Below are 72,089 nucleotides of genomic sequence, written 5' to 3' on the forward strand. Positions count from 1 at the left end.
CGATACATGGCCCCATTCATTCTTTCCTTTACATGGATCAGTTGTCCTGGTCCCTTTGTAGAAAAACAGCCCCAAAGCATGACGTTTCCACCCCCATGCTTCACAGTAGGTATGGTGTTCTTTGGAAGCAACTCAACATTCTTTGTCCTCCAAACACGACGAGTCGTGTTTTTACCAAAAAGTTACATTTTGGTTTCATCTGACCATATGACATTCTCCCAATCTTCTTCTGGATCATCCAAATGCTCTCTAGCAAACTTCAGATGGGCCTGGACATGTACTGGCTTAAGCAGGGGGACACGTCTGGCGCTGAAGGATTTGAGTCCCTGGCGGCGTAGTGTGTTATTGATGGTAGGCTTTGTTACATTGGTGCCAGCTCTCTGCAGGTCATTCACTAGGTCCCCCCCATGTGATTCTGGGATTTTTGCTCACCGTTCTTGTAATCATTTTGACCCCACGGGGTGAGATTTTCCATGGAGCCCCAGATCGAGGGAGATTATCAGTGGTCTTGTATGTCTTCCATTTCCTAATAATTGTTCCCACAGTTGATTTCTTACCTATTGCAGATTCAGTCTTCCCAGCCTGGTGCAGGTCTACAATTTTGTTTCTGGTGTCCTTTGACAGCTCTTTGGTCTTGGCCATAGTTTGTTGTTCCTGTAATTTAATTACACCAATGTGTTTTCATTAATTGAATTCCCTTAATCTATTTTATGAGAATTTGTAAGATTCCTGTTTGCATAAAATAGACGGAGACCAGTCTTTTCAATAATAGGTAACTTTATTCTCGGAGCGCGCTGCCACGTTACCACGAGCAACAGTTTATATACAATAACATGATGTCATTTATTTTCTCCTAAAATGAATTCAGTTCATTCTGACCCACCAGCTTATACACAGGACACACAACACAGCTGAATTAACTTTTGACTCCTCACCATTATCAATCACCACTTAGCTGACAGTTCTAATTAACAGAAAACCTAGGAATGGCACTCACAGCCTTATCTAAAACACCCCAGAGCTCAGTTTCGTCGGTTCAACCATAGGTTAACTACCTTATCTGTTTACTAAATACACAGACCATTCCTTTCTTCCTAATTGGAATGGTGTTCATTAACTTTAATTACTCCTTGTCCATGTCACACTATCCCTTCTTATGAACTCATATTGTTAATCAGATATAATAAAACAGAGTATAAGTTTACTTAGTTACAGTTTCATTTAAAATAAGACTATTGTTCAGTCATTATATCATAATTTTCCTAACATTTGTAGGTGACCAAATACTTATTTCCCACCATAATTTGCAAATAAATTCATAAAAAATCCTACAATGGGATTTTCTGGATTTTTTTTCTAATTTTGTCTGTCATAGTTGAAGTGTACCTATGATGATAATTACAGGCAGCGCTTTATTATGGACAGACTTCAACCTATCTTAGGTACTGTTGTATCAATATGTGACTTGTTTCAGGAAACTAGGTGTATGTCGCCAGTCACTACTTGTAACGGAGAACCATTGAAATGTAAAAATGTTTTTTTTTTTATCAAAATGCTTTTTTCGGCAGATTTTTTTTTTGGGGGGGTTGTAAGGAACAAGACAATTTCCGTGGACATAGACATATCTGATATTGGCAGAAAGCTTAAATTCTTGTTAATCTAACTGCACTGTCCAATTTACAGTAGCTATTACAGTGAAAGAATACCAGGCTATTGTTTGAGGAGAGTGCACAATTTTGAACATGAAACATTTTTAATAAACAAATTAGGTATATTTGGGCAGTCTTGATGAAACATTTTGAAAAGAAATACAATGGTTCATTGGATCAGTCTAAACCTTTGCACATACACTGGTGCCATCTAGTGGCCAAAATCTTAATTGCACATGGGCTGGAATAATACATTATGGCCTATCGATTACATTTCAAAGACGATGGTGCAAATAAAATACAAAGGAACGGTTGTTTTTTTCTTTGCATTATCATTTACCAGATCTATTGTGTTATATTCCTTTCACATTTCCATAAACTTCAAAGTGTTTCCATTCAAATGGTAGCAGGAATATGCATATCCTTGCTTCAGGGCCTGAGCTACAGGCAGATTTGGGTATGACATTTTAGGCGAAAATTGAAAAAAAGGGGTTAATAAAGCTTTTGGGCAATTTCTCACATGGAATAGCCTTCATTTCTCAGAACAAGAATAGACTAACAAGTTTCTGAAGAAAGTCTTTGTTTCTGGCCATTTTGAGCCTGTAATCAAAGCCACAAATGCTGATGCTCCAGATACTCAACTAGTCTAAAAAAGGTCAGTTTTATTGCTTCTTTAATCAGAACACAAGTTTTCAGCTGGGGTAACATAATTGAAAAAGGGTTTTCTAATTATCACTTTCAATGGCAAATTGATCAACTTGGATTAGCTAACACAACATGCCATTGGAACACAGGAGTGGCAGAACACTGACATTCTGACATTCCTGTCTTGCAGGAAATCACGCACAGAACGAGCAGTATAGCTGTTGGCATTGTCATGCTGGAGGGTCATGACAGGATGAGCAGGAAGGGTACCACATGAAGGAGGAGGATGTCTTCCCTGTAACGCACAGCGTTGAGATTGCCTGCAATGACAATAAGCTCAGTCCGATGATGCTGTGACACGCCCCCCCAGACCATGATGGACCCTCCAACTCCAAATCAATCCCACTCCAGAGTACAGGCCTCGGTGTAATGCTCATTCCTTCGACGATAAACGTGAATCCAACCATCATCCCTAGTGAGACAAAACTGCGACTCGTCAGTGAAGAACACTTTTTGCCAGTCCTGTCTGGTCCAGCAATGGTGGGTTTGTGCCCATAGGCAACGTTGTTGCCTGTGATGTCTGGTAAGGACCTGCCTTACAACAGGCCTACAAGCCCTCAGTCCAGTCTCTCTCAGCCTATTGCGGACAGTCTGAGCACTGATGGAGGGATTGTGTGCTCCTGGTCTAACTCGGACAGTTGTTGCCATCCTGTACCTGTCCCGCAGGTGTGATGTTCAGATGTACCGATCCTGTGTAGGTGTTGTTACACATGGTCCGCCACTGCGAGGACGATCAGCTGTCCGTCCTGTAGCGGTGTCTTAGGCGTCTCACAGTAGACATTGCAATTTATTGCCCTGGCCACATCTGCAGTCCTCATGCTTCCTTGCAGCATGCCTAAGGCACATTCATGCAGATTAGCAGGGACCCTGGGCATCTTTCTTTTGGTGTTTTTCAGGTCATAACTGTGACCTTAATTGCCTACCGTCTGTAAGCTGTTAGTGTCTTAACAACCGTTCCACAGGTGCATGTTCATTAATTTGTTTATTGTTCATTGAACAAGCATTGGAAACAGTGTTTAAACCCTTTACAATGAAGATCTGTGAAGTTATTTGGATTTTTATGAATTATCTTTGAAAGACATGGTTCTGAAAAAAGGACACTTTTTTTGCTGAGTTTATATGTATATATAGCTATATATGTACATATATACACATACATATATGTATACAAATACATCTCTGGAAAAAAATTAAGACCACTGAAAAAATATCAGTTTCTCTGGTTGTACTATTTATAGGTTTTGTGTTTGGGTAAAATTAACATTTTAGTTTTATTCTATAAACTACTATCAACATTACTCCCAAATTCCAAATTAAAATATTGTCATTTAGAGCATTTATTTACAGAAAATGACAACTGGTCAAAATAACAATAAAGATGCAATGTTTTCAGTCCTCGAATAATGCTATGAAAATAAGTTCATATTCATTTTTAAACAACACAATACTAATGTTTTAATTTAGGAAAAGTTCAGAAATCAATATTTGGTGGAATAACCCTGATTTTCAATCCCAGCTTTCATGCGTCTTGGCATGCTCTCCACCAGTCTTTCACATTGATGTTGGGTGACTTTATGCCACGCCTGGCTTGTGACCATCCATCTTCCTCTTGATCACATTTCAGAGGTTTTCAATGGGGTTCAGGTCTGGAGATTGGGCTGGCCATGACAGGGTCTTGATCTGGTAGTCTTTCATCCACACCTTCATTGACCTGAGAGTTGTAGCTATAGTTATAGCTCTCTTGCGCCTCCCAGCGGCATTCTGTGGGTAGTGCAACTCATTTGCTCGGCTCATAATCTGAGGTAGCAACTGCGTCAGATCTACAAATCAATGAGCTGGAGACGTATACATTTGGTTTGCAAATCGGTGAACCTGCGCAGCATTCACTCAATTCAATGCATACGGAAAAATGGATTGACGCAAATCAAATTACCCAGCTGCCATTTAGAAACAAAGCGTCAAAAAATACATTTTTTAAATAAACATTCTGGCTGTTTAAAATCGGCCACATCTTGAAAATGAGGACATGGCCATGAATTTTGTTCAGGTTTACACCATTAGGTTTAGACCAATGGGCGCTCTGGATTTACCAACGGACAATCTGACAACTCTCTGAATTTACAAACGCCGAGAAGGCACTCTTGCACTCCATATTGAATTTACGAATGCACCCAGGACGTTGGTGACTAAGTGTGTTGGTGGGCAAGATTTATTTTTATTTATTTTTGCCGACGTTTAGTGACACTGGCCCTATTCAACGGGTGTTGAGCATTTTATTCTAACATAGTGTGTACTACATATTTAATGAGGATCCTACATGCTATAAATTCATTTTAGGGCAGGTTCGTAAATTCACTCTGGCTATCTACTCTAACAGAATAACTGATGAATTTACGAACCCGCCCTAAAATGAATTTATAGCATGTAGTATCCTCATTAAGTATGTAGTATACACTATGTTAGTATGGCTATTTGAACACAGCTTTAATCTCTGGGGGGCCATCTGTCCTTTGAAACGGAACAATAGACGGACGAAAATAATGAGAGGAACAAAAGCAAAACCATGAAATATTATACATCTTCATCAAAAGACAATTTACCATTGGCTCGAGGCCCAGAATTGACCTGAAAACTGTACAGCATAAATACAAATGTTATGTATGCCAGTAGAAAGGAGAATGTCAAGATTCAGAGAAATAAGGAAAATTCTACACGAAGCACAGCGATCGCTAGCGCATTTGAAATAAAGTTGCTTCCTGAATGACAACTAATTAAACTTTATTTACATATCGATTGTATCCATGTGAACATATTAAAAATGCCATGTTATCATTATATAGTCAACGAAACCAATTGTCACAATTCAAATAACTATCTAGCCTACAAAATATAAAAATCATAAAGCATAATAACACTACCTGTGAGTCTCTTTGACCATGATCTCTGCTCATTGTCAATTTGCTTGTAAAGCATACACAAGACAGACGCCCAAGGTCAGAAGATGAGGTTGCTTGTAAAGCATACACAAGACAGATGCCCAAGGTCAGAAGATGAGGTTGCTTGTAAAGCATACACAAGACAGACGTGCAAGGTCAGAAGATGAGGTTGCTTGTAAAGCATACACAAGACAGACGCCCAAGGTCAGAAGATGAGGTTGCTTGTAAAGCATACACAAGACAGACGCCCAAGGTCAGAAGATGAGGTTGCTTGTAAAGCATACACAAGACAGACGCCCAAGGTCAGAAGATGAGGTTGCTTGTAAAGCATACACAAGACAGACGCCCAAGGTCAGAAGATGAGGTTGCTTGTAAAGCATACACAAGACAGACGCCCAAGGTCAGAAGATGAGGTTGCTTGTAAAGCATACACAAGACAGACGCCCAAGGTCAGAAGATGAGGTTGCTTGTAAAGCATACACAAGACAGACGCGCAAGGTCAGAAGATGAGGTTGCTTGTAAAGCATACACAAGACAGACGCCCAAGGTCAGAAGATGAGGTTGCTTGTAAAGCATACACAAGACAGACGCCCAAGGTCAGAAGATGAGGTTGCTTGTAAAGCATACACAAGACAGACACCCAAGGTCAGAAGATGAGGTTGCTTGTAAAGCATACACAAGACAGACGCCCAAGGTCAGAAGATGAGGTTGCTTGTAAAGCATACACAAGACAGATGCCCAAGGTCAGAAGATGAGGTTGCTTGTAAAGCATACACAAGACAGACGCCCAAGGTCAGAAGATGAGGTTGCTTGTAAAGCATACACAAGACAGACGCCCAAGGTCAGAAGATGAGGTTGCTTGTAAAGCATACACAAGACAGATGCCAAAGGTCAGAAGATGAGGTTGATGGAGTCGTCTGGATAGACTGGAATCGTTGCGCACTGGGTCCGAATTTCTGGTCACTGTGCATACTCAAATTAATTAAAATAATGTTGCCTACTGTCCTACATGGTTCTTCCCTAAAACAGTTGTAATTCACTGATTTCTGGTAAGATCATGTTAGAAACATGGAAACCAATGAGAAATAGGGTCACTTTCTGAATTACAGTAAATACTCAATTTTCAGCCTGCAATGCAAAGGTGACAGCATTGAAACATGTTAAAACGGTATATGAAACAACTCATGCAGCCAACTTTCACAGAATATCACAGTACAACTTTGGAAGTACAGCACATTAAACCATTTCATCACAGGACAAAAAAGTAGTAGAAAATTTAATGAAGTTTTAAAACATAATTATACAATTGAGTCAAGTTTTATTATCAGTCTTCACATAATTAATTAAACACACACACACACACACACACACACACACACACACACACACACACACACACACACACACACACACACACACACACACACACACACACACACACACACACACACACACACAGCTACAACCTCACATGATAGCAGGGACAAAACATCAACAATTATTTTTCAAACAATTATCTGTACATGGTTATTTTCACCATCAAAAATGTGTAATCCTGGAGAAAAGAAGCTCATCGAATGATTGACAAAGAAAAATACATTTACAGTTCAGTTCACAGGGTTTCACTACTGTGGTCATTTAGACTTCCTCCTCTTAGCCTGGGTAGGGCTGGCACCCGTTTCTGAAAGGACACAGAGGAGAGAGAGGGGGATGTAAACTATATGTAAGAGTAAGTTGTGTATGAGAGTGTTTGTGCTCTAAATCAAGTCTGCGTGCATGCGCGTGTACCTTTAGCAGCAGCACCGGCTCCAGGCCTGGCTGGTCTCTTCCTCTGTGCTGTGCTGTCTGCCACAGTCTCCTCCTCCACCTCCTTGTCGGCCCGCGAGCTCCGTCTGCTAGGACCCTTCGACTTCTCCACGGCAGCCCTGATAGATTCCCGACAGAAAATAGAACAAGAGACACAGCAGAGGAGATAGAGAGGTCAGTTACAAACATAAAAGAAGAAACTTCAGTAGCTACTCAGTAAAAGTTGGAATATCGCTCCGGTATTCCTTCAAGTTGGGAAATTCGCTTCGGAGTGGGCTTTCCTCATCTATTTTTTTATTTAACCTTTAACTAGGCAAGTCAGTTAAGAACAAATTCTTATTTACAATGACGGCCTACCACGGCCAAACCCAGATGACGCTGGGCCAATTGTGCGCCACCTTATGGGAAATCACAGCCGGTTGTGATACAGCCTGGAATCGAACCAGGGTCTGTAGGGACGCCCCAAGCAATGCGATGCAGTGCCTTAGCCGCTGCGCCACTCGGGAGCCTGTCCACCACAGATACTGTCTGTCTTCACCGTAAATAGTATCCGATAGATAACAAAATGGTGGACACGACAGGGCTGCTGCGTGCGTCCTGGCAGTGCTCACGTGTAAATACATACCTTGAGACTAAGTTAACGGGTGTCTTTTTTTTCTTTGCCCATCTGTGATAGAAGTGGAAAAACAGAAGTCAACTAAACTGTGATAATGCTTAACAAAAATGGTTTTATTCCCCCAACATACTCTTAGTGACAATCATCCCCAGAAGACAGAAATCATTGGACATAGCCATATTCATACTCAATTAGCACAGTCAGTTCTTATGCAGTGGTAGTACTTGTCGTCTTTTGACGTTTGGATATAGTTTACATGCTAAGCATACATGCACTATATAGATGTATATATATACAGTGCCTTGCGAAAGTATTCGGCCCCCTTGAACTTTGCGACCTTTTGCCACATTTCAGGCATCAAACATAAAGATATAAAACTATTTTTTTGTGAAGAATCAACAACAAGTGGGACACAATCATGAAGTGGAACGACATTTATTGGATATTTCAAACTTTTTTAACAAATCAAAACCTGAAAAATTGGGCGTGCAAAATTATTCAGCCCCTTTACTTTCAGTGCAGCAAACTCTCTCCAGAAGTTCAGTGAGGATCTCTGAATGATCCAATGTTGACCTAAATGACTAATGATGATAAATACAATCCACCTGTGTGTAATCAAGTCTCCGTATAAATGCACCTGCACTGTGATAGTCTCAGAGGTCCGTTAAAAGCGCAGAGAGCATCATGAAGAACAAGGAACACACCAGGCAGGTCCGAGATACTGTTGTGAAGAAGTTTAAAGCCGGATTTGGATACAAAAAGATTTCCCAAGCTTTAAACATCCCAAGGAGCACTGTGCAAGCGATAATATTGAAATGGAAGGAGTATCAGACCACTGCAAATCTACTAAGACCTGGCCGTCCCTCTAAACTTTCAGCTCATACAAGGAGAAGACTGATCAGAGATCAGCCAAGAGGCCCATGATCACTCTGGATGAACTGCAGAGATCTACAGCTGAGGTGGGGGACTCTGTCCATAGGACAACAATCAGTCGTATATTGCACAAATCTGGCCTTTATGGAAGAGTGGCAAGAAGAAAGCCATTTCTTAAAGATATCCATAGAAAGTGTTGTTTAAAGTTTGCCACAAGCCACCTGGGAGACACACCAAACATGTGGAAGAAGGTGCTCTGGTCAGATGAAACCAAAATTGAACTTTTTGGCAACAATGCAAAACGTTATGTTTGGCGTAAAAGCAACACAGCTCATAACCCTGAACACACCATCCCCACTGTCAAACATGGTGGTGGCAGCATCATGGTTTGGGCCTGCTTTTCTTCAGCAGGGATAGGGAAGATGGTTAAAATTGATGGGAAGATGGATGGAGCCAAATACAGGACCATTCTGGAAGAAAACCTGGTGGAGTCTGCAAAAGACCTGACACTGGGACAGAGATTTGTCTTCCAACAAGACAATGATTCAAAACATAAAGCAACATCTACAATGGAATGGTTCAAAAATAAACATATCCAGGTGTTAGAATGGCCAAGTCAAAGTCCAGACCTGAATCCAATCGAGAATCTGTGGAAAGAACTGAAAACTGCTGTTCACAAATGCTCTACATCCAATCTCACTGAGCTCGAGCTGTTTTGCAAGGAGGAATGGGAAAAAGGTGGCGCTACAAAGTATTAACTTAAGGGGGCTGAATAATTTTGCACGCCCAATTTTTCAGTTTTTGATTTGTTAAAAAAGTTTGAAATATCCAATAAATGTCGTTCCACTTCATGATTGTGTCCCACTTGTTGTTGATTCTTCACAAAAAATACAGTTTTATATCTTTATGTTTGAAGCCTGAACTGTGGCAAAAGGTCGCAAAGTTCAAGGGAGCCGAATACTTTCGCAAGGCACTGTATATATATAACTATAAATATATATATATTTACATTTAAGTCATTTAGCAGACGCTCTTATCCAGAGCGACTTACAAATTGGTGAATTCACCTTCTGACATCCAGTGGAACAGCCACTTTACAATAGTGCATCTAATATAAAACTATAAATATATATATATATATAAAACTATAAATATATATATAAATATATATATATACACACCCCTTCAAATGAATGGCTTCGGCTATTTCATCCACACCCGTTGCTGACAGGTATATACAATTGAGCACAGAGCCATGCAATCTCCATAGACAATCATTGGCAGTGGAATGGCCTTACTGAAGAGCTCAGTGACTTTCAACGTATTTGGTATTTGATTGGGATCCCCATTAGCTGTTGCAAAATCAGTAGCTACTCTTCCTGGGGTCCCCACAAAACATAATACAGAATGACATAATAGAGAACATCATTAGAGAAGAACCACATTCATTTAAAAAAAAGGCACACGTAGCCTACATATCAATGCATACATACAAACTATCTGGGTCAAATAGGGGAGAGAAGTTGTGCAGCGAGGTGTTGCTTTATCTGTTTTTTGAACCCAAGTTTGTTGTTTATTTGAGCAATATAAGATGGATTGAAGTTCCATGCAATAAGGGCTCTATATAATACTGTATGTTTTCTTGAATTTGTTCTGGCTTTGGATACTATGAAAAGACCCCTGGTGGCATGTCTGCTGGGATATGTGTGTGTGTCAGAGCTGTGTGTAAACTGACTATCCAATCAATTTGTGATTAAACACATCAATGTTTCTTATAAAATGAAAAAGTGATGCAGTCCAGTCTCTCCTCAACTCTTAGCCAAGAGAGATTGGCATGCATCAGACCCTTTGAGTTATATTAGGTAGATTGCCATATCGTGGATTCAGAGCTGAGGTTGAAAAGCCATAGCACTTAAGTGTTTTCAAAAACAGGTTGTGGTCAATAATATCAAAGGCTTCACTGAAATCTAACAGTACAGCTCCCACAATCTTCATATAAATTTCTTTCAACCAATCATCAGTCATTTGTGTCAGTGCAGTACATGTTGAGTGCCCTTCTCTATAAGCATGCTGAAATGTTGTTTTTTTCCAACAGTTTGCTAAGAGCTGGCATTCAAGCTTATAGGTCTGCTGTTAGAACCAGTAAAGGCCACTTTACCACTCTTGGATAGCGGAATCTCCAGGCCTGAGGACAAAGACTTTCCTCTAGGCTCATATTAAAAATGACAGATAGGAGTGGCTATAGAGTCAGCTACCATCCTCAGTAGCTTTCCATCTAAGTTGTCAATGCCAAGAGGTTTGTCATTATTGATCATTAACAAAAAAAAATCCACCTCTCCCACACTAACTTTACAAAATTCAAACTCGCAATGCTTTTCTTTCATTATTTCTTTTTTTTTATGTATGAATACGGTTGCTCACTGTTCGTTGTTGGCATTTCCTACCTAATTTGCCCACTTTGACAATGAAGTAATCATTTGAATAATTGGCAACATCAAATGGTTTTGTGATGAATAAGCCATCTGATTCAATGAAAGATGGAGTTGAATTTGTCTTTCTGCCATTAATATTATTTAAAGTACTCCAAACTTTTTTATCCATCATGTTTTATATCACTGATCTTCATAATACAGTTTCTTCTTTTTTGTTGAGTTCAGTCTCATAATTTCTCATGTTGCATTTTCCTCATCAATCCATGGAGCCTTGGAGCCTTAACAGTATGTTTCTTAACCGGTGCATGTTTATCAATAATTGGAAGAAGCAATTTCATAAATTCATTGAGTGAAGCATCTGGATGCTTAAAAATCATATCAGACCAACAAATGTTTTTAACATAATCCACAAGAGTCACAGCAAAATCTTTTTTATGATACACTGTTTTATACACTATTTTAGGGCCAGCTGTTGGAACTTTGGCTTGCTGGATATAGCCACTATATTGTGATCAATGCACCCAATGGGTACGGATACAGCTTTAGAACAAAGTTCTACAGTATTAGTAAACGTGTGATTGATACACGTGGATGATTTTGTTCCTGTATTGTTTGTAAACACCCTGGTAGGTTGATTAATAAGATATTATCTAAGCATTACAGGGATATGGCTCTGAATACACTGCTCAAAAAAATAAAGGGAACACTTAAACAACACAATGTAACTCCAAGTCAATCACACTTCTGTGAAATCAAACTGTCCACTTAGGAAGCAACACTGATTGACAATAAATGTCACATGCTGCTGTGCAAATGGAATAGACAACAGGTGGAAATTATAGGCAATTAGCAAGACACCCCCAATAAAGGAGTGGTTCTACAGGTGGTGACCACAGACCACTTCTCAGTTCCTATGCTTCCTGGCTGATGTTTTGTTCACTTTTGAATGCTGGCGGTGCTTTCACTCTAGTGGTAGCATGAGACGGAGTCTACAAACCACACAAGTGGCTCAGGTAGTGCAGCTCATCCAGGATAGCACATCAATGCGAGCTGTGGCAAGAAGGTTTGCTGTGTCTGTCAGCGTAGTGTCCAGAGCATGGAGGCGCTACCATGAGACAGGCCAATACATCAGGAGACGTGGAGGAGGCCATAGGAGGGCAACAACCCAGCAGCAGGACCGCTACCTCCGCCTTTGTGCAAGGAGGAGCACTGCCAGATATCTGCAAAATGACCTCCAGCAGGCCACAAATGTGCATGTGTCTGCTCAAACGGTCAAAAACAGACTCCATGAGGGTGGTATGAGGGCCCGACGTCCACAGATGGCGGTTGTGCTTACAGCCCAACACCGTGCAGGACGTCTGGCATTTGCCAGAGAATACCAAGATTGGCAAATTCGCCACTGGCGCCCTGTGCTCTTCACAGATGAAAGCAGGTTCACACTGAGCACATGTGACAGACGTGACAGAGTCTGGAGACGCTGTGGAGAACGTTCTGCTGCCTGCAACATCCTCCAGCATGACCGGTTTGGCGGTGGGTCAGTCATGGTGTGGGGTGGCATTTCTTTGGGGGGCTGCACAGCCCTCCATGTGCTTGCCAGAGGTAGCCTGAATGCCATTAGGTACCGAGATGAGATCCTCAGACCCCTCGTGAGACCATATGCTGGTGCGGTTGGCCCTGGGTTCCTCCTAATGCAAGACAATGCTAGACCTCATATGGCTGGAGTGTGTCAGCAGTTCCTGCAAGAGGAAGGCATTGATGCTATGGACTGGCCTAAAAGTATTTAATAAGAATATTTCATTCATTCAGATCTAGGATGTGTTATTTTAGTGTTCCCTTTATTTTTTTTGAGCAGTGTATATACGGCAACACCTCCCCCATAATCATTATTGTCTCTTCTATAAATGTTATATCCTTGTATTGCTACTGCTGTATCATCAAATGAATTAACTAAGTGAGTCTCAGAAATGGCTAATATATGAATGTTATCTGATGTTAGCTTGTTATTGAGTTCATGAACCTGATTTCTAAGGCTACATATATTAGTATCGGCTATTTTCAGCCCTTTCCTGGGTAGCTTAACAGAGAAAGACATAATATTGAAAAGAGCAGACAAAGCAAGAGAAAAAAAATATACATTCAGCACATATATACATTCCATGAACAAATTGGTGTGTGTGTGTGTGTGCTGCGGGGTTGAGGCTACGAACCCATAGGCTTGGCTCTCATCCCTTCCAGGCTTCTGGGAGGGAGGGTGGACAATGAGCCTGTCATAGCGGATGTACGCAATGTCCCCACGCGCTCTGGCAGCTATCATGACTGGGATCAGTTCTTTCCTCTTCTGGCGCACAGCTTCAGGATAGTCCTGGTTAAGATATGCATTCCTCTCAAGTTCTTGGCTCTTCCCAGAACAGCTACCTTGTTCTTGAAGAACTTGACCACTATCGGCCTGGGCCTATCACCAGGGCCGGTAGTGGGTTTTCCAGTCCGGTGGACACGCTCCACCTCAATCGTCCTGTGGTCCATCTTCAATTTCTCAGAGATCATTTCCCTCACTTTGTCCTCAGACTCCACCCAGCTGGGTCTCAGGTGGAGATTCTGCAATTCCGTCCACAACCATGTTGTTTTCGCCTTGATTGTCCCTCAAGATAGTCTGATTTATCTGTTATCATGGATTCACACACAGGACTGATGTCCTCTCTCAATTACTTACAGATTGCTGCCATCTTGCCGTTCTCCTGTTCAGCTCGTCGAGCTGACCCTGGGAGAACTGCAAACTGTTCTTCAGGTCGTCCATTCTTTTATTAGTAGAATCCACCAGTATTTGGACAAAAAACTTGAAGCTATTTTCTTTTTGTTTTAACTCCTTGTAGGTCTCTTTTTCTTTGTCATCATCAAGATCAGCAAGATCATTCACGCGTGATAGAGAAACACCAATGGCACTGTCCTCAATGGTACAGCCGCCAGCTTTGGTCTTTGTCATGGTAGCTAGCAACATATGTTAGGCTATTACTCCTCACTTTTCCAGACAGGGCAGGGCAGGTCACAGAGAAAATTGAAAACATCAAACAGCAGGGCTCTAGACAGCCACAAACCCGGGACAATCCGCAGTCCCAGCCACAATGGCTAACCAGGTCGCAGGCTGCGTTCAATAACACCTCGCTAGGTTGATGTCCAGCTATCTAGCGGTTAGGCTAGCTGCGACTCCAAATAGCTCCTCAGACCCGTCCTTGGTCGGCAGGATCACTGGAAAGATACAAGCAGTCCCAGCAACTGATGCCAACTGCGTCGTGGCATCCAACAGAAGGAGCTAGGTAGCTACCGAGAACTTTCCAAACAAACAAAACCGAGCTCTTTCCCGTTCCACGTACAACAGGAAGTGACGTCTGTGGCTGCAGGAAATAGTAGAAGTGGCACTGTCATAGGATGCCACCTTTCCAACAAGTCAGTTCGTCACATTTCTGCCCTGCTAGAGCTGCCCCGGCCAACTGTAAGTGCTAATATTGTGAAGTGGAAACTTCTAGGAGCAGCAACAGCTCAACCGCAAAGAGGTAGGCCACACAAGCTCAGAGAACAGAAATGTCGAGGTGTCCACATACCTTTGTTTATGTAATGTAACAAGTGGCTCATCGATTTTTTTCCTCATGTACCCCCCCCCCGCCCAACCATATGAACTCCCTGAGTTTTAGTAGTTACAAATGGCAAAGCATTTCTGTTTACAAATATAGCACTTACTGTAGACTAGGCCAATTACTAACAAATACTTAAAAGAATACTGAAGTTACCTTTTACAGGCAATGGAATAACCCAATTATCTCTGGCATGACAAGTATTTCTTTCATACTGACATTTTGTTAGTCTGAAATGTCTTGAGAACCTCACCCTTGTTCAGTCACAGTGGCAACTTCTTCTGCTGTAGAAGGAAAAAGAGAAACAAAAAAAGTGACTAAATATCACAACAAGATGCATGCTATGTTCACCGCATACAGTGCATCATATAAAAGCACGGTCCAAAACCTGTACAAGTATCTTATAACAAAACCATTTTCAGATTTGATCTCAGACTATAACATTATTTAATACTGTTATAACAAAAGTATGTGGATTCGGCTATTTAAGCTACACACGTTGTTGACAGGTATATGAAATCAAGCACACAGCCATATAATGTTTTATACTAACATTGGCAGTAGAATGGCCTTACTGAAGAGCTCAATGACTTTCAATGTGGCTCTGTGATACAATACCACCTTTCCAACAAGTAGGTTTGTCAAAATTCTGCCATGCTAGAGCTGCCCTGGTCAACTGTAAGTGCTGTTATTGTGCTGTTATTGTGAAGTAGAAATGTCTAGGCGCAACAACGGCTCAGCCGTGAAGTGGTAGGCCACACAAGCTCAGAGAACGGGACCGCCGACTGCAGAAGTGCGTAAAAATCGTCTGTCCTCGGTTGCAACGCTCACTACCGAGTTCCAAACTGCCTCTGGAAGCAACGTCAGCACAAGGACTGTTAGTCTGGAGCTTCATGAAATGGGTTTCCATGGCCAAGCAGCCGCACACAAGCCTAAGATCACCATGGTCAATGCAACGTGTCAACTGGAGTGGTGTAAAGCTTGCCGCCATTGGACTCTGGAGCAGTGGAAACAGGTTCTCTGGAGTGATGAATCACGCTTCACCATCTGGGAGTCCAATGGACGAATCTGGGTTTGGGGGATGCCAAGAGAACGCTACCTGCATACAATGACATTCTAGACAATTCTGTGCTTCCCCAAACTGTTGCCACAAAGTTGGAAGGCCCTATCTCACTTCAGCATGCACAAAGCGAGGTCCATACTAAAATGGTTTGTTGAGATCAGTCTGGAAGAACATGACTGGCATGCACATACCCCTGACCTCAAACCCATCGAACACCTTAGTGGAAAGCCTTCCCAGGCTGTTATAGCAGCGAAGGGGGGACCAACTCCATATTAATGCCATGATTTTGGAATGAGATGTTTGAGGGGCAGGTAAATGCATACTTTTGTTCGTGTAGTGTAACTTTTGCTTCTATGCTGTAGTTGTTACATTTTATGGTGCCCTCTAGATATACCACCATCTTTGCATATATTCCATTTGTACTCTGTTAACAAGTCATATTATGTCATTGCCATGTCATTACATAAAGGGTCCGGAGCATCCACCATTTTGTTATAGATCAGTTAGTGTGACATTACTTACCAGTATTTTCAGTAGCAGAAGGCTCCTCTTGCTGTAGAGCTTCAGGCTGGATTGACACTGGGAGGAAGGAGATGTAGGAGGTTGTTATTATCACTGAAAGGTCGATATGTGGGGGATAAGTTACTCAATCATGGATTGATTGATATGTACCTGGGGTGTTCTGTGTATTCTCCGAAGGTGCTGTGGCCTCTGGTGGGGTTGGCTGGCTTGGAGGCTCCATGGCTGTGGGGACAGGCTGAGCCATAGTAGGGGTAAGGGCCGCTGGGGAGGATATGGCTGGGGAGGATATAGCTGAGGAGTTCCTGGGGGGGTTGGAGGATCCAGTGGTGGCAACAACAGGAGATGTAGATGGGGACAGATTTGGTATCGGGACTGGGGCTGAAGGAGGAGCCGGATCAAGGAGAAATGTAGCAGTGGTAGGAACAGGGGCAGTAGTAGTGATTGGGGTGGTGACAGGGACTGAGACTGACGGAGGGGTGGTAGGTTTAGAGGCTGGGGCAGGAACAGGGGACTGGGCTGGTGTAGTAGGTTGAGCATGAACAGGAGTTGGAGCTGATACGGGAGGAGGAGGAGTGGTGACTTTCGGAGCAGCAGCAGAAGTAGTCCGAGTCTGTGCTCCAGACACTGTGGCCTCAGTCTGGGTGAGAGATGCAGGGGATGTATGAATGGGCACACCCCCAGCATTCAGACCTGTCTGGTGCTGGTAAGCCCCCCCTAAAGTCTGGGTTGGCCATTCCTTAGAAACCTGCTGGGAATCTGGTGGACTGCTCACTGGTGCAGAGCCAGGAGCCTGGAAAGGCTTGCCCTGGGCAGCCAAGGAGGGGGAGCATGGAAAGGCTGACCCTAGGGGCTGCTGGAAGGGAGACGAGGCAAACGTAGAGGCTGTGGGATAGGGGCTTGGACGGCGGGAAGGCTGCCCAACTGGTGGGGTAGATTTCTGTCCGTTGCGCGCCTCACCAGAGGTCTCTGGTTTGGGAGTGGTAGGGCTTTGCTGCTGAGGAGGATGCAAGTTACTAACAGGGGAAGCCTGTCTACTGGCCATCTGGACCTGCTCAACTAGCGTTCGGGCAGGCTGGGTGCCGGCCACACTGACCACAGAAGCCTGGGTCCAGGCAGAGCCTGGGGCTTGGGCCTGGGTTGGAGTGGTGGTGAGCTGGATATTAGTTGTGGACACCTGTATGGGCTCTACCATGGTGATCGGCTGGGACACCATTGTGGTGTTGGGGGCCACAGATGCAGCGGGGACCTGGAAGATTGGGGTACCGGTATTAATAAACACAGGCGTGGTAATGAATTGGGGCCGGGGGGCAGTGGTCTGCTGGCTGAGCTGCTGTGGTCTGATGTTCTTACTGGGCATGGCCACCATAGTGGAGACGGTGGCTGGGGGGCCCTGAGGGGTGGAACTGATAGTGTTGGAGGTGACAAACACGGTTATCTGGTTGGGGGAGATGGTGGCAGAGGACGCAGGGATCTGCACGATTGTGGAGACACGGGCCAGGGCTTTAGGGCTGGGGATTAATTTGGGACTAACTGCAGGGTTTGAGTTAGAGTTTGGCCTGGGGGAAACGTTGAGGCTGGGACAACTATGACTGACTGTGGCTATGTTGGGGATAGCGCCCACATTGACACGAAGACTAGGAGCAGGGTTTAGAGTAGGGTTGGGGCTAACAGTCGAGTTTAGATTGGGGCTAGGGCTGTGATAAGCATTAAGATTGGGGCTTCCTTTAGGCTGCAGATTAGGAATGGCTGGATTTGGGAGTTTGGGGTGGGGGGTTGAGCTGGGCTTGGGTTTAACTTCTGGCTCGTTCACAGCAGCACCAGTAGTAGCAACAGCAGTATCCCCCACTTCCAAGCTCTGAAAAGCAATGGATGGGTTCTCTTGATCTATGGAGGCTTTAGTGCTCTCCTTGTAGACAGTATCCCCAGCTGGAGCACTCTGAGTGGGCCTGGCAGGCACGCTGGGGATGGCTGCGTTATCCAGTAGCTGGTTAAGGGAGGTAGGAACATCCCTGAGAGCAGGAGAGGCCTCATATACAGATACAAACTCCTGCTGAGGAGCCATCTGTACAGGCTGCCTCTCACCTGCTACCATTGTGCGCTCAAGCCCAGCTTTAGCCTCCTGAGGAGTTGGGACACGAAGGCTAGCCATCCGGGGGGCAGAGAGCTCCCTCAAAGGCTGGGGCATCTGCCGCTGCTCTACACCTGCCATTCCCTGCCCTTCCCTGGGCATCTCAGCTGTGTTATCCTGGAACCCCTGGAAGGGGCTCTGGATCCGATGGGCATCCAGGCCCACCCCAACCGCGAGTGGGAGTGAGACCGGGCTAGGAGGCACTGGGGTAGGGCTCAACATCATGGTCTGCCCTGTCTGGGGGTTGACCATGTGTTGCTGGTGAGGGGAGGTTAGGACAATCTTAGCCCCCTTCTGCCTCCCCGGGCTGGGGGTAGTGGATTTGCGGCTGGAGGCAGGGCTGGATCTGCGGCTGTTACTGGGACTGGCCCTTTTAGCCTGCCCTCCTCCAGACTGCTTGTCCTGTTTCCCTTGGCCCAAGTTGGCCGCTCCACTGCCTATAGGGAAAGACTGCTGAACATTGTTAGAGTTACCTCCACCACTTCCATTGTTGCTGGACATAGTTAGGCTGGGAGGGGCCTGCCCTATGGCTTTGAGAGTGGTGGGGTTGAGCCCACCCTGTTGTTCAAAGCCCCGGCTGAGGTTGGGCTGCCTGGGTGGCAGAGGGATGTTGATCTTGGGGGGAAACAGGCCTGCGATGGAGGCGTTCAGCCTCTCAGGGGAGAGGTTGATCTCAGAGGGCTCAGTGCTGGGAGGACGGTTGGTAGGTGTGAGAGGGTGGTGGTAGGGCCTGGGACTGGCCCGGTTGGGTGTTTTGGGCCTGGAGCTCTGGGAGGTGGTGGCAACGTTAGGGAAGTGGAGGCCAGGCATGGGGCCACCCTGCAGGGGCTGAGGGGGCATCTGTTGCTGGGGACTGGCTCCAGGGTGCTGGGGCATGGGCGAGGGGCTGGCACCTTGCTTCATCATGTGGGCGTTTGTGCCCTGGTTCACCACCAACTGTTGGGTTCCATTCCCAGACTGCATCCCCATCTCCTGGCCTCCAGGTCTGTCCTGCAGTGAGTTGGGACCTCCAGGGGCCTCCTCAGCCCCTGTTCCTTGGGAACCAGGCCCTGCCTCAGGGTGAGACATCCGCCGGGCTGCCCCAGTCATCTACATAGGTAGGGATTGATGATATACACACCCCAGGGAATTAACAGGCATAGAATATTAACAAGACAATAATAAATATGATATAATTCAAACATCTATCAGATCGTGTCCAACCTGTGGGTTGACCATGAGGGGCACCCCTCTGGGTTTGTCTGGGGAGGGGGGCACTCCTCCGTGCCCCTGGAGGTTGATCATGATGGGCATGTTGCCCTGCTGGGTGCCAGGCATCCTCTGGGACTCCCCGGGGTTCATCATGCCCCTGGGGGGGTTCTGCCCACCTGGATGGAGGGGCATCCGGTTTTTAGCCTGTTCCTGCTGCATCTTCATGACCATCTGCTGCTATAACACAACCGGAACAAATTAGCTATATAATCCATAGTTAACATGGAAAATGTGTCGTGACGACACACACGCAGTCGATGGTACCTGTTGTTGCTGCTGTTGATGGTGTGGTTGTTGCTGCTTTTGTTGTTGTTGTAGATGATGAGGGTGCATCTGTGGCTGGCCTTGAGTCTGACCCAGAGCTCCAGCCACCCCCTGTTGCTGTCCTGGAGGAACTTGCATTCCCTGCATCTGCTGTTGCATCTGTTGCTGCTGTTGTTGCATTTGCTGCTGTTGCTGCAGCTGCTGTTGTTGCAGCTGCTGCTGTATATGCTGCTGTTGTTGATGCTGCTGCATGAACTGCCTAGGCACCTGCTGTAGGACTCTCTGGTCTCCAGGCTGACCTGGGAAACCTGACATGAGAAAAAAGGACTGATAAGAAGCCACTCAACTAAAAGATACAAGTGTGAGTGAGCAAACCAAGAATCATGAACATTGCATACCTGTAGGTCTGTTGGTGAAGTCTGAAAGTTTGGGTCCAGAATGGTCCATGCCCACCCCCTGTTCCCCACTCAGTGCTGGCAGCTCTGGGTCCTCCAGGCAAACACCCACATCCAGACCCCTGGGTAGAAGAAAATAATACCTCTAATGACTAACCATGTTCAATACCGAATACTTTGTGTGGATATAGCTTAAGATTTCAATAACATTCAGCTCCTTACCCTAGCCCCTCCATCAGCTGTTGTCCCTCCCCTACTTTGGGCTTCTTCTTGCGTGGTGGTTTCTTCTTCTTGGGTTTGGCCTGGCCAGGTCCTCCAGCCCCCTGCTTCCCCCCAGGTCCAAACTGACTAGCCGAGATGTCACTCTGGAGCAGGTTGACCAGGAGAGGACTGGTGAGCGTCACGTCCTTGTTCACTGGGAAACCCCCTGCCTGAGCGCACAACCCACTCATAGGCATTTGACCCCCGAACTGGGGATTGAAGTTCATCCCGTGACCCGGGAAGTGGCCGTTGCCCACCTGCATGTGCTGGGGGGCTCCAATTCCTGTCATGCCTTGCTGCTGTTGCTGACCCTGCATGTCCTGGAGCATCTGTTGGACACTGCCCATGTCGCCTGTACAGCCACTGGGGTCTCCGAGAGCATGTGGGTGTTGCTGCGTCGCCTGTTGTTGCTGCTGTTGTAGAATGGCTTGTTGTTGGAGCTGCTGTTGCTGTAGCTGCTGTTGGACCAGAGGATGACCACTGGGGAGTCTCATCTGACTGTGCATACCCATGACCTGGTTTGGGTTGCCACCCATGGGGACCTAAACAGATTTAGGAATGAGCAAGTGAAATAATATTTTCCTACACAGGGATTTTTTTTTTAAAGAAATGGAATACCTGTTGGGGCTGCTGCTGGGTCATCTGTTGATGTTGTTGTAGCTGGTGTTGCTGCTGCTGCTGTTGTTGGAGCTGAGCCATTTGCTGCTGCTGCTGTTGTTGTTGTTGGCCCACCTGAGCTTGCTGGAACTGAGACATGTTACCGGGCCCGTTAGGAGACGGACCCCGCATCATCTGACCTGGCATGACCCCAGCTTGACCTTTCACCCCAAACGCATGTTTGTTTCCTTGCATCTGTTCCATCATGGAGTTTTGCTGTTGTTGCTGCTGATGCTGCTGTTGTAGGAGCATCGCCTGGTGCCCCTGCCCTCCAACCACCTGGCTGTGCATCACCCCCTGGCCCTGCTGGGGCACCAGCTGCTTGGGTGGGGTCATGCCTCCTCTCTGCCCTGGGTTGAGGGGTCTGGAGAGGACTGTTTGCCCCGGACCCCCACCCTGGACCATCTGGCTGGGGGACGAGGACACAGGCTGGCCCTGGAGGCCCATCATCTGGTTCTGGAGGCTGGGCTGGCCCATACTGGGGCCTGAGGTGGTGCCTGGGGGCTGGCCGGCCATGCCACCGTGGAGGCCCGTGACATTGGGCTGGGAGTGGCACGGACCTTGCATGTTGTTGGGGGTGGAGGCTGACGACTGGGCTCCTGAAATCAGATCATAAGAGAATGACACTGAAGTTGGCCTGATACAGATTAAATCATATCACTGTATTGTCTGCTGGGTTAGTCCACTTGATTTTAATCACTTTTTGACAACACCTCTTTTGATTTTAACTAAACTGAAGAAGAAAAAAATATATGTATATATATATATATATATACACACACACAGTTGAAGTCAGAAGTTTACATACACTTAGGTTGGAGTCATTAAAACTTGTTTTTCAACCACTCCACACATTTCTTGTTAACAAACTATAGTTTTGGCAAGTCAGTTAGGACATCTACTTTGTGAACGAAACAAGTCATTTGTCCAACAATTGTTTACAGAGAGATTATTTCACTTATAATTCACTGTATCACAAATCCAGTGGGTCAGAAGATTACATACACTAAGTTGACTGTGCCTTTAACTTCTTTGGGACTGGGGGGCAGTATTGAGTAGCTTGGATAATAAGGTGCTCAGAGTAAACTGCCTGCTACTCAGGCTCAAATGCTAGAATATGCATATAATTAGTAGGATTTGGTTAGGAAACACTCTGAAGTTTCTAAAACTATTTGAATGATGTCTGTGAGTATAACAGAACTCATATGGCAGGCAAAACCATGAGAAAAAAATCCACCAGGAAGTGGGATATCTGAGTTTTGTAGTTTTTCAAGTCATTGCCAATCGAAAAAAACAATGTCTATGGGGTCATATTGCACTTCCCAAGGCTTCCACTAGATGCCAACAGTCTTTAGAACCTTGTTTTAGGCTTCTACTGTGAAGGGGGAGCGAATGAGAGCTGTTTGAGTCAGGTGTCTGGCAGAATGCCATGAGCTAAATCATGCGTGCGCCCGTGAGAGGTAGCTGCGTTCCTTTTAATTGTTCGGTTGAAACATTATTGAAGATTTATGATAAAACATCCTAAAGATCGATTCTATACATTGTTTGACATGTTTCTATGAACTGTAATATAACTTTTTAAACTTTGTCAGAACTAAGCGATCGCGCATTGAACATTTGGATTACTGGGCTAAACGTGCAAACAAAAAGGATGTATTTGGACATAAATGGACTTTATAGAACAAAACAAACATTTATGGTGGAACTGGGATTCCTGGGAGTGCATTCCGATCAAGATCATCAAAGGTAAGCGACACCTCTCCTTCTTTGGAAAATGGCTGTATGTTTTTTCTGTGGCTAGGTGCTGACCTAACATAAATCGCAAGGTATCCTTTCGCCATAAAGCCTTTTTGAAATCTGACACAGCGGTTGAATTAAGGAGAAGTTTATCTATAATTCCATGCATAACACTTGTATCTTTCATCAATGTTTATTATGAGTATTTCTGTAATTTGATGTGGCTCTCTGCACTTTCACCGGATGTTTGTTTGAGACAATGCATTTCTAAACATAACACACCAATTTCAAATGAGGTTTTTGGACATAAAGATTAACTTTATCGAACCCAACACACATTAATTGTGTAACATGAGGTCCTGTGAGTGCCATCCGGTGAAGATCATCAAAGGTTAGTGATTAATTTTAACGCTATTTCTGTCTTTTGTGAGCCCTTAACTTGGCTGGAAAATGGCTGTATGGTTTTCTGTGACTAGGTGCTGATCTAACATAATCGTTTGGTGTGCTTTCGCCGTAAGGCCTATTTGAAATCGGACACTGTGGCTGGATTTGCAAGAAGTTCATATTTAAAATGGTGTATAATACTTGTATGTTTGAGGAATTTTAATTATGAGATTTCTGTTGTTTTGATTTGGCGTCCTTCAATTTCACTGGCTGTTGGCCCACATATGCAAGAGAAGTTAAACAGCTTGTAATTATTATGTAATGGCCTTAGATGCTTCTGATGGGCTAATTGAAATCATTTGAGTCAGTTGGATGTGTACCTGTGGATGTATTTCAAGGCCTACCTCAGTGCCTCTTTGCTTGACATCATGGGAAAATCAAAATAAATCAGCCAAGACCTCAGAAAAATTGTAGACCTCCAAGGGTCTGGTTCATCCTTGGGGGCAATTTCCAAACACCCGAAGGTATCACGTTCATCTGTACAAATAATAGTATGCAAGTATAAACACCATGGGACAACACAGCAGTCATACCGCTCAGGAAGGAGATGTGTTCTGTCTCCTTTAGATGAACGTACTGTGGTGCGAAAAGTGCAAATCAATCCCAGAACAGCAGCAAAGGACCTTGTGAAGATGCTAAAGGAAACAGGAACAAAAGTATCTAGATCCACAGTAAAACGAGTCCTATATCGACATAACCCGAGAGGCCGCTCTGCAAGGAAGAAGACACTACTCCAAAACCGCCGTAAAAAAGCCAGACTACAGTTTGCAACTGCACATAGGGACAAAGATCGTACTTTTTGGAGAAATGTCAGCTGGTCTGATGAACCAAAATATAATTGTTTGGCCAAATGGTTCTTCCAAAAGGACAATGACCCCAAGCATACTTTAGAAGTTGTGGCAAAATGGCTTAAGGACAACAAAGTCAAGGCATTGGAGTGGCCATCACAAAGCCCTGACCTCAATCCTATAGAACATTTGTGGGCAGAACTGAAAAAGTGTGTGCGAGCAAGGAGGCCTACACACCTGACTCAGTTACACTAGCCCTGTCGGGAGGAATGGGCCAAAATTCACCCAACTTATTGTGGGAAGCTTGTGGAAGGCTACCTGAAACGTTTGACCCAAGTTAAACAAATTAAAAGGCAATGCACCCAAATACTAATTGAGTGTATGTAAATTTCTGAACCACTGGGAATGTCATGAAAGAAATACAAGCTGAAATAAATCACTCTATTATTCTGACATTTCCCATTCTTAAAATAAAGTGGTGATCCTAACTGACCTAAAACAGGGAATTATTACTAGGATAAAATGTCAGCATTTGTGAAAAACTGAGTTTAAATGTATTTGGCTAAGGTGTATGTAAACTTTCGACTTGTACTGTGTATAATACACTGCTCAAAAAAATAAAGGGAACACTAAAATAACATCTCCTAGATCTGAATGAATGAAATATTCTTATTAAATACTTTTTTCTTTACATAGTTGAATGTGCTGACAACAAAATCACACAAAAATGATCAATGGAAATCAAATTTATCAACCCATGGAGGTCTGGATTTGGGAGTCACACTCAAAATTAAAGTGGAAAACCACACTACAGGCTGATCCAACTTTGATGTAATGTCCTTAAAACAAGTAAAAATGAGGCTCAGTAGTGTGTGTGGCCTCCACGTGCCTGTATGACCTCCCTACAACGCCTGGGCACGCTCCTGATGAGGTGACGGATGGTCTCCTGAGGGATCTCCTCCCAAACCTGGACTAAAGCATCCGCCAACTCCTGGACAGTCTGTGGCGTTGGTGGATGGAGCGAGACATGATGTCCCAGATGTGCTCAATTGGATTCAGGTCTGGGGAACGGGCGGGCCAGTCCATAGCATCAATGCCTTCCTCTTGCAGGAACTGCTGACACACTCCAGCCACATGAGGTCTAGCATTGTCTTGCATTAGGAGGAACCCAGGGCCAACCGCACCAGCATATGGTCTCATAAGGGGTCTGAGTGTCTCATCTCGGTACCTAATGGCAGTCAGGCTACCTCTGGCGAGAACATGGAGGGCTGTGCGGCCCCCCAGAGAAATGCCACCCCACACCATGACTGACCCACCGCCAAACCGGTCCTGCTGGAGGATGTTGCAGGCAGCAGAACGTTCTCCACAGCGTCTCCAGACTATAACATCTGTCACATGTGCTCAGTGTGAACCTGCTTTCATCTGTGAAGAGCACAGGGCGCCAGTGGCGAATTTGCCAATCTTGGTGTTCTTTGGCAAATGTCAAACGTCCTGCACGGTGTTGGGCTGTAAGCACAACCCCCACCTGTGGACATCGGGCCCTCATACCACCCTCATGGAGTCTGTTTCTGACCGTTTGAGCAGACAGATGCACATTTGTGGCCTGCTGGAGGTAATTTTGCAGGGCTCTGGCAGTGCTCATCCTTGCACAAAAGCGGAGGTAGCGGTCCTGCTGCTGGGTTGTTGCCCTCCTACGGCCTCCTCCACGTCTCCTGATGTACTGGCCTGTCTCCTGGTAGCGCCTCCATGCTCTGGACACTACGCTGACAGACACAGCAAACCTTCTTGCCACAGCTCGCATTGATGTCCCATCCTGGATGAGCTGCACTACCTGAGCCACTTGTGTGGGTTGTAGACTCCGGTCTCATGCAACCAGTATAGTGATAGCACCGCCAGCATTCAAAAGTGAACAAAACATCAGCCAGGAAGCATAGGAACTGAGAAGTGGTCTGTGGTCCCCACCTACAGAAGCACTCCTTTATTGGGAGTGTCTTGCTAATTGCCTATAATTTCCACCTGTTGTCTATTCCATTTGCACAACAGCATGTGACATTTATTGTCAATCAGTGTTGATTCCATAGAAGTGTGATTGACTTGGAGTTACATTGTGTTGTTGAAGTGTTCCTTTTATTTTTTTGAGCAGTATATATATATATATATATATATACATACATACATACATGTGTATATACACACACACACACACACACACACACACAAAAATGGGGTAAAAAAGTATTTAGTCAGCCAACAATTGTGCAAGTTATCCCACTTAAAAAGATGAGGCCTGTAATTTTCATCATAGGTACACTTCAACTATGACAGACAAAATGAGAAGAAAAAAAATCCAGAAAATCACATTGTAGGATTTTTAATAAATTTATTTGCAAATTATGGTGGAAAATAAGCATTTGGTCAATAACAAAGGTTTATCTCAATGGTAATGACAGAGGTCAAACGTTTTCTGTACGTCTTCACAAGGTTTTCACACACTGTTGCTGGTATTTTGGCCCATTCCTCCATGCAGATCTCCTCTAGAGCAGTGACGTTTTGGGACTGTTGCTGGGCAACACGGACTTTCAACTCCCTCCAAAGATTTTCTATGGGGTTGAGATCTGGAGACTGGCTAGGCCAATCCAGGACCTTGAAATGCTTCTTACGAAGCCACTCCTTCGTTGCCCGGGCAGTGTGTTTGGGATCAATGTCATGCTGAAAGACCCAGCCACGTTTCTTCTTCAATGCCCTTGCTAATGGTAGGCTTTGTTACTTTGGTCCCAGCTCTCTGCAGGTCATTCACTCGGTCCCCCCGTGTGGTTCTGGGATTTTTGTTCACCGTTCATGTGATCATTTTGACCCCACGGGGTGAGATCTTGCGTGGAGGCCCAGATCGAGGGGGATTATCAGTGGTCTTGTATGTCTTCCATTTCCTAATAATTGCCCCCACAGTTGATTTCTTCAAACCAAGCTGCTTACCTATTGCAGATTCAGTCTTCCCAGCCTGGTGCAGGTCTACAATTTTGTTTCTGGTGTTCTTTGACAGCTCTTTAGTCTTGGCCATTGTAGAGTTTGGAGTGTGACTGTTTGAGGTTGTGGACAGGTGTCTTTTAAACTGATAACAAGTTCAAGCAGGTGCCATTAATACAGGTAACGAGTGGAGGACAGAGAAGCCTCTTAAAGAAGAAGTTACCGGTCTGTGAGAGACAGAAATCTTGCTTGTTTGTAGGTGACCAAATACTTATTTTCCACCATGATTTGCAAATAAATTCATAAATAATCCTACAATGTGATTTTCTGCATTTTGTTTCTCCTTTTGTCTGTCATAGTTGAAGTGTACCTATGATGAAAATTACAGGCCTCTCATCTTTTTAAGTGGGAGAACTTGCACAATTGGTGGCTGACTAAATACTTTTTTGCCCCACTGTATATAGTTGATACATACCTTAGCCAAATACATTTAAACTCAGTTTCACAATTCCTGACATTTAATCCTTGTAAAAATTCCCTGCACCATAGCATTTCACAAATGTATGTCCCACTGGAATTGAGATACAGATTATTTCACTTATAATTCACTGTATGTAAACAATTGTTGGAAAAATGACTTGTGTCATGCACAAAGTAGATGTCCTAACCGGCTTGCCAAAACTATAGTTTGTTAACAAGAAATGTGTGGAGTGGTTGAAAAGGTAGTTTTAATGACTCCAACCTAAGCGCATGACCCTAAGTGTATTTAAGGGAACACCCCCCTGAAATGGACAAAATTGAATGGGAAGTCATTGGCACTGGACAAACCATATACACGGTGTCCAATACCACTCAATTGAGCGTCATTTCATTCAAAGTTGATTGCAAATGCCATATGGCAAATGCCAAGTGCAACACTTTAAAAAGCCAACAGATGGCGAGTGCGCTCCACCGTGGATTTTTATATCGCAAATGTAATACAAGTCAACATCCAAAAGTAAAAACTTATCACCCCCTTAAAAAAAGTGCTTTCTGGACCGTTTTTAGAAATTATTTCGAATTGTGTCAATTACACATGTATAAGAGCTGTATCAACATACTTTAGTCATATTTTATTATCATCATTTAAAACACATACATGCCATAAGAAATGTCCCAATGCAATAGGAAAGATTTAAAAATGCCAAATCAGGATGTTATGTCCATTATTCCTGTACCACCACGAATTTGACATGCTCAAAAATCCCGCAGAAATGCAAAATTGACTGGCTTGATGAACTCGGGATGGCCGGGCAGTGATAGTGGTTCCTCTCCTTCGCTCGTTGTATTGATTTCACCAGGTCCATTTGGTGATGTTTTTTCACTGTTGAATCATATTGCAAATGCATGTGCATTTGCAATATGTTTCAATGGGCATTTACCATCACGAATTTGGCATGCTCAAAACTCCTGCAGAAATGCAAAAATTGTCTGGAATGATGAACACAGGATGGCCGGGCAGTGATAGTGGTTCTTCTCCATCGCTCGTTGTGTTGATTTCATCATGTCCATTTGGTGATGTTTCTTCACTGTTGCAAATGCACTGTGCATTTGCAATATGTTTCAATGGGCATTTACCATCACAAATTTGGCATGCTCAAAAATCCTGCAGGAAGGCAAAATTGACTGGCCAGATGAACTCGGGATGGCTGGGCAGTGATTCTGGTTCCTCTGCATCACTCGTTGGGGTTGATTTCAGAATGTCACTTTGGTGATGGTCCCTCACTGTTTAAACATATTGCAAATGGACAAAAGTCACCAGCAAGTCACCGTCCATCAGTCAATTAGATATCATTCTGACACCAACCTGATTCAAACTGACACCACACCCACTTTTTCCAACTATCACATACTTCAGAGCTGGCCCAAAATTCACAGCACCTTCCGTTCAAACCATATTAAAAACGTAAAACAAGTAGTTACATTCTAGCTGCGGGTCCAGTTCTGACATTATGTGTAGGCCTATGTGAGGCGAACCCGAATCCCAAGTTTCGGCTCAATAGGTCATTTGGTGCCCGAGCAAGACCCTAATTGATGCTGAAAATCCACTTTTTTCCATGCCTTGCTACGGGGTCCTTGAATGAGCTATCTGACAGAAACGTTGGGTTCGGTCTCTATGGGCCGAGCCGGTTTCAATGAACTTAGTCTTGCGTCCGAGACTTTTCTAAATGTCGTCATTTTCGTAATGGTCAAAATGAATTGAAGTCATTGCAAATGTACGAGGCTGTTTTTCGGTCCGAGAACCTTCTAAAGCCAAGTAACTCACCACGCACTATCGACCTGAGGTCTAGAACAAGTTTCTAAAGTTTCAGAACTCTTGGTCTGACGGTGCTTTTTTAGTTCAAACAAAGGTAACTATTACAGGCACTGTCCATCTCTACACACCACACTGTGTCCCTCTGTCCTAGCTGTGTGTGTGTGATTTTTTCTTGGAAATTTTATGGGAGAAATTACTAATTTACAGTTCATGGGGTTGCCTAATCACACATATGAAGTTTTGAAAAGATCTGAACTTTTTAAACATTTGAAACAGCCCCTATGACATAATTTAAGGAACTTCCGGTTGGCACAGGAAGCTATAAGTAAACACATATCCTGATTGGGGTATGCCTTTACAGAATCCTGAGTTTTAAGTGTTTACGTTAAGAACTGACCGATTTACACATGGTTGAATGCACTATTTATCACAAACTGCTGGTTGGGTATGGAAAAACACTTTTAGGGTGATTTTAACCACTTCCGGTTGCTTCAGGAAGCATGGAATCAACACAGGTAGACCTCATAGTGTCCTGATGGACTGTCATTGAAGGCAGGTTCATAAGGCATTCATAACCCACATAGGCTTCAGGTTGACTTTAGAGGAGCAGGCAATGTATTCCTATGGGGAGAGATGTCATTGTAATCTATGAGATCAAAAAAACCTGATTAACTGTTAAGGGTTAATGCCACACGGTCAAGGTTATGCTTGCACAGATCTGGAGGACCTCAGGAACGTACATGAGGTCGAATTGTGCTTCCCACCCTAACGGTTCTTTCACTGTCACCCAAAAGCAAATGACATTTAGGGCCAGGCTTTTTTTTGGGCCTACTTTTTTCACGGTCGCTGCACTCAGAGTGAGCTACGGTCAAGAGGGGCATCTTGTTGAACTCAGCACGGCCTAGAGAATATGGAAATGCCATTGCAGGCTCTGTGCGTCTTTAAGCACCGCACTTTGTCACTCCATCATGCTGTTTGTGTGTGTGTGTGAGAGAGCTTTTCTTTGACATCTGTTGGGAGAAATGTCTGATTTACAGTTCATGAGGGTTACCTAATCACACATATGAAGTTTTGAAAAGATCTGACCTTTTTAACCCTTCGAAACTGCACCTATGACACCATTTTAAGGCACTTCCGGTTTACAAAGGAAGCTGAAAGTGAACACATATCCTCCTTGGGGTAGGCAATTATATAATTGTTAGTTTTAAGTCTTTATGTTAAGAACTGACTTATTTACGGAGGGTTTAGTGAGTGTGTGTTATTTCAGAAAAATCATAGAAATCTCGCAGAGCACACTTTAAAAAGATTCGTATGAACACGTTGCAATTGGATCTGTAACTGTTTAAAAAAGAAATAAAAATTTGAACATCACCAATTTGACATTTTACGATTTCTCTTAAATGATGATAGATAAATGGCTGGTTCTTTGTTTATTGACACCGTAGGTTCCTTTACTTTGACGTGAAGCAGAAAAAGTATTGCTTTATTTTCATTTTGGACCTTTAATCCCAGAAAAATGGCCATAACTCAAAAAGCCTAGACGCCATCTTGTTCGGGGCCAACTGCCCATTATGCCAAACCTATGCACACCAAGTTTCGGCTTTGAAATATTTTCCGTTTAGGAGATAAGGCCACATCGTTATTCGTGATGTTTTGTACATTTGCAATATGATTCCATTCGCCCTCTTGTGGGATTTTCCTGGGACAGTGGAAAATTTACCAAAATTTGATTATTTTATAAAACGGAAACCGAATGTCCGAGAGAGTTCGTTTGATGAATTCCTGGAGGATCCGACGCCGTCCGCAAATTTTACAAACGTTTTCGGACGTCTAGTAAGGGACCGTACATTTGTAATGTGGACTTTCTCACTAACCATATGGCAAATGTCAAAATGTTCCCTTACGGTATGTAAACTTCCGACTTCAACTGTATATAAAAACCTTTCAACATCAATTATATAAAAATCTGAGTTGTTTGGGTTGTGCCCGCCCTCAGTTGAGACAAAGCATGCTCTTGAATAGAGGGTGGGTGTCAAGTTTTGGCTGATAAATGCACTAAAATGGGAAAAGCACAGGCATTTCAACTTTCAAACGGTAAATTACAGTGTCAATCTTCCAAATTAAATCATAGTAATATAGATAATAGAATAGACATGACCAATTAAATTGACAGTCAACCGTGTGCAGACCGGAGGCCATCTTTGCGGTAGCAATTGGAAGTTTACATTTTTATTTTAATCTAAATTTTATGGTGTGCAGTCAAAAAGTGATTGAAATCACATTGAACGACCCTGCTAGGGCTTTTTCTCTCACTACGTTCAAAAGTTTGTGGTCACTTAAAAATGTCCTTGTTTTCCAAGAAACCATACATGAAATTAGTTGCAAAATGAACAGGAAATATAGTCAAGATGTTGACAAGGTTATAAATAATAATTGTCCTTCAAAGTGCTTTCGTCAAAGAACCCTCCATTTGCAGCAATTACAGCCTTCCAGACCTTTGGCATTCTAATTGTCATTTTGTTGAGGTAATCTGAAGAGATGTCACCCTATGCTTCCTGAAGCACCTCGGTCTTACGGTCAAGCTGCTCCCACAACAGTTCAATAGGGTTGAGACCCGGTCACTGTGCTGGACACTCCATTATAGACAGAATACCAGCCGACTGCTTCTTCCCTAAATAGTTAATCAATCAAATTGGTCCTGGTTAGTTCCTGGATGGGAGACCAGATGCTGCTGAAGTGGTGTTGGAGGGCCAGTAGGAGGCACTCTTTCCTCTGGTCTAAAAAAATATCCCAATGCCCCAGGGCAGTGGTTGGGGACACTGCCCTGTGTAGGGTGCTGTCTTTCGGATGTGACGTTAAACAGGTGTCCTGACTCTCTGAGGTCATTTAAGATCCCATGGCACTTATCGTAAGTGTAGGGGTGTTAACCCCAGTGTCCTGGCTAAATTCCCAATCTGGCCCTGAAACCATCACGGTCACCTAATAATCCCCAGTTTACAGTTGGCTCATTCATCCCCCTCCTCTCCCCTGTAACTATTCCTCAGGTCGTTGCGGAAAATGAGAACGTGTTTTCAGTTAACTTACCTGGTAAAATAACATAAATAAAAAATAGTTTGGAGCTGTGCTTTGGGTCAATGTCCTGTTGTAGGAAAAAATTGCCTCCAATTAAGCTCCGTCCACAGGGTATGGCATAGCGTTGAAAATGGAGTGATAGCCTTCCTTCTTCAAGATCCCTTTACCCTGTAAAAATCTCCCACTTTACCACCAGCAAAGCTCCCCAGACCATCACATTGCCTCCACCATGCTTGGTGGCATCAAGCACTCCTCCAGCATCTTTACACTTTTTCTGTGTCTCACGAATGTTCTTCTTTGTGATCCTCAAACTTAGATTTGTCTGTCCATAACACTTTTTTCCAATCTTCCTCTGTCCAGTGTCTGTTCTTTTTATTGGCCAGACTGACTCTGAGATATGGCTTTTTCTTTGCAACTCTGCCTAGAAGGTCAGTATCCCGGAGTCGCCTCTTCACTGTTGACGTTGAGACTGGTGTTTTGCGGGTACATTTAATGAAGCTGCCAGTTGAGGACTTGTGAGGCATCTTGTTTCTCAAACTACACACTAATGTCCTCTTGCTCAGTTGTGCACCGGGGCCTCCCACTTTTTCTATTCTGGTTAAAGCCAGTTTGCGCTGTTCTGTGAAGGGAGTAGTACACAGCGTTGTACAAGATCTTCAGTTTCTCGCATGGATTAGCCTTAATTTCTCAGAATGAGAATAGACTGACAAGTTTAATAAGGAAGGTATTTGTTTCTGGCCTTTTTTTTAGCTTGTAATCAAACTCACAAATGCTGACGCTCCAGATACTCAACTATTTTAAAGAAGGCCAGTTTACTTCCTTCTTTAATGAGAACAAAAATGTTCAGCTGTGCTAACATAATTGCAAAATGGTTTTCTAATGATCAATTAGACTTTTAAAATTATAAACTTGGATTAGCTAACACAACGTGCCATTGGAACACAGGAGTGATGGTTGCTGATAATGGGCCTCTGTATGCCTATGTAGATATCCCATAATAAATCTGCCATTTCCAGCTTCAATAGTAATTTACAAATTGAACAATGTCTACACTGCATTTCTGATCAATTTGATGTTATTTTAAAAATGCTTTTCTTTCAAAAACAAATTTCTAAGTGACCCCAAACTTCTGAAATGTAGTGTAGCTGCAAAGTATAATTTTAACTGTGCTGATCTATTCTTTGTCTTGTACCTGTGTGTGCCATAACCTGGCTGCTCTGGAGCTGGGGATTGGCTCCTCCCCCAGGGGTTCCTGGGGCGCTAGTCACCTGACCCTCGACAAAGTTCTGGTTCCCTGGGACGTTAGGAAACCCCATGGGTAGGCGATTGGGCATGCCTATGATCAAACACCACTGTTGGGAATTTCATTAGCCCAGCATAAAAGGGCATTGTAGTACACTAACTGTCTGAATATTACTTTGATTTCAGCATGAATTGTGTTACTAACTAATAAGTAATTCTAACTATTAAGGCAATGCTTCAGGAGATCATTTGTGACCATGGAACAAACCTACACTGTGAAAGTGAATGCATCATTTGTAGTCATCAGCAGTAGTTCAATTTCTTACCTCCCATTCCTCCTTGATGAACCGGAGGTCCAGCCTGCCCATTTTGGGGCATTACCATGAACCCTTGCTGGTTACTCTGCTGTCCCAGTATCGCCCTGCCCGGTGAGCCTACCCCTTGAGAGAAACCCTGTGGGGTCATAGGTCTCGGTCCCAGCTGGGCCTGACCCTGCCCCATCATGGGAGGAGTCCCTGGAGAACCCTGCTGGAAGAGGGAAGGTGAAGACCCAGGAGACTTGGCTGTGAGGTTTCCCTGAGGCCCTGCTGAAGGAGGCAGAGGTGGTGGAGGTCTAGGGGGTACTGCCACCCCTCCAGGCCCACCCTGGGGACCTTTAGGCTGGGGGGCTGCAAATTGACCAGCCCCTGGCTGCTGCTGGAGCTGCCCCTGCACCATAGCATTAAACACCTGGCCAGCCTGCTGGCTGCCAAACGGGTACGGAGGTGGAGGGTGGCTGGGGGTCTGGACTGTAGCCAGGGAGGGGGGACGTTGAGTCATCTGAGCTTGGGGAGGGGCCTTCCTCCAGGCTGAGCCCATGGGTCCTCCCTGGGCTGGCGGCGGCTGGAGGACCCCTGAGGGGAGCTGGTTCCAGCCGGAGGGTACAGGCATCTGGCCAGAGGGGTTGAAGGGGGACGGGGGCCACCAAGCTGGGAGAGCTGGGCTTGTTGCTGGGCTTGCTGCTGCTGTTGTTGCAGCTGATGGAGGGCAGCCGGGTTGAGCTGCCTCCCCACCTGCATGGTCTGTGGTCAAAATACAGCCTTTATGAATACAGTCAACTCCTGATACATTTCATCCTTGCATTAATTGGTAGTATTGATAGTGATTATAATGCATGGTTATTGTTGAGCTCCATTAGTGATTGTGTACCTGCATGTGGTGAGCTGCCTGGGGGGGTATGAGTCCTTGGCCGTAGGGGCCAGCCTGAGGATGCTGAAGCTGCTGCTGCAAGGACATCATTGGGCCCATCGCATCTGAAGGGAGGGTAAAAACGTATATGGTCAATACCTTTGAACAAGTTGCACATATTTTGGATGTGTGAATGAGTTAACTGGTTGCTTATTAAGCATGCATATGACCTCACCAGTCTGTGAGTGGGGTCTGGGGGCTCTGGGGTGCATCTGTCCACTGCTGCCGGGAACCATGGCCTGTCCAGACATACTGGGGCAAGGGGGGACCATCGACGGGTTGCTCATTCTCATGCCTCCTACAAGAGATTGGTATGGGAGTTGGTTTATATTCTAACAACGAAAAGTCAATCAATCAATGCATAGAGTTCAACTTGTCACTGTACTGCCCCAAATCACCTGGGCCTGCTTGTCCTGGGAATCCCAAATCCATCCTCATCTGACCGGACGCACCGATTGGTCCATTTACCCTGACCTCCTGACCTCTATTCTGCCCAATGGCCACGTTTATGGCTCCTTCACCTGGACGAAAAAATTAAATAAAAATATTAACAACAACAAAGTACTTTTCAGGATGCTTACTATAAAATAAACAATAGATTTTGGGCCTGACCATAGCCATGGCTGCTGCTATTTTGGTACTGTACATACCCTCTATCTGTACAGAGAGGATGCCCAGGTCTCGAAGCTGCTGCTGGTTGTTCTGGGCCAGCAGCCTGAGGCGCTCTGCCGCATCCCGAGGAATGTTAAAGGTGACTCGCACACTGTTCCATGGCTCCACATGCTGGAGCTGCAGTCTCTCTGAGTCTGGAGAGGGATAGGTAGACATGAAGAAAGAGGATGAGAGTTGGGTGATGAGGGGGGAGTGGTAGGAGTACAATTCCACTGTTCTTATCAGTATATAAATACAGAGCTTTAAAATGACAACTTTCAACATTTTACTTTCATAATACATTCAAAAGTTGGAAAGTGTTTAGCCAGTTAGAACGGTGCACCACATCACCAACCAATACTAACCCAATTCAAGCATACTAGGCATCCTGTTAAGTATGTTGTCAAGTTTCTCTTGGAAGTCCTCGTCATCCATGTTTCCCCGAAAGGCAACAAAGATGTTGAAATCCCGCTCTCCAACTCCCTCTTGCCGGTGAACGCCAGCATCCTCTCCAACTCCAGAGTCCTGGTCGGAATCGGAGTCAGGGTCCCCATCTGGGACTGCTGTCCACTGGGGAAGGTCTGATGGGGGGTGTTGATGTGCCATCCACCCCTCTTAGTGGGACTGGAACCGTTTATGCTGTAGAACCAAAAGATAACTTTACCTCTAAAGATATACAATATGTCTCAATTGGGCATATGTGATCAATTACATGGAAATCCATGAAATGTCATGCAAAACATGTTTTTCAATGGAAAGAACATAAGTGTCAATCTTCAGTACCAGTCAACAGTTTTAGAACATCTACTCATTCAAAGGTTTTTCTTTCTTTACTATTCTACATTGTAGAATAATAATGAAGACATGTTAAACAAATCAAAATGTACATTATATTTGAGATTCTTAAAAGTAGCCACCCTTTGCCTTGATGACAGCTTTGCACCCTGGAATGCATTACAATTAACAGGTGTGCCTTCTTAAGTTATTTTGGGGAATTGTATTCCTTCTTATTGCATTTGTGCCAATCAGTTGTGTTGTGACAAGGACAGAAGAATGGTATTTTACCAAGTAGGGCTAAATCCATATTATGGCAAGAACTGCTCAAATAAGCAAAAAGAAACAACAGTCCTTCTTTACTTTAAGACATGAAGGTCAGTCAATACGGAAAATGTCAACAACTTTGAAAGTTTCTTCCAGTGCAGTCGCAAAAACCATCAAGCGCTATGATGAAACTGGCTAAGAGGATAAGTTCATAAGAGTTACCAGCCTCAGAAATTACAGCCCAAATAAAAGTAACAAATCAAATGTATTTGTCATATACACATGGTTAGCAGATGTTAATGCGAGTGTAGCGAAATGCTTGTGCTTCTAGTTCCGACAATGCAGTAATAACCAACGACTAATCTAACCTAACAATTTCAAAATTACTACCTTATACACACACACACACACACACAAGTGAAAAGGGATAAAGAATATGTACATAAAGATATATGAATGAGTGATGGTACAGAATGGCATAGGCAAGATGCAGTAGATGGTATCGAGTACGAGTATATACATATGAGATGAGTAATGTAGGGTATGTAAACAAAGTGGCATAGTTTAAAGTGGCTAGTGATACATGGATTACATAAAGATGATATAGAGTACAGTACATACATTGGGGAGAACAAGTATTTCATAACCTACATAATCGGCAGTGTTTCCTACTTACAAAGCATGTAGAGGTCTGTCATTTTTATCATAGGTACACTTCAACTGTGAGAGACTGAATCTAAAACAAAAATCACATTGTATGATTATTAAGTAATTAATTAGCATGTTTTTGCATGACATAAGTATTTGATCACCTACAAACCAGTAAGAATTCTGGCTCTCAAAGACCTGTTAGTTTTTCTTTAAGAATCCCTCCTGTTCTCCACTCATTACCTGTATTAACTGCACCTGTTTGAACTCGTTACCTGTATAATAGACACCTGTCCACACACTCAATCAAACAGACTCCAACCTCTCCACAATGGCCAAGACCAGTGTGCTGTGTAAGGACATCAGAGATAAAATTGTAGACCTGCACAAGGCTGGGATGGGCTACAGGACAATAGGCAAGCAGCTTGGTGAGAAGGCAACAACTGTTGGCGGCATTATTTGAAAATGGAAGAAGTTCAAGATGACTGTCAATCACCCTCGGTCTGGGGCTCCATGCAAGATCTCACCTCGTGGGGCATCAATGATGATGAGGAAGGTGAGGGATCAGCCCAGAACTACATGGCAGGACCTGGTCAATGACCTGAAGAGAGCTGGGACCACAGTCTCAAAGAAAACCATTAGTAACACCCTACGCCATCATGGATTAAAATGCTGCAGCGCTCGCAAGGTCCCCCTGCTCAAGCCAGCTCATGTCCAGGCCCGCCTGAAGTTTGCCAATGACCATCTGGATGCTCCAGAGGAGGAATGGGAGAAGGTCATGTGGTCTGATGAGACAAAAATAGAGCTTTTTGGTCTAAACTCCACTCGCTGTGTTTAGAGGAAGAAGAAGGATGAGTACAACCCCCAGAAGACCATCCCAACCGTGAAGCATGGGGGTGGAAACATCATTCTTTGGGGATGCTTTTCTGCAAAGGGGACAGAACGACTGCACCTTATTGAGGGGAGGATGGATGGGGCCATGTATTGCGAGATCTTGGCCAACAACCTCCTTCCCTCAGTAAGAGCATTGAAGATGGGTAGTGGCTGGGTATTCCAGCATGACAACAACCCGAAACACACAGCCAGGGCAACTAAGGAGTGGCTCCGTAAGAAGCATCTCAAAGTCCTGGAGTGGCCTAGCCAGTCTCCAGACCTGAACACAATAGAAATTCTTTGGAGGGAGCTGAAAGCCCGTATTGCCCAGTGACAGCCCCGAAACCTGAAGGATTTGGAGAAGGTCTGCATGGAGTAGTGGGCCAAAATCCCTGCTGCAATGTGTGCAAACCTGGTCAAGGACTACAGGAAACATATGATCTCTGTAATTGCAAACAAAGGTTTCTGTAGCAAATATTAAGTTCTGCCTTTCTGATGTATCAAATACTTGTGTCATGCAATAAAATGCAAATTAATTACTTAAATCATACAATGTGATTTTTCTGGATTTTTGTTTTAGATTCAGTCTCTCACAGTTGAAGTGTACCTATGATAAAAGTTACAGACCTCTAAATGCTTTGTAAGTAGGAAAACCTGCCAAAAATAATAATAATAAATCGGCAGTGTTTCAAATACTTGTTCTCCCCACTGTACATATACATATGAGACGAGTAATGTAGGGTATGTAAACATGATATTAAGTAGCATTGTTTAAAGTGGCTAGTGATATATTTTACATCAATTCCCATTATTAAAGTGGCTGGAGTTGAGTCAGTGTGATGGCAGCAGCCACTCAATGTTAGTGGTGGCTGTTTAACAGTCTGATGGCCTTGAGACAGAAGCTGTTTTTCAGTCTTTTGGTCCCCCCTTTGATGCACTTGTACTGACCTTGCCTTCTGGATGATAGCGGGGTGAACAGGCAGTGGCTTGGGTGGTTGTTGTCCTTGATGATCTTTATGGCCTTCCTGTAACATCGGGTGGTGTAGGTGTCCTGGAGGGCAGGTAGTTTGCCCACGGTGATGCGTTGTGCAGACCTCACTACCCTCTGGAGAGACTTACGGTTGTGGGCGGAGCAGTTGCCATACCAGGCGGTGATAGAGCCGGACAGGATGCTCTCGATTGTGCATCTGTAGAAGTTTGTGAGTGCTTTTGGTGACACACTGAATTTCTTCAGCCTCCTGAGGTTCTTCTTCATGACGCTGTCTGTGTGGGTGGACCAATTCAGTTTGTCCGTGATGTGTACGACGAGGAACTTAAAAACTTACTACCCTCTACACTACAGTCCCATCGATGTGGAGAGGGGGGTGCTCCCTCTGCTGTTTCCTGAAGTCCACGATCATCTCCTTTGTATTGTTGACGTTGAGCGTTAGGCTATTTTCCTGACACCACACTTCGAGGGCCCTCACCTCCTCCCTGTAGGCCGTCTCGTAATTGTTGGTGATCAAGCCTACCACTGTAGTGTCGTCCGCAAACTTGATGATTGAGTTGGAGGCGTGCATGGAAACGCAGTCGTGGGTGAACAGGGAGTACAGGAGAGGGCTCAGAACGCACCCTTGTGAGGCCCCAGTGTTGAGATGTTGTTACCTACCCTCACCACCTGGGGGCGGCCCGTCAGGAAGTCCAGTACCCAGTTGTACAGGGATGGGTCGAGACCCAGGGTCTCGAGCTTGATGACGAGTTTGGAGGGTACTATGGTGATGAATGCTGAGCTGTAGTCGATGAACAGCATTCTCACATACAGTGGGGCAAAAAAGTATTTAGTCAGCCACCATTTGTGCAAGTTCTCCCACTTAAAAAGATGAGACCTGTAATTTTCATCGTAGGTACACTTCCACTATGACAGACAAAATGCGAGAAAAAAATCCAGAAGATCACATTGTAGGATTTTTTATGAATTTATTTGCAAATTATGGTGGAAAATAAGTATTTGGTCAATAACAAAAGTTTCTCAATACTTTGTTAAATACCCTTTGTTGGCAATGACAGAGGTCAAACGTTTTCTGTAAGTCTTCACAAGGTTTTCACACACTGTTGCTGGTATTTTGGCCCATTCCTCCATGCAGATCTCCTCTAGAGCAGTGATGTTTTGGGGCTGTTGCTGGGCAACACGGACTTTCAACTCCCTCCAAAGATTTTCTATGGGGTTGAGATCTGGATACTGGCTTGGCCACTCCAGGACCTTGAAATACTTCTTACGAAGCCACTCCTTCGTTGCCCGGGCGGTGGGTTTGGGATCATTGTCATGCTGAAAGACCCAGCCACGTTTCATCTTCAATGCCCTTGCTGATGGAAGGAGGTTTTCACTCAAAATCTCACGATACATGACCCCATTCATTCTTTCCTATACACGGATCAGTCGTCCTGGTCCCTTTGCAGAAAAACAGCCCCAAAGCAAGATGTTTCCACCCCCATGCTTCACAGTAGGTACAGTGTTCTTTGGATGCAACTCAGCATTCTTTGTCCTCCAAACACAACGGGTTGAGTTTTTACCAAAAAGTTATATTTTGGTTTCATCTGACCATATGACATTCTCCCAATCTTCTTCTGGATCATCCAAATGCTCTCCAGCAAACTTCAGATGGGCCTGGACATGTACTGGTGTAAGCAGGGGGACACGTCTGGCACTGCAGGATTTGAGTCCCTGACGGCATAGTGTGTTACTGATGGTAGGCTTTGTTACTTTGGTCCCAGCTCTCTGCAGGTCATTCACTAGGTCCCCCCGTGTGGTTCTGGGATGTTTGCTCACCGTTCATGTGATCATTTTGACCCCACGGGGTGAGATCTTGCATGGAGCCCCATATCGAGGGAGATTATCAGTGGTCTTGTATGTCTTCCATTTCCTAATAATTGCTCCCACAGTTGATTTCTTCAAACCAAGCTGCTTACCTATTGCAGATTCAGTCTTCCCAGCCTGGTGCAGGTCCACAATTTTGTTTCTGGTGTCCTTTGACAGCTCTTTGGTCTTGGCCATAGTGGAGTTTGGAGTGTGACTGTTTGAGGTTGTGGACAGGGGTCTTTTATACTGATATCAAGTTCAAACAGGTGCCATTAATACAGGTAACGCGTGGAGGACAGAGGAGCCTCTTAAAGAAGAAGTTACAGGTCTGTGAGAGACAGAAATCTTGCTTGTTTGTAGGTGACCAAATACTTAATTTCCACCATGATTTGCAAATATATTTATAAAAAAATTCTACAATTGGATTTTCTTGATTTTTTTTCTCATTATGTCTGTCATAGTTGAAGCGTACCTACGATGAAAATTACACTCATCTTTTTAAGTGAGAGAACTTGCACAATTGGTAGCTGACTAAATACTTTTTTGCCCCACTGTAAGTATTCCTCTTGTCCAGATGGGTTCGGGCAGTGTGGTTGCGATTGCGTCGTCTGTGGACCTATTTTGGAGGTAAGCAAATTGGAGTGGGTCTAGGGTGTCAGGTAGGGTGGAGGTGATATGGTCCTTGACTAGTCTCTCAAAGCACTTCATGATGACGGAAGTGAGTGCTACGGGGCGGTAGTCGTTTAGCTCAGTTACCTTAGCTTTCTTGGGAACAGGAACAATGGTGGCCCTCTTGAAGCATGTGGGAACAGCAGACTGAGATAAGGATGGATCGAATATGTCCGTAAACACACCAGCCAGTTGGTCTGCGCATGCTCCGAGGACGCGGCTGGGGATGCCATCTGGGCCTGCAGTCTTGCGAGGGTTAACACATTTAAATGTTTTACTCACGACGGCTGCAGTGAAGGAGAGTCTGCAGGTTTTGATTGCGGGCCGTGTCAGTGGCACTGTATCGTCCTCAAAGCGGGCAAAAAAGTTATTTAGTCTGTCTGGGAGCAAGACATCCTGGTCCGTGACGGGGCTGGTTCTCTTTTTGTAATCCGTGATTGACTGCCACATACCTCGTATCTGAGCCGTTGAATTGCGACTACTTTGTCTCTATACTGACGCTTAGCTTGTTTGATTGCCTTGCGGAGGGAATAGCTACACTGTTTGTATTCGGTCACGTTTCCGGTCACCTTGCCCTGGTTAAAAGCAGTGGTTCAGTTTCACGCGAATGCTGCCATCAATCCACGGTTTCTGGTTTGGGAATGTTTTAATTATTGCTATGGGAACGACATCGTCAATGCACTTTCTAATGAACTCGAACTTGGATATCTGTGTTGTCCAAAAATGTCGGTGCATCATTAGGGGATAGTTTAACCAAAATATGCCATAAAAATTTCCTTATGTGTATCCCACAAAAAAAAGGTTCACTGGTATAAGCTAATTTTTTTGATGAATTTAAGCAAAATTCCCAACATTCTCGGGCTTAAACTTCCCATGGAAAATTTTCAGAAATTTACCCGGAAAGTTTCCGATCCTTTGCAACCCTACCCGACCCTCTGAAGGCAACACGCCAGTGCAAAGCTTCTCTAAAGCCCATAGGGACATGTGGGGTGCATCTTCGGTCTTGCATTTTTTATTTTATCTTCACATTTTCAAACAGTCCATTTATATTTTCCATACATGTGGGTGAGGTTTTGAGCCTTGTTTCACTGCCCCCCAAAAAATGTAACCATCTAGTGTTCGGCGAAATAACAACACAATATCAAATACAGGTAGCCTAGTCAAATAATTAACATCCAATCACATTAAAAGTTACTCTCTCACGGGAATTCTACTAACGGTCCGTATGTAGCCAAACATAGCTGCTGCTCATGTTGGTATCTGTACTGATGGCGCAAAAGCCATAACATGGAGACATAATGGAGTGGTAACGCGTGTGCAAGCAGTTGCTCCCGACACCACTTGTCTACACTGCAGCATCCACGGAGAGGCTCTTGCTGCCAAGGGAATGTCTGACAGCTTGAAAGACATTTTGGACACTACAGTGAAAATGGTTCACTTTGTTAAAGCAAGGCCCCTGAACTCTTGTGTATTTTCTGCACTATGCAATGATATGGGCAGCGACCATGTAACGCTTTTACAACATACAGAAGTGCACTGGTTATCAAGGGGCAAAGTATTGAGACTTTTTTTAAATTGAGAGATGAGCATAAAGTTTTCTTTACTGACCATCATTTTCACTTGTCTGAACGCTTGCATGATGATGAGTTTTTCACACGACTGGCCTATCTGGATGATGTTTTTTCTCACCTGAATGATCTGAATCTAGGATTACAGGGACTCTCCGCAACAATGTGTGAAACAAAATTGAGGCTATGATTAAGAAGTTGAAGCTCTTGAACTCAAGCTTACGTACAATGTCAAATGAGATATAGCAAAGAACCTGAGTGAGTTGGGTGCGCAATTACTTTCCCGAAACGGATGACAAAAACAACTGGATTTGTTATCCCGTTCAACCACGTACCTATCTGAGAGTGGATTCTCGGCCCTCACTAGCATGAAAACTAAATACAGGCATAGACTGTGTGGAAAATGATTTAAGACAGAGACTCTCTCCAATACAACCCAACACTGCAGAGTTATGTGCATCCTTTCAAGCACACCCTTCTCATTAACCTGTGGTAAGTTATTCACAATTTTCGATGAACAAATAATTTTTTATATGTAAGATGGCTAAATAAAGAGCAAAATGATTGTTTATTATTTGTGCCCTGGTCCTATAAGAGCTTGTCACTTCCCATGCGCCGGGTTGTTTATTTATTTCACCTTTATTTAACCAGGTGGGCACGTTGAGAACAAGTTCTCATTTACAATTTCAACCTGGCCAATATAAAGCAACGCAGTTCGACACATACAACAACACAGAGTTACACATGGAGTAAAAACAAACATACAGTCAATAATACAGTAGAAAAATAAGTCTATATGCAAGTGAGGTGAGATAAGGGAGGTAAAGGCAACAAAAAAAGGCCATGGTGGCAAAGTAAATACAATATAGCAAGTAAAACACTGGAATGGTAGATTTGCAGTGGAAGAATGTGAAAGGTAGAGATAGAAATAATGGGGTGCAAAGGAGAAAAATATTTAGATACAGTAGGGAAAGAGGTAGTTGTTTGGGCTACATTATAGATGGGCTATGTACAGGTGCAGTAATCTGTGAGCTGCTCTGATAGCTGGTGCTTAAAGCTAGTGAGGGAGATAAGTGTTTCCAGTTTCAGAGATTTTTGTAGTTCAATCCAGTCATTGGCAGCAGAGAACTGGAAGGAGAGGCGGCCAAAGGAAGAATTGGTTTGTTTGTTGTGACAAAACCTCACACTCATTATTATGTTTAATAAATGTATTGTATAGTGTGTGTTGCAGGCTTACAATGATGGCAACAAAAAAAAAACATTTGAGAGTGCACTGACCCTGGTGCTAGAGGGGGTAGGCAGCTGGAGGTTGAATGTTTGAAGGGGTACGGGACTACAAAATGTTTGGGAACCCCTGCCTTACAGTATGCAAAACAAATGCCCAGGGCCAATCGGCTATTGACTGCTACCTTTATTTAACTAGGCAAGTCAGTTAAGAACAAATTCTTATTTACAATGATGGCTTAACACGGCCAAACCTGGACGGAGCTGGGCCAATTGTGCGCCGCCCTATGGGACTCCCAATCACGGATGGAAGTGATACAGCCTGGATAGCCCGGCAGTAATGATGAGTTTATCAATTAAAATGCAAGACTGTTTATGAATAAAACAAGTTTTCAGAATTGTATGTATTGTTAATCTGTATGTTATGTATTGATTATCTGGACCGTCCGTGAATGAACGTCATTGCTGATAGCGTTCATGGTTTATTAAACCAAGTTTGATGCCAAAGCGAGGAAAAGGCATCGAACAGCTCTGCCTTCTCATGCAAGTAGCCAACTCAAGCTCTTGCCGACAGCAACCACTCAGCCTTCTTGCGCAAGGGAGGGGCTTCGGGTTGCATGATGTCATCTCTTTGAAAATGTTTTTTTTTTGCAATTGCTGAATTCCAACAGATGGCAGCATAAGACCACTAATGAAATGTCATATGATCAGTTCTCCCTGAATACACCCCCCCCCCACTCACAGAACAACTCACACTTTTTTCTGTCCCTTCCACACGGCTAACTCAAGAGGAAGGACTGAAACACCCTTTTAACAGATTACTGTGAATTACTATGATGATGGTTAACGTTTACTATTACCTATTTTCATGCTCATGTTTTGAAATTATACTTGATTACTATTTCAATAACGATTATCAATAATCCTGAACATTAATTCAGTCACCTCTGGTCGAGAAATGTATTGTTCTAGAACATTTATTATCAAATTCATCAACCAGCTTCGAGACGCTCTGCCTTCTCGCACAAGTAGCTAACTGTAAAGCAATGGGTGACCCTTTTAGAAAATCATGGGACATATAGTATTTAGTTGCATGCTATTTCATGTCAATCATATTGCTGCTCATAGCCTAAATTATAACTGATTCTTTGCTGCCATCTATTGGAAATATTTAGCAATTAAAAGTTCTTAATTCGCATAAAGACATTGGTGAGGCAGCCGAGAAATAAAGGGTATTTTTCGTAGTAATTCCCGAGATCAGTCTCAACCCTGCCCCACGCCAATTTCTGGACTTTCACATAGTGGTTACTAGGTCACACCCAATTCAAACCACATTTAAAAAATAAAACAAATGTGGCTTGTTTATCAAGTGTTCTGCTTTGCAATAATAAATATTCTTAAATAACTAATAACAATCAAAATGCTATTTAGTACTATAATGGTATTTAATAACATAATATTAGTTCTAAAATATTTTCTATAAATGTTCTAGGTTATCCCTATTGTATAATCCTAACCCTAAAAGTAGGGGTCAAGGCTAAAATAGGTGAAACCTATGGTGAGATCAGGTTTTTTAAGGCAAAAAACAGCTAGCTCTTGCTCCTCCCTGTGGCCTTCTGTGGGTACTACATAACTAATTTGTGACACTTGCTAGGCTCATAATCTGAGGTAGCAACTGCTTCAGATCTACAAATCAATGAGCTACACCTATCCATTTGATTTGCAGTGAGCGTACTCACAAAGGAGTCGTAACCATATTAATAATTAGTTACGTGAGGCAACCCTGCAAGGTACCTTACAAGGGGGCATGTCTTGTTGACAGCTATAGCGAAGCAGGCGTTGTGAAGCAGAACAATGGTCTGGGAGTAGGACATTCGGGAAAAGGTCGTTGGTGCCAAGGTGCTCACTTCCAACACACCGACAGTGTCATTGCATTTTGGTACACCAGCATTACATTCATACCTAAGAAAACGCTGCGTTTTCCTTTCCATTCGGTGTGGTCTATACAAACTGTATGCGAAAACGGCTTGACAGAAAGGGCAGCAGAAGGTGAATGTTGATATCCAGGTGATGCTGTGTACTATTTTACGCAATGATGCTGTCGGTGTCTGAAGCTTAGTCTAACAACATTGTAGCTCAATGTAGAATACTGCCGTTGTCACGGATGTTATAACTCTGTTTCAAGCAGTAGTGATAATGTGGTTACTTATAGCTTATTACAAGGTCCAGCGTTCAATACCAAGCTGCTTGTTATCATGAACATCATGACAGGTAGGCAGCTAGCGTTAGCTGGCTTAACCAACACCAACGGGCTAACGTTAGTGAACACCATAGCTACGGTACATGCTTTAGCAAAAACTAATTAGACCATTCCTGCTGCTACAAAAGATTTAGCCAACTAGTATCTGGCAAAAGCGATTCAATCATTTATCCGATCGGCTAAGGAGAACGAGGCCTTCGCTGCCTATAGAATAAGACATTGACACGCTTGCATAATACCGCGCAAGCAAGCGAAGTTGAATATTAAGAGATCACCAAAACACCAATTGGTGGTAAGCTGTCATTACACGGCGCAATACAATTAGAAAACTAGATCACGACACAGTTAACTGGGCCTGCTGGCTAGCAGCAGTTCGCTTTTGGGATGTATTGGCTAGCTGCAAGCTACTAGTACATTGATTCATTATGTACCGGTTAGCTAACTACGTTAACGTAGCTAGCTATTTCATGACCTCCGTTCCAGCTAACGTTATGTTGCTGGTTAGCTAACTACATACAACTGCTTAAGACAAATGTTCAAAACAAACAACGAAATCCTTACCAGAAAAATCCATTTAGGAGCAAGTACAACAATGCAACGCCTGCTAGAAAACATGAACCGGGGAGCCGTCTCTAGTTACCACAGCCACAGGGTCAATGGCCCGCCTACCCGACCAATCAGATGAGGGAGTGTGTGATGCCGAACGCATTGCAACAGTTTAATGGTTTTGATGTGATTTACTTTAACTCCTGGCAATGTAAATAGTTTGTATGTATGCTTGTTTGCATGTGACTATTCCTCTTCTGTTTGTTGATATTTGTTAATAAAAATAAAATTAAAAAACAAAAAAAAGATGCATTTGTTTTATCTAGTGATCCATCAATTACTTTGTTATTTATTAGCTATAATAAAACCAACTGTTCTAACTGCAAAGTGGTAATCGGATGTCTTATTCAAACTCCGGTTGCAAGCTATTATGATTTGTATTTGTATGTATTATGGATCCTAATTAGCTGCTTCCAAGGCAGCAGCTACTCTTTAACACAATGTTAAAAACATTACAATACATTCATTACAGAATTTACAACACACTAAGTGTATGCCCTCAGGCCCATACTCCACGATCACATATCCACAATGCAAAATCCATGTGTATGTGTATATAGTGCATGTGTGTGTGTGTATGTATGTATGTGTCTCAAATCAAATTGTATTTGTCAAATGCACCAAATACAACAGGTGCAGTAATTGGCAGTGACATGCTTATTTACGAGCCCTTAACAAACAATAAAGCTTTTAGAAACAATAGAGAAGAAAAAATTTAAAATAACAAATAATTAAAGAGTAGCAGTAAAATAACAATAGCAAGGCTATATACAGGGGGGAAAGTACTGAGTCAATGTACAGGGGCACAGGTCAGTCAAGGTAATTGAGGTAATATGTACATGTAGGTAGAGTTAAAGTGAATACGCATAGATAATAAACAGAGAGTAGCAACAGCATAAAATCACATTTATTTATATAGCCCTTCTTAGATCAGCTGATATCTCAAAGTGCTGTACAGAAACCCAGCCTAAAACCCCAGCAAGCAATCCAGGTGTAGAAGCACGGTGGTTAGGAAAAACTCCCTAGAAAGGCCAAAACCTAGGAAGAAACCTAGAGAGGAACCAGGCTATGAGGGGCGGCCAGTCCTCTTCTGGCTGTGCCGGGTGGAGATTATAACAGAACATGGCTAAGACGTTCAAATGTTCATAGATGACCAGCAGTGTCAAATAATAATAATCACAGTAGTTGTCGAGGGTGCAACAGGTCAGCAGCTCAGGAGTAAATGTCAGTTGGCTTTTCATAGACGATCATTGAGAGTATCTCTGGGACAGGTAGCACGTCCGGTGAACAGGTCAGGGTTCCATAGCCGCAGGCAGAACAGTTGAAACTGGAGCAGCAGCACGGCCAGGTGGACTGGGGACAGCAAGGAGTCATCATGCCAGGTAGTCCTGAGGCATGGTCATAGGCTCAGGTCCTACGAGAGAGGGAAAGAAAGAAATAGAGAAAGAGAGAATTAGAGAGAGCATACTTAAATGTACACAGGACACCGGATAAAACTGGAGAAATACTCCAGATAGATTGATCCTAGCCCCACAACACATAAACTACTGCAGCATAAATACTGGAGGCCAAGACAGGAGGGGTCAGGAGACACTTTGGCCCCATCCGATGATACCCCCAGACAGGGCCAAACAGGCAGGATATAACCCCACGCAGAGAATCCCAGTGGAAACAGGTGAACCAGCCAGTCAGAGACAGCAAGTGCGGTTCATTGCTCCTGTAAAATAGGTGGTCGTGGGGGGGGATGCAAATAGTCTGGGTAGACATTTGACTAGCTGTTCAGAAGTCTTATGGGTTGGAGGTAGAATCTGTTAAGAAGCGTTTTGGACCTAGACTTGCCGCTCCTTATAGTCTATGACTATGGTGGATGGGGTCTATACAATTTTTAGGCGATTCCTCTGACACCGCCTGGTATAGAGGTCCAGGATGGCAGGAAGCATTGCCCCAGTGATGTACTGGGCTGTACGCACTACCCTCTGTTGTACCTTGCAGTCGGACCAAGCAGTTGCCGTACCAGGCTGTGATGCAACCGGTCAGGATGCTCTCGATGGTGTAGCTGTATAACTTTTAGAGGATCTGAAGACCCATGCCAAATATTTTCAGTCACTTGGGGGGGAATAGGCTTTGCCGTGCCCTCTTCAAAACTGTCTAAGTGTGTTTGGACCATGATAGTTGATTGGTGATGTGCTGCCCCATCTATGCCCTGTTGATGAGAATCCAGTGCTCAGTCCTCCTTTTCCTGTAGTCAGTCAAGGAAGTGCAATCATCTCCTTTGTCTTGATCAGGTTGAGGGAGAAGTTGTTATCCTGGCACCACACGGCCAGGTCTCTGACCTCCTCCCTATAGGCTGTTTCATCATTGTCGGTGATCAGGCCCAGCGTGAGGATCAGCGTGGCAGATGTGTTGTTACCTATCCTTACCACCTGGAGGAGGCCTGTCAGGAGGTCCGGGATCCAGTTGCAAAGGGAGATGTATAGTCCCAGGGTCCTTAGCTTAGTAATGAGCTTTCAGAAAACTATGCTGTTGAACGCTGAGCTGTAGCCAATGAATAGCATTCTAATGTAGGTGTACCTTTTGTCCAGGTGGGAAAGAACAGTGTGGAGTGCAATAGAGATTGCTTCATCTCTGGATCTGTTGGGACGGTATGCAAATTAGAGTGGGTCTAGGGTTACAAGGATGATGGTGTTGATGTGAGCCATGACCAGCTTTTCAAAGCACTTTAATGGCTACAGACGTGAGTGCTACGGGTCAGAAGTCATTTAGGCAGGTTACCTTAGTGTTCTCTGGCACAGGGACTATAGTGGTCTGCTTGAAACATGTTGGTATTACAGACTCTGTCATGGACAGGTTGGAAATGTCAGTGAAGACACTTGCCAGTTGGTCAACTGTCAACGCATGCTCGGGAATACACGTCCTGGTAATCCGTCTGGCCCTGCGGCCTTGTGAAAGTTGACCTGAAAGTTGACCTACGTCAGCTACGGAGAGCGTGATCACACAGTCATCCGGAACAGTTGATTATCTTGTGTAACTGGACAGCTCACGGCTGTGCTTTCCTTTGTGGTAATAGTAATAGTTTGCAAGCCCTGCCACATCCAACGAGCGCCGGAGCCTGTGTAGTACGATTCAATCTTAGTCCTGTATTGACGCTTTGCCTGTTTGATGGTTCGTCGGAGGGCGTAGTTGGATTTCTTATAAGCGTCCGGGTTAGAGTCCCACTTCTTGAAAGCTGCAACTCCACCCTTTAGCCCAGTGTGAATGTTGCCAGTAATCCATGACTTGTGGTTGGGAAATGTACGAACGGTCACTGTGGGGACGACTCCATCGATGCACTTATTGATAAAGCCAGTGACTGATGTGGTGTACTCCTCAATGCTATCGGAAAAATCACGGAACGTATTCCAGTCTGTGCTAGCAAAACAGTCCTGTAGCTTAGAGTCTGCGTCATCTGATCACTTCTTTAGTGAATGAGTCACTGGTTCTTCCTGCTTTAGTTTTTGCTTGTAAGCGGGAATCAGGAGGATAGAATTATGCTCAGATTTGGGCGAGGAGAGCTTTGTACACGTCTCTGTGTGTGGAGTAAAGGTGGCTAGAGGTTTTTTTCCTCCGGTTGCACATTTAACATTCTGGTACAAATGAGTTAAAACAGAGTTGATTGTGGTACCCCTCCAAAAAATCTTGGGGCTGCGTCTCAGGCTTCCGTGCTAGCCGTGTACTCTTATATCATCGCCGTTCCTCCATTCTCCTATATCCCTCCTCACACTGTTCCATAGAATCCAAGCGGGCTCTGGTACTTTCTCTGGATCGATCGACCACCACTCTATCTCCTCTCGGGTTGTTACCCACTCATCCTTCTCCCAGGTCCATTCTTCCACAAAGTGCTGTTCCTCCCTTTCACCCTGCTTGGTCTTTGGCTATTTCGTGGGTCATTCTGTCACGTGTTAGTTGCCTGTGTCAGCACTATATTTAGCTTCACGTTCATTTTGGTAGTTTGTTAATGTGTTTCTTCGTCATCATTAAAGGAACATGTATTCATATCACGCTGCGCCTTGGTCTCCTCCATTCAACGAACGTGACAATATACTTGTGGTGGAGGAAACGTGATGTCTGAATACAGCTGTGTCGACCCTTTGGGAAGAATTAAACTTCGTTAAGCTTCTCTAGTGTTTGTGAGTTATTTACTCTGAAAATAAGAACCTAACTATGCAAATGTATTTAAAGACATACTTCAATGATTTAGTTTTACTTTTCTTGTTGAAAGGGGATATTCCAAGTTTCAATACAATGGGTTTGACATTTTGAACATTGAGATATTAAATAAATGATAGAGAAGAAGCATGGAATATCTGTAGAAGAACAGATAGCTGTGGAATGTGTTGGGGGATGGGATCAGAGCACAGTGTTGATACAGGGTAGACAGATGGACATCTGTGGATTAGGTGAAGGGGGGGTGAGGGGTGAGGTCAGGAGGTGAGGGGTGAGGTCAGTTCCCCTTAAAGGAGTAATCAGGGTTTGGTATCTGGTTACCTTTTTCCTGTTCGGCATAAACTGTAAGGATTGGAGAGAGGGAGTGTCTTAAGTGGGATATAAATATCTGCATGGGACAAATGCTGGGTTGTCTGATTACAGCTGTACAGAAGCTTTGGGAAGAATTAAACTTGGTGAAAGCTTCTCCAGTGTCCGTGGTTTAATTACTCTGAAAAATAAGAACCTAACAACACTAAAGTACACACACTAAAGTGGGAAGAATATACGTTTTCAAATTGTATTTGATCATTGTTGTTCTGCTACTGGTACGCTCAAACACAGTTCCAGGAAGTGATTGTATGTGAAAACTGTATTATTGTGTTTGGTGTGTCATGAGGTTGGGCACGGTGACAACAAAAATACATGTTTCCATTATAGACATGCACACCCTGTATGTGTGGGTATATAGCAGTACACTATGTGTATTTTGGCAACACAAAAGGGGGTACACCATAATGCATTCATTAGACCTTTATTAAATAATGAATAACCCCTTCATGAATGTTTTAATACTGCATCATTCATGATAACCCTCATACCACATTAATACAACATCAATCACATGTAATCTTCTAAACAAAAGGCCTGTTTTCATCACAGTATTACAAGTTATTTTGTAGTAGAAATATCTGGTTGGAATTAATTGGATAGTAGCTGGTGTTACTGACAAGGTTAATTCTGCTCACTAAAATACTTTGATAGACTCTGCTGAGCTTAAGCCAAGACGTTAGCTTGAGTAGCTAATGAAAGGTTTCAGGTTTCCAGCAAGGTTACTCAACATTTTAATATGACACCAATTGCCCTGGTGCATTCCAGATCTTGGTTCAATACTATTTGAAATACTTTTAGCATTTGCTTTGGCCTGCCTGGCGTGCCAGATTGATGGCTTCTATACTTTTTGGACTATTCTATGTACATCAAAGTAAAGGACATAATACATAAAAACATCGATTTTAGTATGCTATTACATGATCCGTTGAAGTTATTACGTTATTCATCATTCATGTTTACACCTCCTAGACTTATGGCCTATGATCTATAATCACACTATGCACACTCTTATTCCCCCCTCTCGGCGTACAACTGATAATGACATTTCAGCTGGAGCTTTTGAGTTTCTCCATTTCAGCTGGAGCTTTTGACTTTCTCCATTTCAGCTGGAGCTTTTGACTTTCTCCATTTCAGCTGGAGCTTTTGACTTTCTCCATTTCAGCTGGAGCTTTTGACTTTCTCCATTTCAGCTGGAGCTTTTGAGTTTCTCCATTTCAGCTGGAGCTTTTGACTTTCTCCATTTCAGCTGGAGCATTTGTCTTTCTCCATTTCAGCTGGAGCTTTTGTCTTTCTCCATTTCAGCTGGAGCTTTTGTCTTTCTCCATTTCAGCTGGAGCTTTTGTCTTTCTCCATTTCAGCTGGAGCTTTTGTCTTTCTCCATTTCAGCTGGAGCATTTGTCTTTCTCCATTTCAGCTGGAGCTTTTGTCTTTCTCCATTTCAGCTGGAGCTTTTGACTTTCTCCATTTCAGCTGGAGCTTTTGTCTTTCTCCATTTCAGCTGGAGCTTTTGTCTTTCTCCATTTCAGCTGGAGCATTTGTCTTTCTCCATTTCAGCTGGAGCTTTTGTCTTTTTCTGGAGCTTTTGTCTTTCTCCATTTCAGCTGGAGCTTTTGTCTTTCTCCATTTCAGCTGGAGCTTTTGTCTTTCTCCATTTCAGCTGGAGCTTTTGTCTTTCTCCATTTCAGCTGGAGCTTTTGTCTTTCTCCATTTCAGCTGGAGCTTTTGTCTTTCTCCATTTCAGCTGGAGCTTTTGTCTTTCTCCATTTCAGCTGGAGCTTTTGACTTTCTCCTTTTCAGCCTGAGCTTTTGACTTTCTAATTTTCCTCCTTCGGGCTCCGAAGAGAGTGATAACACAAAAAATAACAAGTATTAACATAGACTCTCCCATTATTGCCAGATCACTAATGTGAATAACATCACTCTAAAATGTTACACATACACTGCTTCCATCTAGTGGCGATAATCGACACTGCAGCTGGGCTGGATTATTACATTATGGTCTTTCTCTTGCACATTAAAAATTATGGTACAATTTTTTTTTAACTGTTTATTTTTTTATTATTATTACTTTTTACCAGATCTAATGTGTTATATTCTCCTACATTTCTTTCACATTTTCACAAACTTCAAAGTGTTTCCTTTCATTTTTCCAATATTCCCATGTATGTGGTACATTTTCACAAATTTTAGTACAAAACTCAAAATATTCTAAGCACATTTTCAAATGACTAAGTACAACACACAAAAACATAGTCACTTTTTCACCAAACACCAATCAGTTGTTTCATCTAGAAATACAATTCACATTGCAATACATGTTCATATAAAGTACATGCATTTCACAACGCAATGCTCACATTACTCTTGTACATATTACTTTTGATATGACTGTCTTCTCATTTGTTAAAAAAATTACATTTTACTATTATTAATGTGAGTTTGGAAGGAGAGTTTCCAGTCTAATCAGACACCCAGGTATTTGTAGTTGTCCATGCATTCTAAGTCAGAGCCGTCCAGAGTATTGATGCTGGACGGGAGAGCAGGTGCGGGCAGTGATCAATTGAAGAGCATGCATTTAGTTTTACCTGCGTTTAAGAGTAGTTGAAGGCCACGGAAGGAGAGTTGTCTGGAGGTTAGTTAACCTCTCTGTGCACAGAACCCGTTAGCGGGATGAAATTCGACAACATAAGGTGATCGCTACATAAATAGTCATATAAGACATTCATGAAAATACTAGAATCTTGCTAATCTAACTGTGTTGTCAGATTTAAAAAATGATTTACTGCAAAAGAATACGATGTGATTATCTGAGCATAGAGCCCGATAAAAAACAACTATTTCAACCAGCACAGGCGTAACAAAATCACAGACTGCAATAAAATAATTGTTTACCTTTGACAATCTTCCTCTGTTTGCAATCCCAATGCTCATTGTTGCACAAAGAATGGTCTTTTGTTTGATAAAATCATTTTTTATAGCCTAACACGAAACATTTTGTGAACCGCTTGTGCCGTGAATTCCATCTCATTCCATTTTCGACGACAAATTCGATGTAAATTCACACACTAAAAGTGACTTTTCCAGTCATGTTTGGTTTCATTGCAATCAACTGGTTTATTTGTAACACAACCAAACACTGATGAGTCATTTTGCGGGAAATATTGACTGAAAGAAAACGATTTGAAGACAACAAGTAATAACATCATTGTGCACCAATGATATGACCGCTGTTTCGTTGATTGACTGTATTTTAACCCAATGACCACTGATCATCTTGAATTCTAGCTGGGTAGATAGCCAATGAGCTGAGGTAAACGGCAATATGTAATGTTTATGTGTTGGAAGACCAACCCATGTAGTAAACTCCGGCGTAAAGAGGGTCATTCGGCATTGAAGTTTCATACCAGAAGGAGCAACGCATGTTACGCACAGCGTTGTTTTGGTAAAGCGCATCTTCAGCTGTTTATATATCAATCAGTATGGTGACTAAGTCAGGGAAAGCTCAATCTAAGTCTAGATATACAGATGTACACACAATTTTAGAAGAAATTGATCGGGAAAATGAGACAGACATTGTTGGAGGATGATTCATTTAGCGATTCCCAAATGGAGGAATATTTTTTGAATGGAGAGGACATAGTTTTGGACTGGTAAGTTTTTCTCATGCCAATGCCGTTGTTTGAAATTAATAATATAAAATATTATTTGTGAAATTAAATAGCTTATTTGAGGCTGATGAGGGGAGGGCAGGCCCACAACAGTGGCCGAAGTGAAATGGAGACAGTAGATACAGCTGGTCTGTTATAATATAATAAAGACAGTAGATCTAGCTGGTCTGTCATAATATAAATGAGACAGTAGATCTAGCAGGTCTATAATAATATTTTCAACCTCATGTTCCTTGTACCCTATATATATCTGTTTATTATACCTTTTGATACAGGGCTCATATGTGAAACTATTCTAACTGAACATTTTCTTTCACAGTGACACTGACTCCGAATGGGAGCCCCCAGTGCCAAGGTGTCCATCCCCCACTGAAGCTGGTTCATCCAGCTCCTGCCACAAGTGGTGTTCATCTGCCCAAATGTATTTCTGCAGATATGGATGTGCCTCAGGGCCAAAAGGGCACAGCATGGAGGCGTCACTGTGTTCTTTGCAAAATGAAGTCCCCCATCACCTGCACCACATGCTTGGTGACCCTCTGCTTTACAGCAGAAACAGACTGCTATGCCACCTGGCATCAGCAGCACAATATTGTGTGGAGGACTGAGGGTCTTCCAAATATTGAATGTGTTATTTTGTAAATGTATATTTTTTTTTTCATGTTTTTTCTCCATTTTTTGGGGTGTGTGTGTTAGAATACCACTTTGGTATTTTGTGTATAGTTATTCCATTCAAAATGTATAACTACACCAATTTGGCCACATGGGTACATCTAAACCATCTAAACCAGATCTATTGTGTTATATTCTCCTACATTCAATTCACATAAACACAAAATTCAGAGTGTTTTCTTTCAAATGAAATCAAGAATATGCATATCCTTGGTTCTGAGCCTGAGCTACAGGCAATTAGATTTGGGTATGTGTAGTGGAAATTTCCTGTATGTTCCAAATCATGAGAGTAAACCACCACACAAGTCAGAGTTATCATAAAGTCCATATTTAATTATTATGAGCTCCATCACAACCCTGTGACTCTCAGATCAATTCAGTGTCTATAAGAACTATGTTCTTATCTCACTCTTGGTACCACTCAGGACCAAGAACATAACCTCATCCACTAGCATATATCAAATACACCCCTCCTGGACAAGATCACAGAGACACTGTGACTGGCACACATACATTGTGGAGCCAAGAGATCATTGGTTCCCCCTCAATCATCCCTTCACATGGTTTAAAATATTTGTTTACATATGAAGACAAGCTTGACCTCTCCCCTCTCTGCGGCCCAAGTAACTGAACCCAGGACAGAGAAAGGATAACTGAAAATGGCCACCACTATAGTACAACAAGATACATTCTAAATGAGAAGTAACTCACAAGCATATAATGAAAATAAAACATCTTATCTATGTTACCCAACTATTCTGATACATCCCCAACAGTATGTCTTCAGGAGGAAATTGAAAAAAGTAGGGGGGTAGCTGTAAGAGGTTTTAACACAGTGTCCAACGAGGGGCCAGAAGTATACAGAATGGTGTCATCTGCGTAGAGGTGGATCAGAGAATCACCAGCAGCAAGAGCAACATCATTGATGTATAGAGAAAAGAGAGTAGGCCCGAGAATTGTACCCTCTGGCACACCCATAGAGACTGCCAGAGATCCGGACAACAGGCCCTCCGATTTGACACACTGATCTCTATCAGAGAAGTAGTTAGTAAACCAGGCGAGGCAATCATTTGAGAATCGAAGGCTGTGGAGTCTGCCAATAAGAATGTGGTGATTGACAGAGTCGAAAGCCTTGGCTGCATAGTAATGTCTCTTATCGATGTCAGTTATGATGCCGTTTAGGACCTTGAGCATGGCTGAGGTGCACCCATGACCAGCTCTGACACCAGATTGCATAGCGGAGAAGGTACGGTGGGATTCGAAATGGTTGGTAATCTGTTTGTTAGCTTGGCTTTCAAAGACCTTAGAAAGACAGGGTAGGATAGATATAGGTCTGTAGCAGTTGGGTCTAGAGTTTCACCCCTTTGAAGAAGGGGATGACCGAGGCAGCTTTCCAATCTTTAGGAATCTCAGATGATACGAAAGAGGTTGAATAGGCTAGTAATAGAGGTTGCAACAATTTTGGCAGATAATTTTAGAAAGAGAGGGTCCATATTGTCTAGCCCGGCTGATTTGTATGGGTCCAGATTATGCAGCTTTTTCAGAACATCAGCTATCTGGATTTGGGTGAAGGAGAAATGCTTATTGAAATTCTCAATTATTGTAGATTTATCAGTGGTAAAAGTGTTTCCTAGCCTCAGAGCAGTTGGCAGCTGGGAGGAGGTGCTCATCATCTCCATGGACTTTACAGTGTCCCATAACTTTTTTGAATTAGTACTACAGAATGCAAATTTCTGTTTGAAAAAGCTAGCCTTAGCATTCTAGCTGCCTGTGTATATTTGTTCCTAACTTCCCTGAAAAGTTGCATATCGCGGGGGCTATTCGATGCTAATGCAGAACGCCACAGGATGTGTTTGTGCTGGTCAAGGGCAGACAGGTCTGGAGTGAACCATGGACTATATCTATTCCTAGTTCTACATTTTTTGAGTGGGGCATGCTTATTTAAGATGGTGAGGAAGGCACTTTTAAAGAATAGCCAGGCATCATCTACTGACGGGATGAGGTCAATGTCATTCCAGGATACCCCGGCCAGGTCGATTAGAAAGACCTGCTCGCAGAAGTGTTTTAGGGAGCATTTGACAGTTATGAGGGGTGGTCGTTTGATCGCAGACCCATTACGGATGAAGGCAATGAGGCAGTGATCGCGTAGATCTTGATTGAAAACAGCAGAGGTGTATTTGGGGGCGAGTTTGTTAGGATGACATCTATGAGGGTGCCCGTGTTTACGGACTTGGGGTTGTACCTGGTAGGTTAATTGATAATGTGTGTGAGATTGTAGGCATCAAGCTTAGATTGTAGGATGGCCGGGGTGTTAAGCATGTCCCCATTTAGGTCACCTAGATGCACGAGCTCAGAAGATAGATGGGGGGCAATCAATTCACATATGTTATCGAGGGCACAGCTGGGGGCAGAGGGAGGTCTATAGCAAGCGGCAACAGTAACTTGTTTCTTGTTTCTGGAAAGTTGAATTTTTAGAAGTAGAAGCTCGAATTGTTTGGGTACAGACTTGGATAGTAATACAGAACTCTGCAGGCTATCTTTGCAGTAGATTACAACACCGCCCCCTTTGGCAGTTCTATCTTGGCGGAAAATGTTATAGATAGCGACGGAGATTTCAGGGTTTTTGGTGGTTTGCCTAAGTCAGGATTCAGACACGGCTAAGACATCTGGGTTGTCAGAGTGTGCTAAAGCAGTGAGTAAAACAAACTTAGGGAGTAGGCTTCTAATGTTAACATGCATGAAACCAAGGCTTTTACGGTTACAGAAGTCAACAAATGAGAGCACCCGGAGAATAGGAGTGGAGCTAGGCAGTGCAGGGCCTGGATTAACCTCCACATCACCAGAGGAACAAAGGAGAAGTAGGATAAGGGTACGGTTAAGGCCTATATAAACTGGCCTTCTAGCATGTTTGGAACAGAGAGTAAAAGGAGCAGGTTTCTGGGCACGATAGCATAGATTCAATGCATAGTGTACAGACAAAGGTAAGGTAGGATGTGAGTACATTGGAGGTAAACCTAGGCATTGAGTAATGATGAGAGAGATATTGTCTCTAGAGACGTTTAACCTCTCTAGGATAGGGGATGCTAGCGTCCCACTTGGCCAAAAGGCAGGGGAAATGCAGCGCGTCAAACAAAAATGATATAAAAATCGAACTTTCATTAAATCACACATGTAAGATAGTAAATTAAAGCTACACTCGTTGTGAATCCAGCCAACATGTCCGATTTTAAAAAGGCTTTTTCGGTGAAAGCATAAGAAGCTTTTATCTTATGACAGTAAACAAAGAGAGTAGCATATTTAAACTCTGCAGGCGCTACACAAAATGCAGAAATAAATATAAATCATGCCTTACCCTTCACGAGCTTCTTTTGTTGGCACTCCAATATGTCCCATAAACATCACAATTGGTCCTTTTGTCCGATTAATTCCGTCCATATATATCCAAAATGTCAATTTATTTGGCGCGTTTGGTCCAGAAAAAAACAGCTTCCAATTTGCGCAACATCACTACAAAATATCTCAAAAGTTACCTGTAAACTTTGCCAAAACATTTCAAACTACTTTTGTAATACAACTTCAGGTATTGTGTAGAATGTAAACCCATACATCTCAACACAGCCAGCATGCTTCCTCCAATCAGTCTACATTAGAGGGAGCATCAAGGAGTTTGCTGGCTACAGCACCACTACACCAAGCCCTGTCCCTTCTGCTCCTGCCACAAGTGTTCATCTGCCCAAATATATTTGTGCAGGCATGGATGTGCCTAAGGGCCAAAAGTACACACACACACACACACACACACACACACACACACGCACACGCACACACACGCACACAGGCTATGGTCGTTCTCATACAAACAAACAGACCCTCACTGACAATGACGAGCTAACGTGTACTTTACCCATTTCATTACATCTTTATATATTGCAAATAAAATGTAAAAACAATCACAAATAATATTTCATATTAATTTCAAACAATGGCATGAGCATGAGAGCAACTTACCAGTCCAAAACAATGTCCTCTCCATTCAAAAAATATGCCTCAGTTTCAGTCTTCAAAATGGAGTCTTCAAAAAAGCAGATCTGTCTCACTTTCACAATGAATTTCCTCTAAAATTGTTTCTACATTCGTCTACCTATTCTTAGAATTAGCTTTCCTTGACTTATTCGCCCTGATGTTGAATAAATAAACATCTGAAGATGCAAGTCACCGAAATACTGCGTGCATAATAAGCTTTGCTGCTTTGCGGTAGAATTGGCGAAGGAACGGTCCATACGCCAGCGTTCAATGGAAGGTTTGTCTTACAACAAAGAATCATGGGATTTTGCCATTTACCTATGATCAAGACGATCAGTGGTCATTGGGTTAAAAGACAGTCAATCAACAAGACAGTGGTCATATAATTGGTGCACAATGGGCTCCTCACTTGTTGTCTTCCAATCGGTTTTTCCGGGTCAATACGTCCCACAAAATTACCCATCATGTTTGGTTGTGTTACAAACAAACAGTTGATCGCAAGGAAACCAAACATGACTGGATAAAGTCAGGGAAAGTCTGTCTATTTTACGTTGGATGTTACGTCGAAAATTGAAATTCAACGAGATAAGAATTCACAAAATGTTTTGTGTTAGGCTATAAAAAAAATGATTTAACCGAACAAAAGACCATTCATTGTGTAACAATGAGCCTTGGGATTGCAACCAGAGCAAGATCTTCAAAGGTAAACAATTAATTTCAATGCAATCTGTGATTTCGTTACACAAGTGCAGGCTGAATACGTAGTTTGATATGGGGGTCTGGGCTCAGATAATCGCAGCGTATTATTTCGCAATAAATAATTTTTAAAATCTGACAATGCAGTTGGATTAGCAAAATTCTAGGCTTTCGAATCATGTGAGACACTTGTATTTTCATGAATGTTTAATATGACTATTTATGTAGCGATCACCTATGTTGTCGAATTTAATCCCGCTAACGGGTTCGGTGCGCAGAGGTTTAACAATTTTACTATTCCTTTTATGAGGTTTCTGTGTTATGCACTATAGCCCATTACCATATATGTGATAGAATATTATCTGCTGTTGGCTTGTGTGGATGTATGTAGGTGTTATGCAACATAGCTGACTTGAAACATTGTTAACGGTTTCAGGGCCATGGGCCTTTCTCATGATGGAAAAATACAGAATAACATGAAGACAGGACCTGTGCAATGAGTTGCGGGGTCACATTCAGAATGTAGTGTTGTGAGAACAAACTGTATTTTTTTAGATAACATGAGCCAGGTGCGAGATAAAGGTATCTAGGGAATGAGCGGATAGATATTCTTCACAGCAAGTTACATCTATCAACTGGAGCGCCCGGGAGCTGGTACCAGCTCGTACGACAACAATCAACGATAGGCTGGGTGAGTCTAAATCACGCCCAGTCTCTACTCTGACAGGCCGGCTCGGAAGCAGGAACTTTTTCTGTCAGGGTATATTTATAATATAATATAAATATATTTATAATAATATATTCGTATATACGAAAATTGCATTTACCACTTATTGCTAAGCTAATAAAAAATACATAGTATACAATCGGGGACTCATTGTCATATTTATCCTGATACCAGATTCGAATTAACGCAACTCTAACACTTTCTTACAGACAAAAGGGAGGCTATATGGTCAACCATCACATCCATCCATCTCTAAATCGCCATCTTCAGGGTCTGACTGGTTCAGACAGTGTCTCTTCCTCGCTTCCCGCTCACTCCAGGTTCCGTATGTTTTCTTTCCCTGGATAGATCAAACATCTTGCCTTTAGGGCCTGGGTCTTTCTTAAGGATAGAAGCGCCCAGCGGCGTAATTGTTCTCGATGTTGGAAAAGATTGTCCAGCTGTTTCATCATGGCCAGGAATATATGATAATCATCCCCACTTAAAGCTAAATACAGACACATGATAGTTCACATCCTTGCAGGCTTTTGAAAATATATACAAACTAACCGATGTTGTAGCATTTGAACTATTGAGTTGGGCACATGCTAAAATTGTCACTTCGGAGTCTGGACTATACACCACTGAAGAGACTGTTATTGCTTTCAAATCATCTAGCCCGCAGACTTCCTCTTCCAGGGCGTACCCGTGCAGGGTTGTCCCACTCAGGGTGTGTTCGATCTGTCATTGCGCCAGCCGTATCTTAAGCAATTATCATCCGCAGCGCAGGAGAAAAACTCCCGGGTTTTGTTTGATAAAGGGGGCTGTGGCCGCAGTTCGTGAAAGTCTTCACAGTTGAATCCTACGGTTGGAAAATGTAACCCATATATATGTCGTCACTCATATTAAAACAATCAGGGGCATCACACAGACTGTGTTCAATGTTCTTTCATTGTGTTCTTGACACAAGGCACAAAGTACACCTACAATTGGCCTAGGAGACATGTTTAATGTGTTATTTAATGTTCTGGGTTTATTTTAATTTCTTGTCTAGTGGTTTATCGAGGCCGCTTGTAGTGTTGACAGCGCTTACTTATACTGAGGCTGCCCCAATTCCCCAGGACATTACTGTTTCATATACAACAGCCCTAACTTCACTATAACTGTAACGGTCATTGTTGTTGGAAGAAGGTGAGGACCAAGGTGCAGCGTGGTATGTGTCCATGTTTATTCAATGAACACGGAAATAACAGAACTTACAAAGAGACCGACCGAAAACAGTTCTGGCTGGTGCAGACACACAACAGAAAACAATCACCCACGAAACACAATAGAAAACAGGCTCCCTAAATATGGTTCTCAATCAGGGACAACGATTGACAGCTGCCTCTGATTGAGAACCATACCAGGCCAAACACAGAAATAGCAAATAATAGAAAACCCACCCAACATGACAACAACAGTGGGGGGCATACTCTTTGAAATGTTCAAACACATTCCCAGTTCAACAAGGTCCCTACTCATGAATCACCATGACAGCTTTACTTCAAAGGAACAGATGCACTATCTGGTTAAATAAGCACTCACTCTATAGCGTGAGAACTTCTTGTCAGGATGTCAGGACGTATATGGGCATAAGCACTCACTCATACCGTGAGAACGTCCGGACAGGATGTACTTATATGGGCGTAACCTCCGGACCATAAAATAGGGTCATAAATCACACGCTATAGAGTGAGTGTTTATTTAACTAGATAGTGCATCATAAATCACACGTTTGACGTGTGCCGTCCACTGTATTATCTCTCTATTGTTAACTAAATTGAACATCTGGAAAAGTTATTACATTAACCGTTATTAGTTTTATTACCCTGACATAAAATGTGTAGTGTATTTGAGGTTGAAAAAGTCTTCTGAAGTTTGTAATTTCCAATTTTACATTTCAGACTTGATTTTCCCTTGCAAAAAATGTATCAACACCTACGAAAATGTAAATGTATTACAATCCACATAATAATTCACATTTCCTGTTGCTGCAGGATTATTTTCCTGTCTCAAAGTAAGATCCCATACTGTAACTAACTGCAATGTTGTTTATCCATCCTCTGTTCTCAGTAGTCACAGTGGTAAATCCCAGCAACAAATAAACGGGTATTTGGGTTTATTTGGCTTTTCTATAACCAGCTAATTTTCTTGGGAACAGTAATATTTAGACAACATGATGCCATGTGTGTTGTTTGTACATAAACAGCCACTCCTTTCCCTTTTTACAATATATCACACCTGAAGATATTTTAACCACAAATCTCGATGTCCTTATCCGAGACCGAATCAGTCAGCCAAGTCTCTGTGAAAACCAGAATATCAGGGATTGTGTCCTGCACCCAGATATGAGGAAGGTCCAACTGAGACACCAACAAAGACACAGGCAGGAGTACACTCAGACTAGCTTGAAACATAGAGTAGCTTTTTGTACCTCTTATCAGGGTGTTTGACAGTTTGTTGATAATTGTGAAACCTTTGTGAGAGGTTTTTGTGTGAGGTATTTCCTCCGCACACTGTTTCAGACTAGAAGGACAGACAAAGAGACATAGACAGAAAGAAAAGAGAGAGACACACAAAGCAATAAACACACAGACATTCAGTGTTGGAAGACAGCCATGGGAGTTGAGGAGCAGAGGGCTGGGGAGTTTTACGTGGAGAGGGATGTTATGAATGAGCTTTGCTTGGACAAGTTGGCCAGAAGACGGACTCACTCCACCAGACCTCTCCTGAAGGAGCGGGTGAAAGATTCCCTCAGGTAAGATAGTAACATTCCATTGGGCACAAACTGATTGAACCAACTGTGTTTCAATGTAATTTGCCAACGTATTGTGATGTGGAATTTAGTAAAATACATTGGATTTGTGTCTCTACTTAAAACTCAATACATTCACTACTGCAATCGGGGTCATTTCAAAGGGTAGATTTAACAGAGTAAAGGAAAAGTAAATATACTTTATCAATCATATATCATTTCATGCTTATTAGGCCTATGTCTTCAATAGCTATCATTTGAATTCAACCCAGAATTCAACAAAAAAAATGCTTCAAGCTTTTGTTGATTTCACATTTATTCTACAAGTTATTAATTCATATGTTGAATTCAAATCAAAGTTTATTTGTCATGTGCTCCGAATACAACAGGTGTAGGTAGACCTTTCAGTGAAATGCTTACTTACAGGCGCTAACCAATAGTGCAAAAAATGTGTTAGGTGAACAATAGGTAGGTAAAGAAATAAAACAACAGTAAAAAGACAGGCTATATACAGCAGCGAGGCTATAAATGTAGCGAGGCTACGTACAGACACCGGTTAGTCAGGCTGATTGAGGTAGTATGTACATGTAGATATGGTTAAAGTGACTATGCATACATTATGAACAGAGAGCAGCAGAAGCATAAAAGAGGAGTTGGCGGGTGGTGGGACCAAATGCAGATGACCCGGTTAGCCAATGTGCTGGGGCACTGGTTGGTCGGCCCAATTGAGGTAGTGTGTACCCCGTAAAACTGCTGCCATTTCTTCTGGTGCCATCTAAAAAGTAATCTAACATTTTCCCAACAACTACCTAATACACACAAATCTAAAGGGAAGGAATTAGAATATTTACATATTTATATGGATGAGCAATGGCTGAACGGCATAGGCAAGGTGCTATAGATGGTACAAGGTACAGTATATACATATAAGAGGAGTAATGTAAGATATGTTAACGTTATTAAAGTGGCATTGTTTAAAGTGACTAGTGATCCATTTATTAAAGTGGCCTGTGATTTGAGTCTCTATGTTGGCAGCAGCCTTTCTGAGTTAGTGATTGCTGTTTAACAGTCTGATGCCCTTGAGATAGAAGATGTTTTTCAGTCTCTTGGTCTCAGCTTTAATGCCCCTGTACTGACCTCTCCTTCTGGATGGTAGCAGGGTGAACAGGCAGTGGCTCGGGTGGTTGTTGTCTTTGATGATCTTTTTGGCCTTTATGTGACATCGGGTGCTTTAGGTGTCTTGGAGTGCAGGTAGTCTGCCCACAGTGATGTGTTGTGCAGACCGCACCTCCCTCTGGAGAGCCTTGTGGTTGAGGGGGGTGCAGTTGCCGTATAAGGTAGTGATACAGCCTGACAGAATGCTCTCGATTGTGCATCTGTAAAGGTTTGTCAGGGTTTTAGGTTTTAGATAACAAGCCACATTTCTTCAGCCTCCTGAGGTTGAAGAGGCACTGTTGTTGTCATGTGCCTTTTACTGAGGAGTGGCTTCTGTCTGGCCACTCCATAAAGGACCGATTGTGCTGCAGAGATAGTTGTCCTTCTGGTAGGTTCTCCCATCTCCACAGAGGAACTCTGGAGCTCTGTCTGAGTGACCATTGGGTACTTGGTCAATTCCCTGACCAAGGCCAGGCCAGCTCTATGAAGAGTCTTGGTGGTTCCAAACATCTTCCATTTAAGAATGATGGAGGCCACTGTTCTTGGGCACCTTCAATGCTGCAGAATTTTTTTTGATACCCTTCCCCAGATCTGTGCCTCGACACAATCCTATCTCAGAGTTCTAATGACAATTGCTTCGACCTCATGGCTTGGTATTTGCTCTGACATGCATTGTCAACTGTGGGACCTTATATAGACAGATGTGTGCCTTTCCAAGTCATGTCCAATCAATTGAATTCAACACTCCAATAAAGTTGTACAAACATCTCAAGGATGATCAATGGAAACAGCATTTGAGAGAAATAAGCTTTTATTGCGTATCTAACATTTCTGGGATCTTTTATATCAAATCATGAAACATGGGAACAACACATTGCATGTTTAGTTAATTTTTTGTATGATGTACCAGTCAAAAGTTTGGACAAATCTACTCATTCAAGGGTTTTTCTTTATTTTTACTATTTTCTACATTGTAGAATAATAGTGAACTATGAAATAACACATTTGGAATCATGTAGTAACTTAAAAAGGGTGAAACAAATTAGAAAATATTTCATATTTGAGATTCTTCAATGAAACCACCCTTCGATTGATGACAGCTTTGCACACTCTTGGCATTCTCTCAACCACATACATGAAATGCTTACTTACAGTACAAGCCCTTAACGAGCAATACAGTTTTAAGAAAAATACAAGGATCGGACCCTTTTTTGAAATGTTTGCCTAAAGTGTCAGATCCAAATCTAACCTGTAGCCTGTAGCTCAGAAGTGAAGCAAGGATATGCAAATTATTGATTCAATTTGAAAGGAAACACTTTGAAGTTTGTGGAAATGTGAAATTAATGTATCTCAAACACGAGCTGGTAAAATATAATAAAAATAAAAAACATGAGTTTTTTTCATCTTTGAAATGCAAGAAAAAGGTCACAATGTATTATTCCAGATTAGGCGCAATTTCACTGTAAAGCTACTTTAAATTGGACAGTACAGTTAGATTAACAAGAATTTAAGCTTTCTGCCCATATCAGATATGTCTATCTCCTGTGAAATGTTGTTGTTACTTACACTATCTATCTTAATAGGTTTGTGGAGATCATATTTGCTTTAATAATCTGCACAGAACTTTGTTGTGCTTTAAAATGGTTAAAAGTGCAGTGACACATTGGGAATTTATCAATCTTTTGGCTGTCTTTTTGAGTAGGGTATTGAGCAAAAATATAAATGCAAGATGAGCTAAAATAAAAAATTGTAGAAATGTTCCATAAGCACAAAAAGCATATTTCTCCAAAAATGTTTCACAAAATTGTTTATATTGCAGTTAGTGAGCATTTGTCCTTGGCCAAGATAATCCATCCACCTGACATGTGTGGCATATCAAGAAGCTGATTAAACAGCACGATCATCACACAGTTGCATCTTATACTGGGGGCGATAAAAGGCCACTTTAAAATGTCCAGTTTTGTCCCACAACACAAAGTTGTGATGGAGCATGCAATTGGCATGTTGACTGCTGGAATTTGCCAGAGATTTTTATGTTAATTTCTCTACTATAAGCCACCTCCAATGTCGTTTTGGAGAATTTGGCTGTATATTCATCATTCGACCACGTGTAACTATGCCAGCCCTGCACCTCCTAATCCGGCTTCTTTACCTGAAGGATCGTCTGAAACCAACCACCCAGACAGCTGATGAAACTGTGGGTTTGAATAACCAAAGAATTTCTGTACAAACTGTCAGAAACTGTCTCAGGGAAGCTCATCTGCGTGCTCATTGTCCTCACCAAGGTCTTGACCTGACCTCAGTTTGGTGTCGTAACTGATGGCCACTGGCACACTGGAGAGGTGCGCTCTTCATGGATGGATCCCGGTTTGAACTGTACTCTTCATGGATGGATCCCGGTTTGAACTGTACCGGGCAGATGGCAGACAGGATGAATGGCGTCGTGTGGGCGAGCGGTTTGCTGATTGTGAACAGAGTGCCCCATGGTGGCGGTGGGGTTATGGTATGGGCAGGTATACACTATGGACAACGATCACACATTTTATTCATGTCAATTTTAACACACAGAGATACTATGATGAGATCCTGAGGTCCATTGTCATGCCATTCATCCGCTGCCATTACCTCATGTTTCAGCATGATAATGGACGGCCCCATGTCGCAAGGATCTGAACACAATTCGTGGATTTATTGGTTTTAGTTAAAAAAGTATACACAATATAAAAAGCTGTACGCAAGCAATCTAACACACAGTTCAGACACAGAACTTATGGTGAGTCAAACTGAATTAAAATTAAGAGCGGGTTTGCACGTTTGAGTTTTGTTGGCGTACTGATTGGTTTCATACAACCGCTCTCAGCACTGCAGACGTCCTCGTCGCGGTGCTCCATTTATAGCAGAGTCAAAAGTCATACAGAGCTGTGAAGTGGTTTTGGGTATGTCAATACAGGCATAACAGCGACTTCTTCTGTGTTGAAGAAACCATCATGTTTATTGCACTAAAAAGGCAAAGAAAGATGATTCACACACCATGCCAAAGTAAAAGCTGTAATATGTAACATTTTGAGCTACTTGACCAAATCACATAGAAACCTGAGTTATAGATCTGTCATTCATGTTGAACACAAGTCTAATCTGCGGTCAATCTACTCTATGTGCGCTATTTCTATGCTTCCCGTTCTTAACTTTTGTTTTGACGTCTTTTACTTTCGGTTTTGTACAGCAGCTTCAAACAGCTGAAAATACAATATTTTGGGTTATTGAAAAGGAATATCACAGCAGTTTAGATGGTTCAATGATTCTCAACACTAAACATGGATCATTTTGCCACATAAACTCAACTTTGGCAAACTATTAGAATTTTATGTCAGGACCCGGTTACGAACCCGGGTCTCCGGAGTGAGAAACAGTCACTTAACCAACTGAGCCACGAATAGTCAGCAGAACCCAGAAGATGAGGCAGACACAGCAGTACTTGAGATGGTGTATTTAATAAAGTAAAAAGTGAAGTCCTTCAGGAAAACATGTAACTCCACAACCTCAAAAGGAATTCCACAAGAACAAGGTAATCCACAAGGTAATCCTCCAAGACAAAAAGGTAAATCCACAAGGTGGTAGGAAAAGCATAAAAAGCCTCAAAAGATACTCAAAAATAAATAAACAAGAACAAAAAACAGAATTCCACAAGAGCGTCCACCGGGATCAACAAGAGTACACAGAATACTAGGGCTGGGTGCTAACATACAAACACAGAGCAAAGAACTGAGGGAAACTAAGGGTTTAAATACAATCAGGGGAAACGAGGCACAGGTGCAAATAATAATGGGGATCAAGGGAAAGCAAAAGGTCAAAAAGCACAATGGGGGCATCTAGTGACCAAAAACCGGAACAACCCTGGCCAAATCCTGACATTTTAGTAACCAAGAAATGGCAGAGCGAATTCTGCAAATTGCACCTTTCATGTTTGAAAGAATTTGATCGGTTTAATGTGTCTCGGTTAACGTAATGTGTCTTCAGATTTCATAACTTTTACTAAGGAATCACGAAGAATCTCCTCATACCTAAAATAAATGATAAGTATGTTAGCAATGGCGATATTACTGTGCAATGTAGACATTCTATTTTCTCCTGAATTTGCTAAACAATTCATATGTTGATGAATGAATGTTTCAACCTCTGTGTTTTCACCACTTTCACCCAGTTGCTGGTTTGAGCCTTTTAGCATTTCTGCCACCACAGAAACAGACCCTGAGTCTATTCTAATGTGTTAACCTGCGAATCCGAGGACATGATTGTTGCAGCATCGCATTGTGGAAACCAAGTCTGTTCTCAGGCCAGGTCTGCCAGTTTTGACTAGCAGAAGTTACTTTTTGTTTGGAGAACCTACGCTGCAGGTTAGATTAATTAACGTAGTTGGTTAGGAAAATAATGTGGCAGGTTAGGAGAATTATATTAAGGTTAGTAAAAGTTAACCCCGGTTAGGGTTAGCTAAAATGCTAAAATTGTCCCAGACGCAACGTGAACATATCTAGCTAAACCAGGCCTGCCTCGAGAACAGCCTCGGTTTCCACTAATGCGATGCTTCCGTTGTGGGTGTGGTAGCAAAGCAAACTTTATTTATAATAATAAGACTAAGACAGAAATCTAAAAATCGAAAGTTGTGCTTTTCCTTCAGCAAGCACACCTAATAACATGAGTATGTAATAAATCTAGAGTGTTCTTGCCTTCAGCAAGCACACTAATAAACACAGTTACATTAGTTTGTAAAATAGCAGTAACTTTAGGCTATTAAATGTATTAAAAAAGTAATAGTCTATAGTAATAGTAATAGTATTTTATATGATCATGTCACTACAATGAGTGGGAATACTTGGGAACAGATTTCAAAAATGAAAATCACTGGAGCTGATTTCCTGGTGTTTTTATAGTCTTTTGTATCTAATGACATAAGACAAATTAAACCACTCGTGGGCCAAATTCAGCCAGTTGGCCACCAGTTGGGGAGCCCTGCCTTACAACCTCCCCCCAACATTGTGGACTTCAAACCGCGAGCAGCGCAAGTGATTTATACAAAATCTGAGCGTACACATCTTATTAATAGTTTGATATGCTCAAACTCAGAATCAATTGTGCTTACTCACAATAATATGGTCAATGTGATAGAACTGTCACACCTTGGTCTTAGTATTTTGTGTTTTCGTTAATTAGTTGGTCAGGCCAGGGTGTGACATGGGTTTATGTTGTTGTATTTCGTATTGGGGTTTTGTAGTTATTGGGATTGCGGCTGAGTAGGGGTGTTGCATAGGCTTGGCTGCCTGAGGCGGCTCTCAATCAGAGTCAGGTGATTCTCGTTGTCTCTGATTGGGAACCGTATTTAGGTAGCCTGGGTTTCACTTTGTATTTCGTGGGTGATTGTTCCTGTCTCTGTGTAGTGTTCACCAGATAGGCTGTAATTAGTTTTCATGTTCCGTTTGTTGTTTTGTATTTATTTAAGTTATTTCATGTATCGCTATCTTCTACATTAAAGACATGAGTAACCACCACGCTGCATTTCGGTCCGACTCTCTTTCAACAAACGAAGAACGCCGAACATTGATTTTAATTGTAGAATTTCACCTTTTTTCAAAATCATATGTGGGCTTACTCCCTTTCCCGCCTCGATTGTAACTACAGCCCTATGACACAGTGTTACCAGGCTCTATGTGCCACCAAAGGAGATGAAACCTGGTCCTGAATGGCCACCGTGTGTGCTGGCTTATGTTCCAGCCTAGCTGTAAGAATCCTGGTTAGTTTAATTAGAAGTGTAAGAAATGGAATGGAACAAAACCCTGCTCAAGGAGCTGAGTTGCCTGCATGCCCTATTCAACACACAGCAGAAACACATCCGTTGTCACAAATGGATACCAAAAATGTATTATTCTTTTCTCCACCTCTCCAACTCTTCCCCTGGTCGCAGGTGTTCAGTGCCCAAGCTGAAGCGTTCTGTGCTGAGCTTTATACCTATCCTGTCATGGCTGCCTCATTACTCAGTGAGACAAGACGCACTGGGAGACCTCATATCTGGCATAAGCATTGGCATCATGCACCTGCCTATGGGTCTGTACCACCTCTACTGTTTGAACAGACATACAGGGCCCAATCCTAACTTGAAATCAACAACACATGGTGGGAAGAGTACTAAATAGTCATACCTGACCAAAATGTATAGAAAATGACTCAAGTGAAAGTTAACCAGTAAAATACTACTTGAGTAAAAGTCTAAAACTATTTATTTGAACATGTACTTACTATAAGTACAATGGGGGAAAAAGTACCAATTGCTATACTTGAGTATAAGTAAAGTTAAATGCTATGAATCAAACTCCTTATATTAAGCCAACCAGACAGCAGCATAAAACAAACTCCAACAATCTGACATAATTTACAAATGAATTTGTGTTGAGTGAGTTTGCCAGATCTGAGGCAGTAGG

General features: G+C 42.9%; 2 protein-coding genes across 2 annotated transcripts in view; one reads left to right on the forward strand and one right to left on the reverse strand.

Moving 5' to 3' along the window:
• Positions 1 to 6,548: 6,548 nt before the first annotated feature.
• LOC135559092 (nuclear receptor coactivator 6-like) lies at positions 6,549 to 47,381 on the reverse strand. Its single transcript, XM_064993459.1, is given in 19 exon segments — positions 6,549 to 6,971; positions 7,079 to 7,215; positions 7,722 to 7,763; positions 14,897 to 14,927; positions 16,229 to 16,285; positions 16,379 to 19,445; positions 19,560 to 19,784; positions 19,872 to 20,179; positions 20,270 to 20,388; positions 20,489 to 21,069; positions 21,146 to 21,783; positions 34,054 to 34,677; positions 34,680 to 34,788; positions 34,916 to 35,019; positions 35,130 to 35,252; positions 35,353 to 35,475; positions 35,605 to 35,760; positions 35,971 to 36,244; positions 47,286 to 47,381. Coding segments are annotated over 18 exon segments (6,732 nt in total). The 5' UTR covers positions 36,212 to 36,244; positions 47,286 to 47,381; the 3' UTR covers positions 6,549 to 6,924.
• Positions 47,382 to 63,954: 16,573 nt separating this feature from the next.
• The window catches only part of LOC135559093 (solute carrier family 26 member 6-like), a 29,040-nt gene continuing 20,905 nt past the window's right edge, over positions 63,955 to 72,089 (forward strand). The window contains exons 1-2 of the mRNA XM_064993460.1: positions 63,955 to 64,467; positions 71,576 to 71,715. Coding sequence (XP_064849532.1) covers positions 64,328 to 64,467; positions 71,576 to 71,715 — 280 coding nt within the window. The 5' untranslated portion in view covers positions 63,955 to 64,327. The remainder of the gene's footprint in view (positions 64,468 to 71,575; positions 71,716 to 72,089) is intronic.

This window comes from Oncorhynchus masou, chromosome 17 (assembly GCF_036934945.1).
Source record: "Oncorhynchus masou masou isolate Uvic2021 chromosome 17, UVic_Omas_1.1, whole genome shotgun sequence".
NCBI lineage: Eukaryota > Metazoa > Chordata > Actinopteri > Salmoniformes > Salmonidae > Oncorhynchus > Oncorhynchus masou.